The following is a 69,357-nucleotide window of genomic DNA, read 5'->3' on the forward strand; positions in this document are numbered from 1 at the left end:
TAGAAACATGATATAGGGATCATAACAGGATGATTGGTTTGAGGTGGTGCAATATAGCAGGTTTGAGTTTGTTCCTGTGTGGGGTCCTAAGGACCAGTTCTTGAACATGTAACCAAGTGAATCTGCACAACCACGAGGCCTATATGAGTACAGTCTGTCCAACTAACTAGCCACTGGGGGCACTGTTGTATGGTTGAGTGGCACAAGAGTGGGCTTCTGCAGCGATGTAATCGTCTGTTAGCGGTGAAACCTCAGTGGGTGCCTGCAAGTTGGCGGGAGCTTTGTAAAGGCATTGTAGTGAGACCCCGACTCCACACCCCGGAAGTGTGAAGCAGCATGGAAATCACGACTCATGGGGAAAGCTGTGCAAACTCTGCAGAGTATTAATCTGGTCGATCAGCCGTGCTCATGGACAAGAGCGGACTTGGACTTCTCACAGGACTTGGACCTTGATGAAGATGACTTCAACCCGGAGTTGTTGTTCTAGGCTGGAGTGCCCCCGGTTGACGCCTGTGCAAGATGAAAGCCCCACTAGCGCTGAAGATTTTTAGTCCCGTTGTGTTTTCTTTTAGACCATCGGGTCCTTCTGTATTAAGTTACTTACGTTATTGTAATAATGGCATTGTGATGATACATTGATGATATAAACGCATGTATGAAACTTGATCTTGGTATACATGTGTTGTGCCCAATCCTTTAAAACTGGGTGTTACAGAAGTGGTATCAGAGCCGTGTTAACCGTAGGATGCAACCTAGATAGAAAGGACGTGCTAAGGACTTATGTTTGTATAAACTACTTTAGTAAAATTATTTTTCTTTAAGTTTTTTCTTACTCTGTCTATTGCTCTTTATAAACTGTTATTAATTTCCTATCTTCTTTAAGAAATGTTAGATGGCTCGCACGAAGATCACCCCACGCAAGCGCGTGTTGGTTCCTGAGCTGTAGATCCCTGCTAATGCTGTCTAGGCGCACCAACCCGCTGCTAAGTTCTAATCCGACGGACAGCTCGCCTGTTACTTCACCCGTACGCTGTGGTACCTGCTTCAGGGTTTGGGCTACCACGTCACTTCACTCTACAAGGGAGTCAAAGTTCCACTTGGAGGTGACCATGTTTGAGAAGCCCACCGACGACGATCTTCGCCGAGTTTGCCGTGTCTGCTAGGCTGGGAGCAAGGACTCTCTCAGAGCTACCTTCGAGGCTAGGAGCAAGGACGCTGCCCGCTAGGCTCTGGCTGTTCTCTGTCGAGAGAACAGACAGGACCTCTGCCACACTCAATTTGGGAAGTTCCTGCTGCGCCCGTCCGACGACCTAGAGGTCATCTTCGCGCCCGTCAACAATGAGCTAGATCTCTGTCTGAGAGAGTAGGTTCGCCTCACCGCCGCCCTATATGCCGAGCTTGATAGAGCTCTCGACGAGCTGGAGGATATGCATCAACGTTATGCAGAGCAAGAGCAGAGCATTCATGAGTTGTAGATTCTGCTGGAGGACCCCGATCAGTTTCCCAAGGAGGCTCCCGTGGCACCCATGGCTGCACCGCCCCGTTCCCCTCCACGCAAGAAGCTTCGTCTGGCAGATGCAGCAGGCAAGGAGTAGAGTCGAGCTAGGAGGATATCCCTAGCTAAATAAATCATTTAGTCTTGTGTGTTCTAGTTGTCTTGTGTCATTTGTGCTTGTGTCTGTAGTGTGAACCTTGTTTTTAGTTGGATCTTTGCATGAGTGTTGGTGTAATGTGAGGGTTTCCCTTCTACATTGCATCAGTTAATAATATAATAATAGTTAGGAGTCTCTTCCTTTCTTTCTTTCGTGCTTATCTGTTCTTTTCTATTCTTGTCTTATTTATCCACCCTTGCTTTTCCCTTATGTTCCCCGCTCGAACCTTGGCTACTAATAGATTGTGAACACCAGGCATGGCGACAACAACAATGATAACGTCAACTACAACGCCAATGACAACACCGCCAACCAGCGTGATCTTCCACCCCCGCCCCCTCTGATGGCCGCCAATCAAGTGATGACCATTCTCCAAGGCTTAGTCCAGGCTATCAACCAGCAACCCCAAGGCCAGCAAGCACCGCTGCAGCAGCCACAATCCATGCTTAGAACTTTCTTGAGCTCTCAGCTACCCACCTTCTCTCAGGCAATTGAGCCCATGGAGCCCACAAGTTTGTCTTGGTATTTATTGACGACATTCTAGTTTACTCCAAGAACGAATAAGAGCACGAGGAACATCTATGAATGGTATTGTAGAAACTCAGAGAAAACCAGTTGTATGCTAAGTTGAGCAAATGTGAGTTCTGGTTGAAGGAAGCTCTCTTCCTTGGTCACATTATTTCAGTAGGAGGTGTGTTTGTGGACCCATCCAACATAAGGGATGTTCCTAACTAGAACCACCATGGAATGTTTCGGAGATCCACAGTTTCTTGGGTCTAGTAGGATACTATCATCAGTTTATAGACGGTTTCTCCAAGATAGCGAAGCCAATAACAAAACTGCTAGAAAAAGGAGCTGAGTTTGAGTGGACCGCAGCTCGAGAAGCTAGTTTCAATGAGTTGAAGAAAAGATTGACCTCAGCTCTGGTATTGATCATGCCTGACACTCAAAAGCCATTCTCTGTGTATTGTGATACATCTCGTCAAGGTTTGGGTGGTGTGCTCATGCAAGAAGGTCATGTTGTAGCATATGCATCTAGGAAGTTAAGGAAGTATGAAGAGAAATAGCCGACACATGACTTGGAGCTAGCCGCGGTAGTTCATGCACTCAAGATCTGGAGGCATTATCTGATAGGTCAAAGATGTGAGATCTATTCAGATCATAAGAGCTTGAAGTATATCTTCACTCAACCAGATCTTAACCTCAGACTACGCATATGGTTAGAGTTCATCAAGGATTACAACTTGGGATCAACTATCACCCAGGAAAGGCAAATGTAGTGGATGATACCTTGAGCAGAAAATCTCAGATCAGTGCTATAACTCTTCAAGAGATGAGTCCTGAGCTATGCAAGGAGTTTGAGAAGTAGAATCTGGGAATGGTGTGTAACACTGAGAAAGTTGCAATGGAAATAGACTCAACGCTTGAACAAGATATAAGGAAGGGTCAGCTTGAGGATGAAAAGATTTTAGAAATCAAGCAACTGATTAAAGTTGGCGAAGCCCCATATTTCACTGAAGATGAGCAAGGTACAATGTGCTACAAGCACAAGATATGTGTTCCGGACATAAAGGCTATTTAGGATACAATTTTAAAACAATCTCATGATTCGGTATATTCCATTCACCCAGGGAGTACCAAGATATACCAAGATCTTAAAGATCAGTATTGGTGGTACGGAATGAAACGTGCAATAGCAGAATGAGTGGCTTTATGTGATATATGTCAGTGACTCAAAGCCGAGCATCAGAGACCAGCAGGTCTACTACAGCCATTGAAAATACCTGAATGGAAGTGGGAAGCAATTAGCATGGACTTCATAGTGGTTCTACCTCGAACTCAGTCAGGATGTGATTCCACATGGGTCGTAGTTGACCGGTTGACAAAAGTAGCTCACTTCATTCCAGTCAAAGAATCCTATCGAGGTCCGAAACTAGCTGAGTTATATATGTCCAGGATTGTGTGTCTACATGGAGTACCTAAGATAATTGTATCTGATCGGGGTAGCCAGTTTACCTCACAGTTCTGGCAATATCTACATGAATCTATGGATACAAGGTTGAATTTCAGCTCAACATATCACCTGCAAACTGACGGATTGACAGAAAGAGTGAATCAAATCCTTGAAGACATGTTGAGAGCGTGTGCACTAAAGAACGGTAGCAGTTGGGATAAGAATCTGTCATATACGGAGTTCTCGTACAATAATAGTTATCAAGCTAGCCTCAAGATGTCTCCTTTTGAAGCCTTATATGAAAGGAAGTGTAGAACCCCGTTGTTCTGGAACCAGACTGGGGAAAGCCAAGTTTTTAGTCCTGAAGTTCTGAGAGAAGTAGAAAGACAAGTGCAAGAAATCAGAGATAATATGAAGACTGCTTAATCAAGACAAAAGAGCTATGCAGATAATCGACATCGAGAACTAACTTTCGAAGTAGGAGACTTCATGTATCTCAATGTATCATCGATCAGAGGTCTATGCAGATTCAAGGTCAAAGGCAAGCTTTCACCTCGATTTATTGCTCCGTACAAGATATTGGGAAGACGAGGAGAAGTAACTTACCAGCTTGAGTTACCACCTCAACTCTCAGGAGTACACGATGTTTTTCATGTGTCACAGTTGAAAAAGCGTTTGAGAGTTCCTGAAGAGGAGCTACCAGTAGAAGAACTGGATGCGCAAGAAGATCTCTCCTACTCATAATATCTAATCAAGATTCTTGACATGTCAAAACAGGTTACCAGAAACAGGCGAGTCCGTATGTGCAAGGTGCAGTGGAAGCATCACTCAGAAGAGAAAACAACATAGAAAAGAGAAGATGATCTAAAGGCCGAGTTTCCCCATCTCTTTTCTAATCCTTCCGAATCTCGAGGGCTAGATTTAACCTAAGGGGGGGTAGGTTTGTAACACCCTAAATTTTAATTTTTGAAATAGTTTAAAATGTTGCTAGAATTTTAAATAGGAGTTGCAATTTTGTTCAATAGAAGAAATTAATTTCTAAATTTAAATTGCCATAGGTTATATTTGTGGTTGATACATTCATGCTGTCATAGTTGCTATAGGCTTTTATGTGTGAAAAAACTTTGCAAAAAGATCGCTAGAAGTCACTCATTTGAAACCTCTTTTGAAATTTTGCTCAAAATCTAAAAAGAAAAGGTATTTCAAGAATATTAAAGATTCCCATAGGTTATCAAAATCAATTTCTAAATTTAAATTGCCATAGGTTATATTTGTGGTTGATACTTTCATGCTGTCATAGTTGCAATAGGCTTTTATGTGTGAAAAAGATTTGCAAAAAAGATCGCTAGAAGTCGCTCGTTTGAAACCTCTTTTGAAATTTTGCTCAAGATCTAAAAAGAAAAGGGATTTAAAAAATATTAAAGATTCCCAGGCCAAATTATTTTTCCTCGGGCCATTTCCTCCCTTTCCCCTCTCTCTTTTTCCCGCTTGGGCTGGCCTTTCCTTCTCCCCCCCTCCCCCGGGCTGGCCGCTAGGCTGAGCCGGCCCCTCCGTCCTTTGTCTCGCCACCAAGCGGGCCTGGCAGGAGCCGAGCCACCGCGCCACCCAAGCTGAGCTGCCGTCCGACTCATCTTCTTCCACCTCCGGCCCGTGGAGACCGCCCCTAATTTCCTCTGCCGCTGGTTCAAATCCCGCCTCCCCAAGCCATTTCACTCTAATTAAAGTTCGTAGCCGTGATCCCCGCCCCTTAACCACTTATACCTGGTCATTTTCCCCTCCATAACCCCTCTCAAATGCAGAAACCACTGCATTCATCTCCATTAAGCCGCCGGCTATTTCTCTTTGAATCCGGCCATTTCTCTCCCTCTCTCGTGCATATAAGTCACCCATCGACTTCCTTGCAACGTTTCGAACACATTCCACCCGATTTCCTCTCATTTCCCTCTCGGTTTTGTCCTCTGCATCGTTGTCTTCTTAGTTTCCGATGAGAGCTCCGCCACCGCCACAATTCTTCGTGGCCGAGCTCCTCTAACCCCTTTTCCTCCCCTCTACGGCACTGTAGGGCCACCGAAGAAGCTTCCCACTCCTCCTCGGCCTCCCTCCGCTGCCGGAGTGCCATCCTCGTTGTGACCGAGCTCCTCCAAAAACACCTCTCCATCGTCGGCCTCCCTCCGCCCTTCTTCGACGACGTGAAGCCCGTGGTAAGGACCCCCATGTCTCCCTCTCTCTTTTGCACCTTGTCCCGTTACGATCCATGGCCGGTGGTGCACTTTTGTGCAACTTCGGTGAAGTTCTGCCCCCCCCCCCCCCGTCGTTGTCGGCTGGCCGCCGCCCTTGTTTGCATCGCCCGGTCCGAGCCCCCTTCGCCCCGGCCTTCCGATCTTCATCCATCGGTCCAAATCGCGTACCCCTTTGGTCTTCATAACCATCCCACCGTAGACCCTTGGACCGGCCACTAGGCCGTGGTCCATGGGTCCATGGACCATTTCCATAGGTTTTTCAATTCAAAAATAATTCGGTATTTGATTTATGACATCATAAATAGAATTTTTAGTATAAAATCAATTCGGTTTATTCTAAGAAATCAAGTAAAATTTGCAGATTAGCCCCTAAAACTTCAAAAGCTCAATACTTTTTGCTCGTAGCTCTATTTTGGGCCATTTTCTTGCTCAAATTCTCGTAGCGTCATGTAGAATCTTTTTATAGGGTTTTTACCTAGTTTTAGTACTATTTGGTGTACTATTATTAGTAGTTTCTATTATGTACTTTCTCAGGTATGTCGATTAGGAGGTGAGCAGTTCGGGAATCTTCAAGATCAAGCTTTCGAGGACTTTGAGCAACCCTCCACTGAAGGCAAGTGTCCTTGAACGTTTTGACCTTGTTCTAAAAATCATGTGTAGCTATTTTATTCCTTCTATGCATGCTAGTTTAAATTGGAATTCTATGTTAGGGTTTACTAGCTTTGTATGATCATTCCTTGTCACCATTGTTTAATCATGGGTTAAAATCGGTAATATATGCTAGTGTAGTTATAGTTGGAGAAAATGTTAATCTTAACTAATGCTTATGCAATATAAATCGGGAGTGGTAATCTTTTGTAGAAACATGGTATAGGGATCATAACGGATGATTGATTTGAGGTGGTGCTATATAATAGGCTTGAGTTTGTTCCTGTGTGGGGTCCTAAGGACCGGTTCTTGAACATGTAACCAAGTGAATCCGCACAACCACGAGGCCTATATGGGTACGGCCTATCCAACTAATTAGTCACTTCTCTAACTTTGTGGGCATCATTGGATGGTTGAGTGGCACAAGAGGGGGCTTCTGCAGCGATGTAATCGTTTGTTAGTGGTGAAACCTTAGTGAGTCTGTGCAAGTTGGGAGAAGCTTTGTAAAGACATTGTAGTGAGACCCTGACTCCACACCCAAGAAGTGTGAAGCAGCACGGGAATCACAACTCGTGGGGAAAACTGTGCAAACTCTGCAGAGTATCAATCTGATCGATCAACCATGCTCACAGACAAGAGCGGACTTAGACTTCTTCAATATTAGATGTGATCAGGGTTGGTATGATTGGTTGGGTAGCTAGGTAATGGAATTACCTGGTGAGTCTTGATAGTCGGATGGAATCCGATGAGTCAATATTTTTGTTACAGTGGTCTCTTCACACTTAGCAAATAGGATGTCTATTGTTAGGGTCATTAGGTTAAAGTTTGCTCAGTGTAGTTAATCGTGTCTAATCTTTCCTTGACTTAAGTCCCATAGTATGTTTTCCCTTCACTTGCAGATTATATTTTTGTACTCGCACCCGTTGTCCATTCTCTTGCATTCTACCGTTGTTTAGAAGCCGTCAATGAAGCTATAACCCTTGATGAAGATGACTTCGACCCGGAGCTGCTATTCTAGGCTGGAGTGCCCTCGGTTGATGCCTGTGGAAGATAGAAGTCCCACTGACGCTGAAGATCTTTAGTTCCACTGTGTTTTTTTAGACTCTCGAGTCCTTTTGTATTAAGTTATTTACGTTATTGTAATAATGATATTTGATGATACACTGATGATGTAAATGCATGTATTAAACTTGATTCTGATATATATACGTTGTGCCCGATTATATTTATTTAAAACTAGGTGTTACATATATCATCGTGGTTATAACAACGATCCTCTCATATTTATGGGAAGAACGGTTACAGAAGTCTTACTCTAAGACCACCGTATATCACTAATATACCATATTCGACATATATTGAACATCAACTCAACTTGAATGCTTAATTGTATTGCTAATCTCGGACACCTATTTCGCAAAGGGAGGTAGAACGATGTCACTGTGCTTGCTTTGATTGCATCATGAAATGCTGCCAGCAAGTACAGTAGCACTGCAAAGGAGGACCGGAAGTACGATTTTTTTAAAAAATATCCCGTGACAAAAACTGCGTAATCTTCACGTCCATTCTTACTGACTATTGTCTCTTTAAACTGGTGGTAAATGACAAATTTCCAGAAATTCTGCGCAGAAAATGATAGCCGCATTGTCACACAATCAAAATTTGGAAACCCATTTCAATACGTATACAAAGATCATATCGGTTTCACTATTTGTATGTCGTTTGCCCGTGATTTCCTCAAGTCATGGCAGCACCTCCAACTTTGAACCGAGCAAACAGAGAAGCAGACCAAAGTCACAACTACGAGAAAGGAACTTTGAACACGTGAGATCAACCACATTACATATTTCAAACTCAAACAAGTTGCAACTTTATACACCTAATTTTCGCATTCTAACCCTGAATTTCAACTTTGAAGAACTCAAACAAGTGGCTGCTTCAGGATGCACAACTCTACCACGAACTCAAGCAAAATGAATCTTTGAATACATATGACTGATAATTGTACTCAGATCTCAACTTTGATAAAAAAAATACTTATATTTTACCCGTCTTGTGCGTCTATGGTTTTTGGAGAAGGGAACACGATGACGGCTGTCTTTAAGCATACACCTCGACATATTTTTTTAAAACACTAGTACAATTTATAGATATATATATATATATATATACATTTACATCACCATACATATATATTCACACAGCGTCTACCGAAGATCGGAGATATAGAACTTGAAAATTAATAAAGTCACCACAAACGTCTCACTGTCAACAGGTACGTCGCCTACCATTAGAGTTCGATCCTTAATGGGTATATGATACAACCACATTTACTAACCATCTGAGCCAAAACTTTACTGGATGCAATGAAATGAGTAAATGGCCGGAAGGAGGACACGGTGTCTAAGCCTTTCAATTTCAGAATAGCATGGTTTTTCCGTGAAATTTCATCAAATTCTTTGTTGACATTTCAAATTGGCTCTCATCGTGATCTTACTTTGGGAATACAAATGATCAGTCACCCGCGTACTCTTGTACGGATGAAATGCAGCAACGACTCTTACCTAGGATAAATTAAGCAACATAGAGAGTCTAAATTAATTCGCATAATTAATGACATCCCATTAATTATTAGACTTTAGAGGGCGAAATTATGCAGCGCGGTATCGAGCAGCAGGCCCTCCTGCGCCGGCTGGTGCTCGCCGCCTTCGTCCTCCAGCAGCCACGACTCGATCGCCGACAGCGGCACATCCCCGGCTGCCGCGTCCGCCTCGCGCCGGAACAGCGGCTCCGCCACACGTGCAGCGCAGTTGGTAGGCGCGCTGGAGCCGGAGCATTCGGTGAGGTCCGACGTCGACCCGGACGCGCTTTCGGCCGCGCGGGGCGTCGGCGTCGCCGGGCTGCCGCCGCGGCTCTTCCCAGCTGGCACCGACCACGCGTCCGGCATCCTGGAGACGTTGCGCGCGTACGCCTGTACTGCCTGCTCGTCGGCCGACAACGCCGGGCTCGTGGTCCTCCCCGTCGGGCCGGCGGCGTCGACGGAGAGAGCCTCGCGCAGGGCGCGCCTGGCGAGGTCGATGTCGGTCTGCAGCGTGAGCTCCCACTGCCCCTTGGACGGCGTTGGCGGCGAGGCGCGCTGCTGCTGCTGCTGGGGCACGAGCAGCTTCTTCTTGAGGTGTGTGTTCCAGTAGTTCTTGATGTCGTTGTCGGTGCGGTCGGGTAGGTAGGATGCTATGGCGGCCCAGCGGTTGCCGAGGAGCGCCTGGAGGTGGACGATGAGCTTGTCCTCCTTGTCGGAGAAGCCGCCGCGCCGGATCCCCGGGCGGAGGTAGTTGGTCCACCGCAGCCGGCAGCTCTTGCTGCACCGCATCAGACCTGCACGCGTGCACAGCTGGAAGTAATCAAGCCATTCATGCAAACATGTACGTACTGACGAAGCAGCAAATCGATGAAGCAAACGCAGATGCATGAGGCACCCTACCCACCTGTGTTGGCTGGGACGGCGCGCCAGTTGCCGGGGCCGTGGTCCTGGACGTAGGAGACGAGGATGAGGTCCTCCTCGGGCGTCCACGGCCCCTTCTTCACGCCCTCCTTGTCGCAGCACGGCGGCCGACCCATCGATCGCCGTTCGGTCGATGCCAGCCAGCAACACACAGATCGACCGACCGATCGAGAGAGGAGAGGAAAGAAGATTTGAGCTTCTTGTTAGCTAGTGGCCTGGTGAGGAAGCTTGTGCCCTTGCAGTGTTGCAGCTAGCGTGTGTGATTATATCGATGGTGATTAGCAATGCAAGGCCGGCGCGCGTGGAGTACTAATATATGGACAAGGGTCCAGGAGCTCGTAGAGATGCTGTATCTGTATACACGGCGTGCCGGGGATGGAGTATACGTAGCTAGACGGCAAGAGGTGACCTGTGGCGAGAGCTGACCTTGTTTTTTAAAAAAAAACTAAGCTAACGCTGCCACGCGCCACAAGCGAAGTCGCGGATAGAGTGAGATCATACGTTATTCACGCCGTCTCTAGTAATCTATAACAATTTTGAAACTACGTGTAGCACGAGCCAGTGAAAATAGTTGAATAGATGGCAAGTTGTAACAATGGGACAAGTGTACTCACTGCTCTGTATAGTCTAGCCTACAATAGCGGTACCAGCGATCGGTTGTCAGGAACGAGAATTCGAGATACTAGGTAGGATCGTCTTTTGGATGGACACGGATCCTCTGCATTAATGACGATTAATGCAGAGAATTACTGTGTGCACAGTAATATGAGTCTTCTGCTACAGTCCCCTGTATTAATTAATCACTGTACTGTAGGTACTGTAGAAAACAGTGTTCGGTTCTACTGTAGCACGAATCCGTATTGTAGCACCAGGTAGTATAGCGTACTGTAGCGATTGATCCAATCCATCCACCTCCAAATCAAGGACTGTGGAGTGCTCCTAATGCACTCTACTGTAGCTCTCTGCAGTTGCCAGTGGCAGCTGCAGAGGATCTGTGTCCCTTTTGGATGACTTGATGGAAAAGTGTTTTTTTCCTCCCTGTTGAATAAGTCCATATTACACTCTGGAATTTTTATGAGTGTATGGAAAAGTGATATGCATTCTCCATCACATATATACTCCTTAAGCCAAATAGACAATATGCGCCCACGACACGCACACATATATACATATACAGGGACACGCTATTTAACACACTAAACCTTAAATAAGTATTTAACGCGTTGGTCAACTCAACCTCGTCGAATCAATCCACAACCGGAAAATTCATATTCCTTTACCGAAAACAGATGATTGGGAAATCCATATTCAATGACAGGAAAACAACCATTCTAAAATCAGAAAATACATGTTACGTGACCGGAAACATGGCTTGGCGTGACCGAATAACATATGTCGGAGTGACCGAAAAATATATATTGTGTGACCAAAAACATAGTTTGACGTGATTCTAAAATATACGTCTTTGAATTGGTTGCGTCTTCGTGAGTTGTTATTGGATACATCCGATGATTTCCTTGCACGTTCTTATCAATTCATTTGAATATGAAAACAAAAAAACAAAAACATATACAAAGAACGAAACAAAAAATACATACTTATTGATTCATTTGACAGCAACAACAAATATAGAGTACAAAGGAATAACAACATACGAGATTTTCTCTCTAAACAAGAAAACTAATCACATAATCAGGAAAACAATTTCCAGCTAATCAAGGAAAATAATAACAACCTGCGATATTTTCTCTCTAAATAAAAAAAACTAATCACGTAATCAGTGAAACAATCTCTAGCTAATCAAAAAAATGAATAACAACATACATGATTTCCTCTCTAAATAAGGAAGCTAATCATGTAATCATGAAAATAATCTCCAGCTAATCAAGTAAAGGAATAATAGCTTGTGGGATTTCCTCTGTAAATAAGGAAATCACATAATTAGGGAAATAATCTTTAGCTGATCAAAGAAAATAATATCCTTCTGATTTGAGGGGATGATGACCACCATGCCACCGTTTGTGCTGATGATGGACGTCAATGCCCAGCAAGCACCACAAGGACCGTGGATGGTACTACCACAATGGTGTTTGCCGAGGTCCAAGAGCGTGGACAAGACTAAGTAGCGCACGCAATAGCCATGCCACCGCCGAGTATATCGATTGGGTCAATAGTGAAGACTGGAGAGGTGTGAACAGTGAACAGAGGTGCCGATGAAGATTCCACGTGTATAACCGAACTTGCACCGATAAACGACATATCAGATCGTTGGTGAACATCAAGGAGCAAGCACAACAAGACAGAGAGATTAACATCCCTCTCAAATCACCCCACCGACACCAGCTACAAATCCAAATATGGAGATCTACAACAATTTATGAAGGATTGAAGGAGAGAGACAAGGAACAACCGCTATTTAAAGACTAGCTAGATCAATGCTTTTTCCGGTTACTAGGGAGCAGGTTGAATACTTATTTAATGCACCGGTAGTTAAATAGCAGTAATATATATGTACACAATTAGCAGGGTAACATTTGCAACAAAATCAGTTATAGGGTGGAAAGTCAAAATCCAAGTGATATTTGAGGTAGTTTTTGCAATTTTGTCTAAATATATATCGACACAATTTAATATGGTGTAATGTAACACAGGGTTTATTAACTTGGCTACTCCATCCATATACGTGCAACAACGGTGATATATATGATACGCCTGTGAATTTGAATGTGATCCCACCGGTACCGGCACCGGCTTAGCATTTTCCAGCGAAACTTGAGATCTTAACAATAAGGCTCATCAGTAATGGTGACCTGTTCGTGCCGTACCCAAGCGTCCTTGCACTCTCTTTTGCATCAGAATTTCTTAATGAAGCGGCAAGCAAGCTCAGGCGCAAACCATGTGCATGTGTACTGATCCAGAAACGAAGCAGTGGCAGCAAGTAGGGTAATGTGCGTACGATCTGCACTTGCTAGGAGTTGCTAAGATGTTTTGCTTGTGTCGAAAGAAACAAGCAGATGTTGCTGGCAGCAAGTATCCAACTCGCAGCAGAGCAGAGTTGAAGTCTGATCCGACGACAATTACAATAGTTAATCCACCCTGGGGGACTTCCAATTAGGTCAATGTGATGCATCAATTCATCAGCATCACAGAATTCACAAGTCCCTCTTGCAGATTAATGCAACAGCGACCCGCCATTAAAAGCTGTCAAACGCAAATTGTGGATTCTGGACCACGATAACTCTTTTTTTCCGACTACTAAGACTTCTGTTTCAGCCCCATTCGGAAACAATGCACCTTCAAGGTCAGCTTGCAAATTGGAATTAGACAAGTGTGTTTACATGCTAGTATCATTCTCGTTTGGGTAGGTTTTAACTCGTAAGGCCGAGATGTAATGTCAAGGAACTGGTAACCAGCATGCATGTGTTTGTTGCCATCTACCCTATGCACGGTTGCGATCCTCGTGGGTTTGCAACCCTTCGTGTGCATACCATCCAAACGAAAACCAATTTTCTAACAAAGAATTCCCGCAGTAACAGCCTGAGTTCAGGTTGCCTCACATTGGAGTATTGAAGCTTAACTATTTGTAGCCTAACTTTCAAGAACAAAATGGAAAAATGATATATATACACACACACATAGATAGATATAGATAGACTAGAGAGAGAGATGGGCCTATGTTTCCTACTAAAGAGAACTTAGAATTTGCTACTACTCAAAAGTCAATGAATGATAAATAGGGTGGGCCTATGTTCCTTGTAGCAGACAAGTTGACACAACACCAACAGAATCATATATGATCGTATGGGGTTTCCATGAACCCAGGCCCCGGGCATCGTCCCAAAAACAGTACATACGATAGCTGCACTCTTTCTGCTTGCGATGCAGAACAAGTGATTTGCATCTGAGAAAATGCCATTTACAGGTCACAAGTGACATCATGTTCTAATATTCATCATCCGCAGAACGCTAGAAATTTGCTCTCAAGTGCAGCGCTGCTTTCCTGAATCCTGCTTTCAACTCTATCCATGACAAGTGGAAACTATAGTGGTATCAACCTATGATTAATGAAACAGCGAACTCTCAACAGACCGTCTTCAATTTGTCAACATGTCTACGGTGGATGTGTCGTCTTCAAATTGAAAGTAAACGGCAGTATTAATACCGGTAGACCTGGTGTGCTATAATATGAAGGGAAATTCGGAGGCTTCTGATGGGACACAAGGAAACTTGAGCCACTTCTCTTGGAAATGGTTTCAAGAAGTGAACAAGTCAGAACCAAGTCAGATCCAGAGTGTAGGCAGAGTTAATGACTGGAGCAACTAATTAGATTAGAAATTTGGCATTATTCCAATCGAGCTACTAGCTTGCTGGCGAATTAATGAATACAAAAAACATATCAGACACTAGCTTACAATTCACCAGAACTTCATTCTAACACCACAAAAATGGGCAAGACCAGCAATCATGCATAAAGTAAAGGTGTATACTGACAGAATCATGAAGGAAGTGAGGGAAGAGGCAGAGAGCGTGTCAACTGAGAGATTTACCAGACCGGTTAGAATATTTGCCTGCAGGAACACTAAGACACTTAAGTTTCAGTTCATTTAACCTGACTAACTGAAAACAACATCCAAATCTGCTAGAAATTCTCAGTGAGGTTTAATTAGTCAATAACATCCATTTTTTAGTCTAAAGAAAGCAAGCAATGATCTTACCAGAAGGAATGAACCAAGCATATTTTGATTGAATGCATCTTCAAGAACCAAGTTCTTTTCATATGAAACAAACCCCGCTAATGTGAGGATTGATAAAACCTGTTTGATAATCACAACAGTCAGCATCAACAGTAGAGCCTAAAAAAAATAGAGAGCTAATAACAAGCCAGAAAAAAACTAGACAAACTTTATGGTTGGTAGACCCTTAAGAAAGCATGCTCATTTACTTGGGTAAGTAGTGAATTTTGTGGCCTTTGCAACTACCGTTGCTAATTTTCTTGGGTCTGATGATATGAGAGTTGCTCCTGAATCATCAAACAGTAACATCGGCTGGCAAGCTATGAAAATAAAGGGTACAAATGAAATTTTGGACCATGCTGTGCACATTATATCCTTCAGAAAATTTTGGACCATGGTTGGTAGACCCTTAAGAAAGATTACAAAAATATGCAAAGCATATAAGACTACATATCGAATTTCTCGCTAACACTTTCCTTGCCTTTTTTCGGCCTCATTGTGGGATAATTTGTAGGTATTATCATATAAAATACATATTGTTCTTGTATCGTTGATTCATGATGCGGTCCTAGCTTATCCACTGCTCGACATGCAAAGAGATATTCCCAAAATGCTAAAGGGAAGTCCAATTTGACTAAACTGAGAGTTCTGATGTGACAATAAATGCCTATTATAATTTTGTGAAAGCAAGATAGCAAAGAACAGTACCTGAAAATTCTGGGCAAAAACAAGCATAACATAAGCGAAGTTGCACTGCAAAATAGAATGCTCTGATCATGTTTTATACCGCAAGTAAAAGGGCACGAATTAGGTTCCAGGTGTTACTTTATCATTCATCCTTGTTATACATGATTTTCTGTATTGGAAAAAAATGTGCAAGTGTTTGTAACAACCTGACCTAAGTCCCTTCACTTCCGTCTTCAAGAAAACAATATTCATTCGCACATATGTGTACAAGGCTTTAAGCTATATGAATTAACTTCTGATTGAATCTAAAGACTACGAGCAGAAAAGGTTAAGCTTCATCGGCAACTTGGGACTTAGGGATAGTGCCTGCTTGCAGTAGAAACCTAAATAAAAATAAATTCCTAAACTTCTCAAGAGAATATGTCAAGAAATCTACCTTGTTTGGACATGTCATAACTGTCTGATGGGTTTAATTAACTAAGTTTAAATACTATTACTCTTTTTATATCATGTGTACTTACTCTAAATTTAAATGCTACAGCTCCTTTTACACCATACTCATCCATTTCCACATAAATATTTTCCTGACTAACATAGCATTGCCATTCCGTTATTAAGACCACAACATTCTGCCCTACATAGTACACACCACAGAAATCAATCCAAGCGCAAAGTTATTTAGTATCTTACCATTCGCCGAGAGACTCTCTCAATATAGCCGTCAAGGATGATTGCCAAAAACCTATGAACATGGAATGGGATGAAATCTTAGTAATCAGGAAATATTAAAACCAGTAATTATGCATGTGGTTATTGTTTCTTACCAAAAAGATGCAGCAAGAACCCAGATTTTTACCACTTGAGTGTTCCTCCTCTTGCCTTTTGAACTAGTGTCAACGAACAGGTAGTAACCCAGAGAAACACCAATTAGAAACATACCCCAGTATCCTGTGCAAGGGGAGGGAATCGATTAGTAGATTGCATAATGTTGCAGCAATTTAGAAATAAGGTGCATCCAAATTCATGGCGTTCAGCTATGAAAAGGATCCAATAGCTAAAGATAATGAGAGTACTTAAGCTCAGCAAAGTAAGAAAAATGTGTAGCATACATCATCATCAACAACAACAACAACAATAACAAAGTCTTTAGTCCCAAGCAAGTTGGGGGTGTAGCACACATCACATAGGATAAAAAAGAAAACAAATGTTAGTAAGATGCATGTACAAAACTTTCATGTATGCCTGCATCTGTATGCTGACAAGCTTGGAGGGCCATATGTTTCTCAGCATCTTAAGCAAAGAAATGACAAACTGTGCATAAAAATATTTTTTTACCAAGTATGCTATAAATGCCTTCCTTATTCTGGCTGATTATGTCAGCACTTCTTTCATCAGAAATGAGGTACTCATTCAATCCAAAAGATAGCCATATCTGATATCCTAAAAAAAGAAGAAAATGAACCCATAAAAAAAAGGATTATTGCAATGTAAAGTCCTTCTAACCAAACTGGAATAGTTTGTACCTGCAAGGATAAGCAGACCAACTAAGCCACAATGTTTTGGATGAATCCTGAAAATAGATGTAAGGATAGAAATTGCTGCAAGGGTGAAAAAGAAGTTCCAATGAACACCATATTCTCCTACATGAACCTACAAGATAACAAATAGAAGTAGCACCTTCATAATACAGCATTATAATATGGAATCAGTGAATAATTTTTCTATTGTGCCAGGCAAATTAATATCCAATCATTCCACTTCCAGTATTACTGAAAAGCAAATATGCTATTGTACAGTATATCTAATTCTGTGTAATATGGCTTCAGTGTCCAGAAAAGAGGAAACGAGGCATCAAAATACAAACACAAAGTTTTGTTTCCACAAATGGCATACAGACACAAAGTAAGTTCCATGTCGGTGCACATGATAATTATGATGAATGACAGAACGAGTAAATAATAATGTAGGTAATTGACACAAAGAAACAAGAAAACTACCTGATAATCAACACCTGATGTGGAGATGATGCGAGCAAAGCCAAGAAATACCAGTGGACTTATGGAACTCAGCGCTGCCTTGAGGCTCCTAAGGAACACAGGCAGGCATATTGTAAGATACAGCATATGAATGTGGTAGACTATTATGTATTGGGAGACCTATCAGACAGAAATTACTGTGATCATGCTGTGAAATTACCAAATTTCAAACAGTGAGGCCTGTGAAAATAGTTCTACTTTTTAGTGATGAGACTAGACAAATGCAGGATCAGTTGTCAGTGCACTAAATGGGAACCAGTGGTCATATGTTGTGCAGCGCACCACGATGAATCCAAATGTCTTTAAGTATCCCTAAATATATCTGGTTTAAGATAAATCAGATCACATCGTAGTTAAAGACTTACATTGAGGTTATGCTTCGCGCTTGTCTAGAAACCAGTGCGTTAGCCACTACAAAAGATCCTACCCCAAGATCCATCTGTTAGACCATGCGTCAAATTCTTAATATCATTAAATGGGGAAGATGATATCAGATTGTACATTGCAACTTCTGAACTTTCAAAAATAGTAGCAAATACATTCTAAATCAAATGCATGACAGCATAGGTTGAAAACAATAAGCAATAATGATTTTTAAACAAGAGGTTGAAAGTAATTTGAATAACACTTAAGATACAACAGTAAGTTGGCTAATAGATGTTTCTTTCGTGTCATTTCTAGAGGGAAAAAAAACTTAAAAGACACTGACCAATACAGGTAGTTACAGACTAAACAATCAACCTAACCAGGGGGTGAGGTGAGGATAAATTGTCAATATAGAACACAACGGCAAAAGATAAAACAGATGATTATCAGTCCATGATTCCACGACCAACACTCCATTCATTAAAGCAAGCTAATAAAGTCAAATATCGTTGGCAGTCCAAACATTTTTATAACTGAATGCACAATTTGCAGCTGTGGCATGTATGCACAGCTGGTTCACGATTATTTGCAATACTTGATGACAAGGAACTAAAGATAAGCAAGAAAAAAAACCTGAAGATATGACTTACGATGCCACTACCATATGTTTCAGCCTTGGCATAGCGTCTTGGAAAGATTTTGAAGTCCACCGCCAATATGCACAAACATGTTACTAGAACCTACAGATTATGCAATCAGTTTTAATAATTATAATGCTGCTATATCTCTAGTACTGAAGGACTAGTAATTGCTCCAATCAATAAACTTTTACATACCACTGACACTCGGTAAGAAGATATGTCTGCCCTGAATGAAGGCAGCTGATTGAGTCTAGCTTTAAGATGTGACTGAGACCTGAGGGTACAGGATTACATCAATTCCAGAACATCATGGATTGTGTGTTGCAAGAAGGAATTACAAAAGTGGAATTTCAAATTGCAGAAACTAAAAAGGTTTCTTTTTTAAAAATAGGTTTATAGGTGTAATAATTCGTACCAAATACCTTTTAATCATGATGTAGATAGATATGAGGATTACAAGAGAAATTGCACAAGTATAAGCCCATTCAGCTAATACCTGCAAAAAACAAGGAAGGAATAACTCAAGGATAACTGTTTCACTTTGCTTTCAACTTACAAGTGTTAAGATATGCTCTGTATTGCAAAGTTTGTTTATCTACGTGCTCACTGATTTTTTTGGATTTAGAAACACTGACATCTAAGCGATAACATAATGTAGTAAATGGGTACTTACTGTGAAAACCAAAAGGATTGGCAATACAACTGCAAGATAATCTACAACCAGCACAGAAAAGTAGTGCATCCAATCTTTACGAACAGGACAAACATCATCATTTTTCTTTGCTGAATCCCACCTAGTATTATCTAAAACATGATGAAACAAGGAAGTATAATGCTCTGTCAGATATACTCCGTACATGGAAAATAAAAGAGACTTCTTTATTTGTCAATCCTAGAAAATTTAAAAGGCCATTCTTAAAACAAAACACGCAGTGAAGTCAAAATGATGGCATTGCATCTATAGCATCAGATTTACCAGCAAGTTAGAAAATGGAGGGGGGACATTACAAAATTCTCAATATCAAGTGAAAGCTTATTTATATTATATGCTGATACAGCCAAAGAACTTGGGCTAGATTGTTGAATCTCGCAACTTACACAAAACAGATGCAAATGCTAATCTGCTAAAACGCAGCATACTGGTAATTTGATATTCCAATCATACTATTGAAGCTCACTTGCTCATTTGTGGTGCGAACCGATTCAGTTAGGTCTTACGCTACAATGTAAGAAAAGTTCAAAATTCACAGCATTTCTGGCGAACTGACCTCCGCTGCTCCACTTCCTGAGAACCACCAAGGCCTGCGCACAAAAAGTAAAAAAACGAAGTCAGATCTCAACTCCACCGCGCGCGCGCGCATAACGAAAAATTGGCAGGGGAAACTGATCGGTCACCGGCACGATGGTGGAGAGCGCCGCGATCTCCGGCAGGGAGGACCCCGTCAGGTTGCTGACGAATCTGCATGGCAAAGGAGGAGGAGAACGCTCAGAGTCTGCAGGGCGGGAAGGGAGTAGTAGGGAGCGCATGCCTCAAGTAGGGCCTGGGGACGTTGGACTTACTGCTCCTTGAGAAGCTTGTTGGGGTTCAGGGACTTGTCGAGGAGGTCATCCATCGCCGGCGTCGAGGCGCGCGGGGAAGGGAAGGGAAGGGGCGACGAGAACGGCGGGCGGCGGCGATGCGTGTGCTTCGGGAACAGCGGCGACCTGACGCGAGCCTTCGGAAGCTCCAAGTGCAAAATCTATTTCACACGTGGCATGGCCCAAATCTGGCCCAGATCTAGTCCCAAAGGCTGCAAGGCCTAATTACCTGGTCCGTACGAGATTATGGGCCAGCAAGTCCAATAAGTCTGGATTGGCCTAGGCCTATTATCAACCGAGTTTTTTTAAAACACCGGTACAACTTCGTAGATGCACACATATTCACATAACCATACGTAGACACTCATGTAACGTCTATTAAAGATTGGAGATATAAAGTTTGAAGATTGATGAAGTCATCACAAGCACCTAGATTTGATGAGACACTAAAGAGAAAATCTAAGGTTTAATCCCTCGTAAGTAGAGAGTAAACCACCTTCACTAATCATCCAATCATAGGCTTGGTTGTCGGCCAAGTTAAGGACTTAAGTTATCTCATTTGTTTCCCTGATAAAAAAAAAGGTAAATCGATTTGTATTATGAACTCTCTTAAGCCCTTTTTTCTTTCTTTTGAGAGAAGAATATCCATGTGAAGTTCTGTAAAGTAAAGACTGTAAGCTTTGACTTGGATTTGTTGAAAAGGAGCCATTACAAGTATATGCATTATGATTTTTACATACTATATCTCGCTAAGAGATGAGATTCCAACGGTCAAAGATGCTCATTCGCGTTGCTCAAATATCTTAAAGTTATGACAAAATTTTAAATAAAAATATGAACTGTAATTTTTTAGCAAGTTTAATTACACCTTCATTGAAACTACGTTCAGTAACACATATAGGAAAGAGAAAAAAAACAAAGGAGGGGGTTAACTAACAAACCTAGTACAATATTAAAAATAGTTCTGTCAAGAATGGGATTCGAACCCATGCCCTTTCGGACCAGTACCTGAAACTGGCGCCTTAGACCAACTCGGCCATCTTGACGTGCTGGCGTCGTTGCAAACATTACGTATATATCAATATAGACACATAATCTAGGAGGCAAATAGAAGCAGCATTGTATCACCATATAGTTCTGCGGGTTTGCATTCCAGCCCGTCTACGTCTAGGTGAACATTGCCCGAGAGCCTAGTTTCCATGATGGGTTCACCGAGCACCACCAACTATGAATCCATTCTCAAGGATGACAGTGCATACGGATGCGCCGCACATGAGCCAAAACTACTATATTTATTCATCAAATGAATACAATTAGTACATGACAAAATGTTCTACAAATGCTTCTGTAGACACAAATATGCTCCACCCAGCTCTGTTACCTAAGAGCACAAATATAAATAATTGAACTTGTACATTGTTGTACAACAGAACAACATCTATTCCTGTCGTATAAATATGGTTCCTCTGCACAAGGGTCACCGTCAGCTGATGCGTGTTATGATGTATCGGCCTTTCTCTAAGTCATATATAATTTTTGTCTTGGGCTTCCTCCATCTTGACAACAAAAACAATCCACAGAAAAGAAGCATACCGAGCACACCAACCAATGGTCTGTTGATATGGGTTGATGTTGCAGCAGTGTGTGATGGCTGTAAGGTTGTACTTCGCATCTGTGAGATGAAAGCTCCTAGGGCCCATTCAACCTGAATGTCTGACCTGATTGGAATACTCAATCTTGCTCAGGAAAAGAAATCAAAGTAGCTAAGCATACAGATTACTCGACAGTAAATTTCACTGAAGAACATATTGCTGTGCCCAATATACTTGCCTCTTGTCGTCCATAGGTACACCAAGAGTATCACGCAGTAGAGCTACAATGTACGCTGATGAGAAGCAGTACCGAGAAAAAGCTTCATCCGACTGATCAGGATACTTTTTTCTAAGAGCAGATAGATCTTGATTGCAAAATTGTTCTCCAGCAAGCGCAAAATCAGATAGTGATGAAGACTGCTTAAGTCCAAAGAACTGATAGAGAAAGTACAGGAGTTAGAAGTGTCATAAGAAAAAGGTTGGCATGTACAAAGAAAAAAGGAAACATGTAGAGGACCTTTGATGTAAAATAGAAATTTTCAGTTGCCAGGAAATGCCCACGTAGCTCAGGTACGAAAGTGGATCCCAGGTGACATTGTTGATACTGGCACTTTTCTGCATTTAAGAGATAAAAGTGGTACTAACCTCTAAGACAACATGCTCAATGAGTTTGTTCAGTCAGGGTTAAGAAATAGTGGAGCAAATATTTAAAATGCACAAGATATGCAAAAGATATCAAATCAATGCAATTAATAACTCCATCTTTCTTGCCATCAAAGAAATACAGAATAGCTTCTTATCCACTATAGTTTTAGGTAAAATTATCTGCATTGCATGATGAAAATGCCAACTTTTCTCATCTTCAGCTGATAATTTATGGCACATTGGCACTCTTAAGCAGAGGAATATTAAATAAAAGAGTAAATGTGTTTACAGATGTAAATAACTGAAAGAGGATATACCTTGGGGGACAACATAAGGAGTGAAAATACAGTTTGCAGTTTTGCATATATTCTTACCCTTTCCTTTTTGCAAAAACATCAACGAAGAAGATCTGCACTCTGTAAAGTTTCCATTCCCGTTATCAACACATTGATTCTCCCATGTAGATCTTGAAACATCGCTTGTCCTCACCATAACTTCTTCATTACCAGGATATCCCTTAGGAGCGCAACGATCAACAAGTGTACCTGTCGGAGGGTGAACTCCTTAAACAGGGATCCGGAGGGACCCCTTTGAGATTCGATCGGGGGATGATTCTGAATCTGTTTTGCGAGTGAAATAAATGGGCGTAAATGTGATGCAGGTGGAATAGAAGGATCGGATGCAGAAAGCAGTAAATACTTAGGAGGTTTTTAGACAGGTTCGGGTCGCATTGAGCGTAACACCATACTCCTGTGTGTATGCTATAAATGCTCTGAGAATGTCTCTCAGAGGTTCTGCTGGGTTACAAGAATATTTGTCTAGTCTAGAGCTTTGGGCTCCTTATTCTTCGGTGATCCGAGCTTCTGTGCTTATACTGAGTCTCAGTCTTGCCTAGCTTTCATTCACTTGGCTGTAACTAACTCCTTTTTCTCCCGGGAGCCCGCCTCGCCTTAAGTACCCGCCGGGGCGGTAGCGTACCCAGAAAAGGAGGGCGCGAGTTCCAAGGCACCATAAATGGAAAGCGACCATCATGGGCTGCTGCGCGAGGTGACGGGGAGGGTTGAATACACGCCCCCATCCGGTTTTGTTCGTCATCATGCCGTTCTTCAATGGGCGTCGCGAGGAGGGCCCACCGGGCAGCCACCGAGCGGCCCGGTGCACTCGCCCGGTCTTGTACACTTGACACAGCAGGATGGCAGGCGGGGCACCTTGAGCTTCGCGATGTTATCCCGAGGCGCGCCGGATGTCCCGCGATGGGACCCGTGCATTAAATGTCCTCACGCCCCCCTGCCAGAACGTGACAGGGACTGACAGCAAGCGTGGGGGAGCAGTTGGAGGTGACAGGCCACGCGCCCTCTTAAATGCATCATCGAGCCTTTCACCGATTGATACCTCACCGCTGGACCTCTGTAGGGGCTACCGGCGAAGGACTTCTTAGGCCTTCGGGGAACCGAGTGCTCGGGGGCCACTGCTCACAGCCCCGAGCACTTGGTTCCCCGAGCACTCTCTCCCGGAACTGACCGTTCGGGTCTTCGGGGGACCGAGTGCTCGGGAGCTATTGTTCACGGCCCCGAGCAATCTCTCCCGAAACTGACTTCCCTTGGGTCCTCGGGGTACTCGGGTGCTCGGGGGCCACTATTCGCAGCCCCGAGCACCCCCTTCCCGGTACTTGGCTTTTCTGGTCGTCGGGGGACTTGAGTGCTCGAGGACCACTGTTCGCAGTCCCGAGCACTCTCTTCCCGGCACTTGGTTTTCTCGGGTCATCGGCGAACTCGGGTACTCGGGGACCACTGTTCATAACCCCGAGCTCCCTCTCCCGGGACTTAATCTTCTCGTACCTTACAGAGGTGATCCCGTCGGAGGACGCCACGTGGAACTCTGCTGTTCTGGCCTCAGGACTCGGGGACCCCTGATTCCTGTGTCACTAACAGTACCATTTTTAGAGCCTGCAATCACACGAGTCATGATCACGACGAGATACTCTGCTTAGTACTTAGTACTTAGTACTTACAGACTACTAGATTTATAAGCTAATCAGAAAAAATATAATAGCAGCATCTCTTCAACACTTCTGGTTTCCTACACATTTTGCGTATTGTAAAACAGATGTAACAAGGGATGTAACTGCTTCAACAAACACTCAACGTCTCAACACATTGTTTACTGTTCATCAAGCTAGAAAAACCACTACTGTTGTTTTTAACTACAGTTCAGGCACATTTGTACGTAGCATACCAGTCTAGGGCATAATAATCATTAACATTCTATTGAGGTAACGGTTTGGATAGCTATGTGATTTTCTAATACAATTCCCATTTACAGTATCCATTTTAGAGACTTAGTGTTCCCTAATCCATCAGATATTCAGATACCGGATCCCCTTGTCACCATTGCAAGGATGGCAAAAGTCTATACTGATTATATTTTAGAATAAGAAAGATTAAAAAAATAAATACCTCTCGACCTTAAAATTTCATGGAGCGAATCTTGTGCTGCATTCTGTGAAAGTAAATTATTAAACCAGATGGTCACGCATTGTAGAATTAACAGTATTGCATCAAGTAGAGGATTCAGTGGATATACTCACTGGGCCAAAGTTTAAAAAGCTATTGGTATATAGAGTGTATGTTGTTTCACCAAAAGTAAAATTATTTGACAGTTCAGGAGGAAGAACTTCATCAGAAACAAAGGTCAGCTGAAACAAAACAGCAGCAGTAACATTGTCAGTAAACTGTGAGTTCTTGGATATGACCACAAAGTTAAGCTGTTAGGTGTACTGACATCGAGAAAGTATTAGTGGAATTTGGCCATTCCTAATTACTGAAGCCATTTAGACAGCTAATAGAAATCACCATCTCAGGAAAGTGAGTCATTTTGAAATTTAATTCATCATTAGTAGTTTAGTAGCATGTATTGTGGTTAAACAAGATGCAAGATCTGGGAGCAAAACAAAAACTGAGTTTGTGTTCATCAGACAACCTGAACTGAAGCGCCCCCAAGTTCAATTATTCCAATGGTATTGTGAGGATCCCCTCTAAGTGTGCCAAGAGCATAATTTGCTGCAACCCAAGCATAGATACCTTCATCAGAGCCTGTAAAAACAGGTAACAGCTGGAGTAAGCATCCAAATCGAAAGTATTTCAGCTAATGACACAAAATGCGTACATATATATCAGAGCCCAATAACTTCTATGACTAATTCGTACTGCCTACGTGTTTTAGACCGCTGCTTTCCTTTTTGGATGTATGGGTCAATTTGTTGCTGTTCTGTTACTAAAGCAACACAAAAACATCTAGCAACCCCTCAAAGGAACCTATCTCAAAACTGAATAGAACACGTGAATATGGGGTTTTCACAGCCCAGTGCATATTATAAAGGCATTAGCAGCAAATTGCATCTCCACTACATATTTCAGCAAGTCATTTCCGAATTCACTAACTGACATCTATTGCAACAAATGATGAGCAGCAATTAGCGTTCTCTCTACATACCCACCTAAAATCAGGCAACATGTCCAATTCTGCAATATTCCTCATTTCAGTTAAACACACAATCCCCTATCCACAATGCAATCAGCCACTGACAATGAGCTAAATTGCAATCACTTCTCACAGGTAGAAACTGGCAAAGGGGCCAGCGGTACCTGGGATCACCTTAGCCCACGCATCCTCGAACCGGAACACAGAGGCCCGGAGCACGTCCCTACAGGATGCCAAGATCGTCTCCTGGGTGCCAGTGTTGCCGCCGTCTATGATGACGTAGAAGCGTGCGGCGGAGGTTGGGGTGGGACGCAGTGTCGGGGAGACGAGGTGGATGAGCGCGGAGACAACGAGGACGATGAGGACGAGAAACACGTGCCTAGGCAGAGGCCGCAGAGGCTATGGCGGCGGGGCGTGGGGAGGGGGGTTTGGTAGTGGGCTCGTGCATGGTAGTAAGCGTCCGGGGATCCCATCCACTACCGCCGCCGTGACTCGTCGACAACGAGAGAGGTGGCGACGATGTTGAGCTTTATTGTATATTTTTTAAATTTTTTACATGGTTTCTTTTTAAATTGCGAGGGAGGTAAAGGCGCTATCTTAGTTTATGTTAACTCGTCACAAAGGCGTAATTCATATCCACATTGTTTATTAGGAGTTCCATTACTCTCTTGACCGTCGAGACCGAAGATACAAAGAATTTTTTACAGCTTCTATGCAAAAGAATTTAGACATCGGTTGAACAAAGAATTCAGGAAAATTAATTCGATCTAGAGTTTGAGCTCCAGGTCCAGCTCTTGGACGCCGCCACCGCCCTCGTCGTCGGAGTCGACGAGGTCTACAAAAGCAACCTGGGGCCTCGTCCTCTGGCCAAGCTCAAGCTGTGATGGCTGCGCTCGACGGTGGTCCTGCATGCCAGATGGTGCAGCCTGTCCTGAGACGGGAAGTGCGGCGGCGGCTCTCTGAATCTGATGGACCTGATTCTTCTGACGTGGGAAAGCATGGCCGTTGGATGCAAGGAACCTGCTGATGCACACGAAAACGAGATCGAATGAGTGCAACGCAATCCAGGTCCTCTAGATCTTTGCAGTATCAAGCAATGCTGATCAAGCAGAACATTAACTGTAATATAATACCTGGTGAAAGAATCATTAGCGTGGTAATACGAACTGAAATATTCTATCTGCACAGCTCCATTTCCATTCCCGGCCTGCTGTGCGTATTACATGCATGCACACAGACACAGCAGGTTACTGCAGTAGAATTGGAATCATATGCGTGCATGTTTCGTTCATGGGCGGCTTGGGAAATTCTTGCGGTGAAAAGTGAACAAAATTCGCTCGTAAATATGAACTAGGAACCATGCATGCACGATGGCATTGTTGCATCAGCAGGAGCTAGCGTACATATGGATGGTGTGCGACCAGAGTAGGAAGCGGCGGCGGCGGCGGAGGTAGAGGCACTGCCGGCGGCGCCGACAGAGACGGCACCACGTAGCAGCCCTCGGCCACCTCGAGCTCCACCCTGATCCTCTCCAGCTCCGCCACGCCCAACCCTCGCCGCGGCTCCCGCTTCGCCGGCGCGGCGACGCCGGCGGATGCCTTCCTCCTGTTCCCCGCTCCTCCGCTCCCTCCACTGCTGCCGCCGCTCACCATGATCGATCGATCGTCACCCGATCGGCCAGCTACCGCTCATCCATCTCGTCCTCCACGTACGCGCGCTGCTATATATATGAGGGTGACACCGCCATTCTTGATCGGGAAACCGAGCTGTATCTCAGCATTGACTCCAGGGGCGATCTGACGCGAATGAATTTGAGATACGCTCCGCGTGAATTCCTTCCACTTCTGCTCCTCCATAAACGGATCCCGGATTCCCGATGCGGCAAGCGTGGTGGATGATGCTAAGATTTGAACCATCCAGCGCGTGCTAATTACTGCCGTGATCTCCATGCATGGAAACAAATCCTGGCTCGATCGTGCTAATAGGATCGGATTTATGGGCCGTTGTTCTGTAAATCTTGCCAAATTTGCAAATATTTGCTCACGAACATTTTGGGTGTGCTTTTTGATGAGGTCGTTTACGCTGGCATCAGCCCCAGAGTGATTATTTTGATGTATGGGAAAATTGCAAAAATCTCCTTGCATGTTCGGGATTTTCCGAAAACTCCTTTACAACTATTCGTTTTTTTTATCAGTCTCGAACCTGCAACTTTTATGTTGTTTCAAAGAAACCCAACGCGCCGCTCAAGAAACCTATGTGGTGCTCCCTCCCATGGGCTCTTTTATTGGCTGCATTGCGGCGCGTTGATCTCCAGCAGGGCTTCGACTTGGGTTGTGAACGATTTACTAACTACTAGTCCGTACATTGTAACAAAAGTAAAAAAATCTACAAGATAAAATAGTTGATGGGTGAAGCACATACTTTACAATAGAACAACAATCAATTCGATAATACAAAGTTGATTGATATATAAGTTATAACAATGTAGAAAAGTAATCCAGATCGTATATACAGACTGAACTTTACACTTACTTCGATGCAAAAATCTTCATGTTTCATGATTTTTCTTCGGTGCAAAAAAACTTCACGTTTCACAATTTCTCTTGAGTCTTAATCAGGTGCAAAAATCTTCATGTTTCGCAAAAATCTTCATGTTTCAGTCGTGTGAACTTCGTGTTCTTCGCTGCTGAGAAGAGTCCCTCAATGGACCATGTTTTTGTTATGATTTGCATTCTCTATTTTGTTTTTGCATATATAAATTTCTCTATTATTGTTCGTCACAATAGAGACATTTTCGTGAATTGCAAGACTGGTTTGAACACGCATTTATTACTTAAGTATGGCTCGTGGTTTAGTAGTAATGCAGTTTGGCTCTGACTCATGCATGAGATAGTTAGGATGGAGTCTGATCTAGATGACAGCGAGATGCTCATTGAATATGATGTTTGGGTTGATGTTGTGCTGAAACGCAGGAGGATGAGATGATGTTAATCATTTCGTCTTTTTGGAAGACGACATCGACCAATGATATTGATCATCTCGTCCTTCTAGAAGACAACATCACCAATGATGTCAAGCATCTCATCCTTCTCGAAGCAAAATATGTAATAGCTAGGGATTGTGTATAGCTAGTTAGGTTTATGTGTTATAAACAATGTGTCAATGTGTATCTGTGTGATGTTCTTAATTTTTGTGATATGTAAATGCTTGTGTTGAAATTCTGAACAATGTGTGATCGATGTTCTAAAATATGTGTCAATATATGAATAATGTCTGTGATGTTATTTAATTTGTGAATAATAAAATATGTATGTCATATCATGAGGGTAGAAATGAAGCAAAAATGCATATAGAGGGGAAAGGGTCACACAGACAGTTTTTAAAAAACTTCATCTGTGACACTTTATAGAGACGGGTTTCAACAAAATATAGTATATGACTCTTAATACTCATAGACGGATTTTTAAAAAAAAAATCATTTGTGATCCTTACTACTCACAGATGTCTGTAAACAAGATCGATATCACAAACACTTTTTATGGAGACGAAACCTATAACCATCTGCGATAAAATTTAAAACTCATATGTAATAATACGTTCTGAGGTAGTGTTTGCAGGTGTGAGACTGAAACAAAATAGATATATGAGTGTTTCTTTTAAAATCCCCAAACTTGCAAGGAGTTTTTTGTAATTTTTCCTTGATGTTTTTGTGATGGTTTGAAAACTGACCAAGACAATAAGGTGCAAATGTGCAGGGCACGAATATCAGTGCACATCCAATGGTGATGTGTATAGGGGCACATGCCCTTGGGGTAAGAAAATTGCTTCTATAATCCTGCACCAAGGAATTTATAATGGCTCGGCATGGTAAGCCATAATATTTGAGGATGTATCATGTGCTACAACACATGTATGTGCTCCCATGCTTAAATTTTGTAAAATGGAAAGTGTACTATCATTTTTCTCTCCCTTCAAGAAAAGGGATCTGCTAGGGAAATGTTGATGACTTCGGAAATAAAGTTAATATTCTGGGTATATGGTTTCTTAATGCTATACTTTGGGGAGAGAGAGAGGCTTAGTACCTAAGAATTCTTACTACGGGGTGCAGTTGACACTAATAGGTGGTTTAGAACCGATACTGAAAGGGTTTTCCTAGATACTGTGATATTTCAAACAGTTTTGATCCAAAAGCTATTTATTTGTTGATGATGTGGCTTAATGGGAAGGCTCGTCTTGTACTCAGTAATATAGGAGGGAGAGAGAGATTCCAGCCATTGGATCAGAAGGACGGTATAGTAAGAACATTCATTTGCTTTTTTGGACAAATCCCCTCCAAATTCCTCTTGCTTCTCATGAATGTGCTGCTCAATGGGATATACCCATGGTTCATTGATTTAGCCCCTCCACGAATTCTGCCCCTCTAACTCACCACCTCCTTATGAGACCGAGGGATAGCTCGGGTGGTAACACGCCAGGTGAGCGTCAAGCCTGCCCACGTTCGAGCTAAGCTTGATGCGGGTGCCCACTTGTTTTTTTAAGTAGTTGTGGCGCCTAGGATTAGCTCAGGTTAGACTAGTGTACACACATACGTGCGCGTTTAATTGTACTGCGCGTTCTTACTGTAACATCCCAGTTTTGAACAAATCAAATTTCAACTTTGAAAAACCCTTCAAATCACTTCAAAACCATCTCAAAACATCTCCTTATTTTCTTGAATCCAACCCACTCCTCCCTCTTCCCTTTTCTCGGCCCGGTCCAGCCTTTCTCCCCTCCTTCTTTCCCTCCCTCACTTGCCGGCCCGTTTCTTTGCTCTCCTGGCCTGGCCGCTCTCGCCCTTGGGCCGCTCTGCCTTCTCCACCGCGCCGGCCCACCTAGCTCCTCTCCCTCCCCTTCTCTTCCTTCCGTGCTGCGCCAGCCCAGCCCGCGCACCCCTCCTTCTTCCTCCCCGAGACAGCGCCGTGCCCACGCGGCACATGCGCGCGTACGCTGGAGCTCGCCCAGCCACCGCACGCAGGTGACCCCCCCCTCTCTACCGCACGCCATGCCATCCTCTTGCCCCTCCCTCTGCCCTAGCTTATCACATCCCGCAGCATGAACGGCGACCGTGCCCAGGAAGCCTGGCCGCCAGACAAAAGCCAATAATGGATGATACATATATACATACGTACATGTATAACTCCTATTTAACTCCCAATGTGCTAAATAAGTATTCAATGCCCCATCTACTACTGCAACCGAAAAAAGTCATCCCGCAAGCCTTTAAATAGTGGTTATTTTCTTCTCTCCCCTCTAATCCCCCATAAACCGCTGAAAATCTCCAGATATGTATTTGTAGCCAGTGTCGGTGGAGACGATTTGAGAGGGTTGTGAATCACTCCATCTCGTTGAGCTCACTTCCCGATGTTTGCTGACAAGGCATGACATTATCCGTTGGTGCAAGCGCGGTTGTACACGTGAAATGTCCATCAGCACCTCCATCCATTGCTCACGCCTCTCCAATCTCCACCGTTAATCCACTTGATGTACTCGGTCGCACCAGCGTGGGTTTTGTCCAAACGTTGAATTTCTTTTGTGTACAATTTTTTTTTCTGAAATCTTTTCTAGTACATAAAGAGATCTGTTGAATCATAGATTGTGATGATTGTTTCACCTTTGTTTGGTTCAATTTTGAATAAACAAATCATTTAGTTCATGTTCTCCCTATATTTTTTATCTTTATGTTCTTTACTTAACCAGAAACAATAATTATTAGAACCGAAAAAATATCAATGAAACGATGAAAATTTTCTATTGAACATGTTCGGGTCAGTTTGGTTCCCAAGCAAGCTTGGCCTTGCCTTGCTATCATGAGCAAGCCTTGACTTGCCAGGGGAGGAGAGCCAAATTTGCTAGCTTGAGGTAGCAAGGAAAAATCTTGCCAGCACAAGCCTCGAGGAAAGCTCGCCAAAGATCCAAACACTCAGCCAGCTTCAATTTCTTGCTCAACTAGGTGTCGGAGGATGAACTCCTCAAGCGGGGATCCTGAGGGACCCCCTTTGAGATTCGGCCAGGGAGATGATTCTGAATCTACCACGTACGTGAAATTAATGCGAGTATATGGGAGATGTAGGCGGGACGGATGATCGGATGCTAGTGGGAGTAAATGCTCAAGGGATTTTAGACAGGTTCGGGTCGCACGGAGCGTAATACCCTACTCATGTGTGTATGCTATAAATGCTCTGGGAATACCTTTTTCTGGATCTCCCGTGTTACAAGGGTTTCTGTCTAAGTCTAGACCTTCGGTCTTCAAGTGCTGATCTCTCTGAGCTTGTTCTTGGCTTCGTGCTTCGTATGTCATGACTTGTTAACCGTCGAACTTCTCCCTCGTCTCCGGGGTGCACTCCCCCTTTTATATCCCGTTAGGGAGGCTTGGCGTGCCTAGAAAGGAGGGCACGAGTCCCCATGAGCCATAAATGGAAAGCAACCATCATGGGGCTGCAGTTTGATGTTACGGGGGGTTAAAAATGCGTCCCTGACCGGTCCTGTCGTCATCATGCCACTTTTTAGCGGGTGCAGCAAGGGGGGCCCACCAGGCAGCCACCGAGCAACCCCGCGTGCCCGCCCGGTCGGAGCAGGCCTGACACAGCAGGGTGGTAGGAGATATGCCTCGAGCCCAGCGATGATATCTCCAAGGCGTGCCGGATGACGCGTGATGGGACCCGTCGCATTAAATGTCCCCACGCCTCCCTGCTAGGCGATAGCAGGGAAGACAACAGACGTGGTGGGAGTGGTTGGAAGTGACAGGCCACGCTCCCTCTTAAATACAGCATCGGGCCTCTCACCAGTTGACACCTCACCGTTGAGCCCTTGTGGGGTCCACCGGCAAGGGGCTTCTCAGGTCATCGGAGAACTCGGGTACTCAGGGACCACTGTTCATGGCCCCGAGCACCCTCTCCCGGAATTGTGTCTTCTCGGGTCCTCGGGGAACTCGGGTGCTCGGGGACTACTGTTCATAGCCCCGAGCGCCCTCTCCCGGAACTGTGTCTTCTTGGGTCCTCGGGGAACTCGGGTGCTCGGGGACTACTGTTCATGGCCCCGAACGCCCTCTCCCGGAACTGTGTTTTCTCGGGTGCTCGGGGACTACTGTTCATGGCCCCGAGCACCCCTCTCGAAACTGGGTCTTCTCGGACCTCGGGGAGATAGTCCCTGAGGGAAAGCGCCACGTGGCATTCTGCTGTCCTAGCCTCAGGACTCGGGGACCCCTGGTTCCCATGTCACCGACACTAGGAGAGGCAAGTCTTGCCTGAGGATCCAAACAGACTCAAAGTCGTCTTTTACTCAACCCGAAAAGATAATCATTAGAACCAGAAAACAATGAAATAGTTGTCAAGAAAAATAATCTAAAATATAACCAAAAATAAAAAGGAAATAGCAATAAAAAAGTGATTTCATGATATTAAAATAATAAATAAGTAATTTCATGTATCATATATATGACCACATCAATAAAAAATAAATATCCTGAGGAAAACATCATATATATGGTTACTTTTTTTACTTTTCTTGATTACCCAAAGATTATTTTCTTGTTTAGAGAGGAAATCTCACATGTTGTTATCCCTTTCCTTGATTAATTGAATGTTGTTTCCTGATTACGTGATTTTTTTAAGTGTAACTGTACTTAAAAAAACAATGCCATCTTTGCTGCAGAGTCAACCTTCCTGAGATTGGATTCTCATTATTCCTCTTCAGCTGTGCTTCCTACAACCTTATCTTCCATGGAAGGACCAGCTACTACATAAATCTCTATCTGCAAGGATTAACCTTTTTCCTTCTGGGGCTCAACTAAATTGGCACTTGTCGTTGCTGTTTATGAGCAATCAATTTGTTTTAGTATTTTTGTATTTGATCTGTTATTGTTCTGTGTTATTTGAATTTCTCCAGGAAACACTTAGAGCTGTTAGATTGCCTCAGGAATGGTGTTGACAATATCTGTATATAATATGACTCTCACAGGTCAATAAGGACTCTCTATGTTGAATATATGTCGAATATTATACAAGATAAGTTATGTATTGGATTTAAAATTGTATTAGCAGTATATGCTGAAATTAGAATATGATTACTGTAACCCGTCCTTGCAAATATGAGAGGATGTCAGTTGTTGTAACGATAATGACATAGCGCAGGTTTGCAGGGGGCAGTAGCGGTTTGGCCGGTATCCTGGAGTGACCAGTGTTGCAACTGTGGGGAGTAGCGTTCGTAGTCACGTCTCGAGGATGTAGGCTTTGGTTGAACCTCGTTAATAAATATTGCACCTCTGGTGTCATCTGTGATTTCGTGTGTATTATCTCAGTAGATCAATATATCATTTCTATAGGACCAATTTCCTAACAAGGATTGGATTCGATCTAAAGATACCTAAATGGGTTGTGCCTACTGGGCCAGCCCGAGGCACAACACTGTAGGCACGGCCCAGGCACGACACGACATGACACCATGGGTCGTGCCTGGGCCGAGTGCGTAGCACGGTGTGCTAACGCGACACAACATGACTGAGTCGGGCCAGCACAGGCACGGCCCAACCCGGGTTGGCACGGGCACAACACAGACAAGAACGGACGAGCATGATCCGGCTCAACACATCTAGGCCCGGCTATTTTCTATTTTCTATATATATTTTAACTTTGTAGCTAATTTTTATCTATTTTTTATATTTTATCTCATTTTTATCTATTTCTATATATTTTTAAAATTTTGTAGCTATTTTTTATTTTTTCAGGTCGACCGTGCGCCGCCGGGTCACTCGTGGCGTCGTGCCCGCCATCCTATCGTACTTGTCGAGCCAACCGTGTCGTCAGGAAGCAATCGTGCCCGGGCTGACCTAGCATGGCACTATGGCTGACGGGCCATGCCTTGGGCCGAGGGGAAGGCACGCGGGCTGGCACAACACGGCTCATTACAGTAGCCGGGCCATTCGAGCCGTGCCTAGACGGGCCCGTGCCGAGCCGGTCCGATAGGCCCATTTGGCCATCTTTAATTGGATCTAGAGGCGGTGAATGGAAGATCATGTGGAGGCATGAGGTGGAGTATGGCAGTGGTTGGTGCCCACAAGCAATGCACGTACGATCGTGGCAGATTGATGTGAGGGTCGGCAGCAGCTAGGGTTTTTAGCTGGATGTTGTCGTTGAGAGAAGGTGTGGCTGAGGAGAAAATCAGTGGTGTTTCGACATGGCTCGGCTTTAGGTGTGATTTGTAGTAGCGCCATGATCGCTCAGCGGCACGAAGGCCCGCACAACGCGGAGTAGTGGACGGGCACATCAAGAGATTCAGGATAGGCAACAGGACGCTCAGTCAGGTGGGCTGACTTGGTCGACTGTAGCCCATGGACACGCGCTTGTGTGAAGCATGTTGAGGTTCGTGTGGAGTCCGGGTGCGATCGACCCAGGTAGTCAAGCCAGTGAGCGGGCTGGCGTTGTGCATGCTCACGTGGGTGGCAACGTGGGTGCATGAGGGAGCAACCCAGGCACAAGGCACGCAGCCCGTGTAGGAGCGAAAACATATTGGCCCAGGAGGGGCACGTGGCTCGGCTCCGGTAGGCAGGGGCTGGCGCTCGGCCTGGTTGTCAGCCCAGGTGAGGCTCGTCTTAGCGGGGCGACGCGAGAACCAGTGGCACAATGTGCACAGGCATTGTGCTTGGATTGGTGGATGACCCAGGCTACAGAAAGTAGGAGAAGTTGCGGGTGCACGCCCGGTCAGCTGGTGTGGTTGGCCCAAGTGGGCATGGCGCATCCAGGGAACTGGCCTGATTGGTGGCAGGAGCACATGTGCAAGCGAGAGGCCTGAGGGCGTGGTGGGAGTTGGTACTGTGCAGCCCAGGTGGACTGACCAGAAGTGATGTTGTGACCTAGTGTGGGCTAGCAAGCTTGTGGTGTCCGGGCGATGTTGGCGCTCGTGGGTGAGCTCGCAGTGGGACACGTTAAAGTCAACGACCTAGGTGGGCTGAGCGTTGTGGTCGAGAGCAAACTGGAGTAGGCTGTTGGAGCATCAGTTGGGTGATCGGCTCGGTGGGAGCGCATAGTGAGTTAGTTGAGAGGACGAAGATAAGCGGGTTTTGCAATGAACCTAGGCGAGCAGTCCATGGGAAGACAGGCGATGAGGTGTCATGCGGGCATGCACACAACGTGCACAGGTGTTTGAACATGACAAGAAGTTGCATGGGCTGATGAATATTGCAATAGGCGAAGGAGGGGAGGTAGTCGGCCAGCTGGCTGAACCTCAAGTTGGTGTTGCATTGCTCGGCGATGAGCAGAGGCTGTTTGTTTGAAGTGCACATGGTGACTAGAGGTCGACGGTGGTGTTTTCAGGAGGGTGCTTAGTAGGTCGGCTTAGTCAAGGAGAAAGAGCAATCTACAAGTGTTCCATGTGAGGCAAACAGACCAGAGACAGACAATTTACGGGCACATGGTGGACAATCCAGGGAAGACCTAACTATCCCTTATCAACCTAATTTTCTGAATACGGGAGCCATACACCTTGGGAATATACCCATACTTAGCCCATGAAAAAAAAGGTGAGTTAGAGATCAAGAATTTCCCATATTAAGGGTGAAGCAATGAGACGAGAACAGCTCTAGGATAGAGAAGGAATAAAATAGAGAAACCATGCTAAATTTCAAATTTTAGCTCCAATTAGTGAAGTTGTCAAATTTTAATTAACCCACTTACTAACTAAGCTATGGTTAACTCTATCAACCTTGGCTCAACTAACCTATGGTTAACTCTATCCACCTTAGCTCTGATACCGCACTATCAGACTCGTCCAAATAACACCCAGCTTAATTGACAATTAAGTTGATTAAAATGAAAGTAATTCCGACAGTCCCGATATATGCTCAACAAAGTCCAAGACCACAACATATACTGTTTACAACATAGTTTCATCACAAGATATGAACAAAGTACAAAAATTTTAACTTTTATTACAGACCTTGCTCCATGTTCTATTTTCTACTTAGATCAGAGGTTTCATAATGTAGCGGAAAGGTATTGATAAAAGAAAAGACCAGTGGCACCATTGCCCGTAAGACACCACTGGGAATAATTCAGACATTCGATCTCTACTCCTGGCTATCTCCAGCACAAGTGGGATAAAAGTAATCATAAACCAGTTCTTCATTACTTGTATCAACTTAAGGGCAGCACCCTGAGTACGAAGGTACTCGCAAGAGTTACACAATATGGGTATACACTATCCCGACTCCAAGGATAATGCATTGAGTTGAGTAGTAAGAAAATGGCCACAAAGTTAAGTTTACTCAACACAACAGCAATTTAACCAATATACTGGTATGAACAACTAGCATTGACTGATAATAAACATAATACTCAATAAAATAAACTTGCTTAACTCAAATAAGTACCAGCACATGCTTCTCCCAGAAGCCCACATACTTTTCATTTCCCAAACTGAATGAAACTCTACGATATTGCCCAATGGACATAAGCATGTTCATAACTGAGAGCGTGGCAATTTGAATTGTTCTTACACCCTGTAGGAGGTACATCTTTACCCACACAACTCGGGTTCATCCTCTTGACCCCCAGATAACCTTTCTCATACCATGAACTACCCACTTGCACTTGCCCCTATGGCACTGGGGTTACAACGAGCGTGTCCTGGACACCTCTGGCTCCCTACCACCTTTCATCTCCTCGTACTTTCTCTACGCGTCATAGGGACGCAAGGCAAGCATCAGCACAACATACGATAATCGGCTTATCTTACCATTAGATTGATATGTGGAAGTACAGAAAGTGCTTAAGCCAAATGAAACCACGAACGGTGCTTAAACGCTGCAAGCGGTCTATGACACCCGGGTCTCCTCTCCTGAACTGCCCCTAGCACCCGCTCACATTTCGTCTCAATTTTTCCAACTCATCAACCCAACATATCATTTCTTTGTAATTGTAGTTGAAATTCCCGCAGTTCGCGAACGACGGTGATATCCATCGCTCAACTTTTATCGATGACCTATGCAAGGCTAAGCAATTACCGTATCACTTTTAAGTTGGACCATGTCATGAAAATATCCAGATTACAAGGATCAGGATTAACAACTTCATCAAGGTAGGTACGATGCAACAAATAGGTTCTACCCAATTCCCGACATTGACTCTTTATCTTATACATCTACGACATATAGCAAAATCTAACAGGTTGACCAACTATTCATCAAAACATAGGAGAGAAATGATAGATGCCTGCCTGGTGCTGCCTGTTGTTCACTCACGAATTCAACTGGTCCGCCTTCGTGTTCAAACTCGGGACTCTCCAAAACATCGCTTGCTAAATAAATAACATGCATTGCAATAAGTATGATAGCATGCAACGAACGATGATCCACAATGCATGAAAAAACTGGAGATGCAATGCATTAGGTCATGAGTTTAAAACCTTAAAGATTTTCTTGAATCTGGATTATGGTTAACCCTTTAACAATTTATGGGTTAATTAAGCTTAGCTCAAAGCTTATACCTAAATAGAAAATTAATTTATACTTAACATGAGGGTGATTATTTTTTATGAATAGTGAATAAATTAAGAAGATTTATACTAATAATTAATTATGAATAATAATACTTAAACCTATTTTATTAACTAAAGCTATCACAGTACATATTTCATGACTCCTAGTATTTTTAACATGTAGAGTATGATAAAACAAAGCTAACAAGATTGGTTTCATCATTTTTTAGCTATATTAAATTTTCTATGCTTTTTACAAGTTTTCAGCCAAATTACAATGCAACAATAATCCTATTCCGCATTTTCTGAATTAACCAAATATTAAAATCCCTAAATACTTTTTGCGCCGCGACCGAGCTAACCTCAGCGGCTGACAACGGGCCCGGGCTCATTTGACTCAGGTCAAAATTGAGCCGGCCGGAGTCGTATAGTGTCACCCGACACTAGCAAGCTCGCTGCTGGCAAATGGCGGCGTAGCTATTGCAGCAAGCTGAACCAGTGCGGCACGGAGAACACACTGGTGGCACATGTGATCAACGGCGATGGCCGGAGGGCGGTCAGCGACGACGCACGGTGGCAACTCCACAGCGGCGACTCAGTCCAACACGCCAGCAGCTAGATGGCGGCGCAATCGTCCCGGACGAGTACATCTAGAGCATCTACGCAAGCTTGCCGATCCAATGGCACGCCTATTGGCTGACGAGCCCGATGGTGGCTCGACTGATGGTGCACGATCACATGAGGAGGAGTGCGTCAGCCACAGGCTAAGCCCAAATTGACGCGCGCTAACGCTAGATGGGATCTTGGGGAAGCTCATCACTGGTTTGGTTGGGCCAGAGAGGCAGTGGTTCAGCGGGTCGACAGTGAGTGATGGAGGAACACGTCGGTGTTGGGGAAGACGGCATTTGCGCGCTCGATTCGACCGGAAAGGAGAGGAATCCGGTGGGGAGAAGCTCGAGGCACCTTCGGCAGCCTCCCTCCTGGCTTCCCAGGGCTTAGACCCAGAGGACATGAGCTCGGCCTCGACGAATTTGGGTTGGCAGTTGCGTGTGTGCGTGCTCTACTCTTGGATGCTCTGGGCACACGATAGAGAAGTGAGGGAGAGAAAGGGATGAGAGGCCACGAGGAGATAAGGGCGCCGGTCGAAACCCCTAGAAGCAGATCGGTGGCTATGACTCAATGGCATGGCACGTTGGCCGACCTCCAAAGTCCACAACGGCGGCAACAGATAGGTAGAGAGAATGACGGTGGCCCATGAACAGTAACCTACTGAAGCAAAATATCCCCTCCACTTCTCAAATCCAAAAACCAGTATTCTAGTCCAAAAATTATGGGACAAATTTTGTTGAATTCTATAATTCCTGTGCAACCCATTTTAACTTGTTTGACCCAAAAATCTTGAGCCAAATTTTAATCAAAATTCTTCAAAAATGCAACCTTTTCTAACTTGCTACAATTTTATGCCTTCAAAATAATTCCCAAAATTTTGGGAAAAATCACTAATATTCTTCACTTATCATGGACTAATTTCTAAAATTGTTTCCAATCCTAAGTTGAATAGTGATTTTGTGAGTTCCTTTACAAAGCATCACTTAAAATTACTTTAACAATTCTTGTTTAATTTTCAAATACATTAATTACTTGTTCAAAACTTCAATTATGATGCTAATGATGCTTATGAATGCTTAATTACCTAATTAAGAATTTTGGGCTATCACACGTGGGTGGCAGTGCATGCGCATGAGGGAGCAACCCAGGCACGGGGCACACGACCCGTGTAGGAGCGGCAACATATTGGCCAAGTCCAGGCAGCCAGGTGGCCTAGGCGGCTAAGGCTGCTGACCAGCCCAGGAGGGGAGCGTGTACCAGCTCGGGGTAGGTAGGGGCTGGCGCTCGACCTGGTTGTGGGCCTGGGCAAGGCTCAGCTTGGTAGGTCGGCGTGGGAGCCTGTGGCACAATGTGCATGGGCATTGTGCTTGGATTGGTGGATGACCCAGGCTACATAAAGTAGGAGAAGTTGTGGGTGCACGCTCGGTCAGCTGGTGCGGTCGGCCCAAGTGGGTGCGTCACGTCCAGGGAACCGACCCGATTGGTGGTAGGAGCACATGTGCAAGTGAGACACCTGAGGGCGTGGTGGGAGCTGGTACTGTGCAGCCCAGGCGAACTGACCAGAAGTGATGTGGTGGCCTGGTGTGTGCTAGCAAGCATGTGGTGTTTGGGCGACGTTGGCGCTCATGGGTGAGCTCGCAATGGGCCACGTTAAAGTCAGAGACCTAGGTGAGCTGAGCGCTGTGGCTTGGAGCAGACTGGAGTAGGCCGAGTGGAGCATCAGCTGGGTGATCGGCTCGGTGGGAGTGCGTGGTGAGTGGGCTGAGAGGACGAAGATAGGCGGGTTTTGCGACGAACCTAGGTAGGCAGTCCATGGCAAGATGGGTGATGAGGTGTTGTCCGAGCATGCGCACAAGGTGCACGGGTGTTTGATCATGACAAGAGGTTGCATGCGTTGATGAATATTGCAACAAGTGAAGGAGGGGAGTTAGTCGGCCAGTTGGCTGAACCTCAGGTTGGTGTTGCATTGCTCGGTGATAAGCAGAGGTTGTTTGGTCGTGGTGCACATGGCGATTGGAGGTCGACGATGGTGTTTTCAGGAGGGTGCTCAGCAGGTCGGCGTAGTCCAGGAGAAAGAGCAATCTACAGGTGGTCAATATGATGCAGACAGACCAGAGACGGACAATTTACGGGCACATGGCAGACAATCTAGTGAAGATCAATGGATAGTTCACTTGGAGGGTGAGCATATCGTGGCCCAAGGTAGACAAATTGACAGTGACATGCCAATCGTACGTGGGTGGTAGAGATGGTGACGAGACTGGCGTTAACGACATAGGAATGTGACGGCAAGTGGTGTACGTTCTCTGTGGCGTGGCAACTGTGCGAGCCTCAAGGTGCATGTTTGCATTGAAGAGGGATTGCACGTTTCCAAATCGGTAAGGGCATGGATTGATTCAAGTTGTGCGCACGAGTTCTGAAGTGTGGATCGAAAGGCGTGAAGATACATCAAGGGCTGAATATGAAGAAAGTTGAGATTAAAAAGTTCTCTACTTGCAACTGGAGTAATTCAGTTTGTCTGAGGCTGGAGGATGCTACAGTGTAAGATGTCAAATAATCGTAATATAACAACCAAGTAGAAGAACAATACTAATATGACAATTTCTATGTGTGACTAAGACAGCGACAATGAAGTTCTTAGTATAAAGAATGCAGCCAATTTGGTTGATGTTGAGGCGTGAGGTATTGTCGGAGGATTAACTCCTGTAGCAGGGATCCCGAGAGACCCCTTTTTAGAGATTCGGCCGGGGGGATGATCCTGAATAACTTTGTCGGAGAAATAAATGGGAATGAATGCAACGGCCGGTGGTGGGGGTGTTGACCTAGTGCAAGAAGAAGTAAATGCACCGGAATTTAGACAGGTTCGGGCCGCACGGGGGCATAATACCCTATTCCTGTATGGATGCTATAACTGTCCTGAGGAAGTCCCTCAAGGATGTTGCTGGTTACAAGAATATGGGCCTATCTAAGAGCTTGGAGCTCCTTGTTCTTCGGCTGGAACTGGGCTCAGCCTTCCTCACAGTGTTTCTCTTGCGCTGTGTTCTTCGTGTCGGCTCTTGGTCTCTATTTTGCTATTCTTCGTCTCTTGTTCTGTCGCTATTTCTCGTCGTCGATCGATCGATCGGTCCAGGGGCCTGCTTCTGTGCTGCCGGCTGCTTTAAGTATCCGCCGGCCGAGACATGCCCCGAACGGAAGGAGGGGCACGAGTTTCGAGACACCATAAATGGAAAGGGCGTCATCATTTCTTCTGGGCGAAGTGACCGGGGGTGGAAAATGCGTCGCACGCCCGGTCACCCGTCATCATAAATGCCCTGGCAACGGGCGCCGTGGAGAGGGCCCATCGGGCAGCCGCAGAGCAACCCGGCGTGCCCGTCCTGTCTTGTTCCCCTGCCACAGCAGCGCGGCAGACGGAACGCTTTGATCCTTACGACGTTATCCGAGACAAGCCGGATGGCACGGGACGGGACCCGTGCAATTAATGACCCCACGCCTCTCTGCCAAAACATGGCAGGGACTGACGCTGAGCGCGGCGGGAGCAGTTGGAGGCGTCAGGCCACGCACGCTCATTAAATGCGGCCTCGGGCTTTTGACCGATTGACACCTCATCGGTAGACGCCTCGGGGGTCTTTCTGGGTCGTCGGGGTACCGAGTGCTCGTGGGTACTGCTTACATCCCCGGGCACTCTCTCCCGAGAATGCCTTTCCTTGTCCTCGGGGAGCCGAGTACTCGGGGGTACTGTTCACCTGCCCGAGCACTCTCTCCCGAGCACTCCCGCTCGGACCCTCGGGGAACCGAGCGCTTAGGGGCTGCCGCGAGCAGCCCCGAGCACTCTCTCCCTAGCACTCTTGCACGGACCCTTGGGGAACCGAGTGCTCGGGGGCTACCACGTGCAGCCCCGAGCACTCTCTCCCGGAATATAGCTCTTCTGATCGTCGGGGGACTAGGGTGCTCGGGGGTGACCGTATACCTCCCCGAGCACTTTCTTCCCGGTACTTGGATTCCGTGGATCATCAGGGAACTGGGGTACTCGTGGGCCACCGACCGTAGCCCCGAGCACCTTCTCCCGGGACTTGATCTTTTCTCATCCTACAGGAGAGACCTCGCGGGATGGTGCCATGTGGCGGATGGCTGGCCTGGCCTCGGGATTCGGGGACCCCTGGTTCGTGATACACCGACAGGTATAGATTAGTTGGATTATGAACAATACTAAAGTGTTGATGTTGGATTTAGTTGGTTCTTATCATATGACACACAACAGGGAACGGTTCTCTTCAGGAAGTTTGATTCTTGTTTTATCTACTTGGTTGATGAAATGAGCTACTGCGCTATTGGAGTAGGTGTCATCAAAATCAAGATCTATAATGCAGTTGTGTACTTCAAGGGGTCAAACATATGTCAAGGCTAAAGAGGAATTTGATTTGCTCGAAGAGATTGCGCTGATAGGAGAGAAAGATGCATGGTTGTAGGTGGAGTCATAGAGTTTGGAGTTGGAAGGATAGCAGTGTCTCTGGAAGGTGGTGGGTCTAAGTAAAGTCAAACTTATCAGGCATCTCTCGTTGAGTGGCAAAGGCACCAACTCAAGTTCGGTGTATATGAAGGTTTGTGCATGACAACTTCAAGGTGGCGGAATATTCACTAAGGTGAAGTTTGTTGAATATGTGTCGAATATTATATACAAAGTAGGTTACTTATTGGACTTGAAGTTGTATTAATAGTATATGACAAAGTTAGAATATGACTCTTGTAACATGATCTCCTCATAAAAAATATGAGAGGAGGACTGCTATTGCAATGATAACGACAAGCTCGTAGGGGGCAGCGACGGTTCGACCAGGACCCAGAGTAACCGGTATTGCAACTGTGAGAATGAGCACCCGTAGTCATGCACTGAGGATGTAGGTTTCAGCTGAACCTTGTTAAAAACTATCATGCATCATGTATTGTCTATGATTTCGTGTGCACGTCTCGATAGATCAATTTGTCGCTTCCGTGGTGCTAATTTCCTAACACTCTACACCTGAGTTCGTGTGTACGTGTAATCCTGACCATCCAAGCATGAGTCAAGAATCGTGCATTAGCGAAATGCAATGCAAATCCGAATACCAGCAAAATGTCACGTCCTGTTGACACAATACAGTATCACTTAAAGTTTGTGTCATCCAATGTTTTAGTCTATACTCCTTGTGGACTAAACAAAAATTAGCGAATCCCGTAGCAAATTCGTCAGACTCAAATTTGATATAGAAGAAAAGGAATATGTCGAGAGATGAATAACAGAACCTGAAATTTTAGAATATGAATTTTTTAGTTGATTGTTTTTTTTAAGTAGAATTAGCGAGAGAGTGCCTAATTATATTAATAAGGAGAACCCGATAAGAAAAACAAAGCAACAAGAAAAAAAAACAAAAGAAAAACAGCTGGTACAGAACTACTCTCCCCTCATGAAACGGCCAAGTGTCGTGCATCTGCAAAATCCCAACAGATCGCTTCATCTTTAATATAGTTGATCACCAAGGTAACAGACTGCTCTGCATTGTTGAATGTACAGGTGTTATGCTCCTTCTAAATCTCTCAACATACGAGGATGATGAGGGATATGAGGCCCTTGGACGGGACCTGCGACATGATGCCAGTGTCGTCCACCCGTGATGAACAGAGTATTGACTCATCACACACTCTGCAGTAGTGATACTCAGCTCTACACTGCTACGACTGCAAATCATACACTACACCCCGTTTGGAATACACTAATCGTACAAGATGTTATATAATATCCATTGTTTACTGTAAGTTCACCGTGAAATTCTTGTGTTCCAAACATAAAAACGGCTATTAAGTACTAGCAGCTCACACAGTTATGCCCACTGAAGCACACCGTACACGTACCATCGATACACCAAACGTGCCATGCGTGGCAGCATTCTGGCCTGATCTTACGGGAACTGGCCGCCGGTGAAGGTCTGGCCGAAGGCCCATCCGGCCGGCGCGACGCTGTAGGAGACGATGGAGCCGCGGTCGCTGGCCGTGACCCTGAAGGAGAGCTCCTGGCCGTCGAGGAGCGCGCCGCTCTGCCAGTTCTGGCCCCAGTTCCGGGACATGGCCTGCCACCGCGTCCGAGCGCCCTTCACGGCCACCGCGCGCACGTCGCCGGCGCCGCCCACGTTGCTCACCAGCACCAGGTTGAAGTAGGAGTGGCCGTTGATGGTGAACCGGATGCCGCCCCGCCTCCTGCACGCCACCCTGCACTCAAGTACGCGGCGCGCCATTGATGATGGTGCATGATCACCAAGAACGCTGGATGGCGTTGGTTGGTTGCTCACTCACCGGCGGTAGGTGACGGGGACGATGCCGGCGCGGTACCTGGCGATGCGGAGGAATGCCGGCTGAGAGAGGTCGAAGTGGTGGAGCGGCGGGTTGCACCACCCGCCGGCGTTGCTTGGGAGCGCGTAGTTGGGCGGGCAAAGGTTGGTGGCCGTCACCACGATGGAGCCCCGCAGGCACCACCGCGGCTTGCCGGCGCACCGCAGCTCGAAGCACGCGCCGCAGCTCAGCCCGCCGCTGAACAGCGCCGTGCTCAGCGCCGTCGTCTGGGTGCCGTACCCCTGGCTGTACAGGTCGCCGTACCCACACGCGCCTCCTGCACGCCACGCACGCCGGAGCAATTGATTAGCCGCATGAACAATGCCCACGTAAAAAAAAAATCGCAATGCTTCTGCTCATGGACGCTCGAGACAGTACTACGAACCCATAGTGCCGGAGGCGTCGGCACCGCCGTAGAAGGTGGCGTGGGCGTTGATCCAGCGGCCGACGCCATAGCCTTGTGCTGAAGAGGAAAGCGAGAGCAGGGCGAGCAAGAGTACCATCGCTAGCGATGACGCCATCTTCTGTCCGTGTGCAGCGCAGAACGTCCGTACGCACGTGCAACCGTGCAAGTGCAAGCGAAGCTCTCTACTTCGAGAGTGCATAGACGAGAAGGGGCTCGCGTGTGGGTTTAAATAGAGAGATGCTTGGACAAGGTAAAAAAATTAAGAATCGCTATTTATCTGTCTGACAGAAACGAGGGGTAAAAATCTATCGAATTTCCAACATTAGGATTTGCTCCAAGATTCGAGCGGTCTTCTTATGTGAAGACTTCTCTGGCAAGTTCTAGCCTTCTCTGGCAAGGATCAGGATTTGAGCTTAGGATTTGGGATTCAAGGGGATTTGTTGGTCTCCAGTTGCAGAGGGATAGTCAGGGAGGTTGCCAAACCGGTAGTGGTGGCATGTGGTAGGCGGGACGGCAAGGCAGTAGAGGCATTGTCTGTCGCATTGGTGGAGGATGACCGGTTGGACGGAGTTTGCAGCAAGGGTGTCTTGCTCATAGTAGTTAGGGTTGGCGGCGATCGAAGGCACCAACTCCGGTTGCAGTGGTGTTGCTGGTCGGGGCGGTGGTGAAGGCGAAGGAGTGCGGATCCATAGTTGTCGACATGGAAGAAAGAGCGTGCGGAGGGGGAGAGGAGGTGGAGGAAGTTTGGCGGCGAAGGTGGTGGCCGGCGGATCATGCTGGCACCATGGACAGTGCTAGCGGAGGAAGATGAGGGGGCGATGGCGGAGAACAGGAATGGGTGAGGGGATTAGGGTTTGTTTTTTTATATAAAGTATAGTCTGATTTGTGATGTTAGATTGAGATCTGATAGCTAAAAAGTGACAAATTTTACCTAATAAAATATGTTGATAACCAACTAAACAGACCAAAAATTTAGAGGCTGATTCTGTACCTGCTATACTAACTTTGTTGGCTCAAAAGCCTTCACAGTTCAGACTGTTAGAAAAAACATGGCTAAGAGAACACTAGTACTAAATCAGTAACATAGTCTAGCGTAGTTGGTAGGCTCGAATTTAAGTTTCTATCTCTTCTAGATATAACAATACCTAGTTTTTTATAGGTATTTTTGCTTTTAATATTTTATTCAGTAAGTCTTAACAAAAAAAAGTACATATGTAAAATGAATTTACAATTTTTGTGCAAGTGTACGCGCGAGCTTGACTGGAAACGACTTGTGAACAGTTTTTAAATGCACAAATAGTAAATGTGGCAGCATAAAAATGCTGTTCATTTGCCTGTGAGGGGCCTGTAGCCTACAGCAAAGACGCGGATGCATTGTCCCTGTGTTCATTTCATGGTGATGCACGCGCTTATTGGTAACTCAGGGCAGGCGAATTAACAAATCAGAACCATTTCTTCTAATTAGTGCAAGATAGAGTAGTTACTATCTTTATTTTTAAATAGATATCGTTCTAAAATATATGTAGTTAAATTTTAATCACTAATATATATAAAATTATTAAGATTTAACATATAAAAATGATAGTAATGAATTTGTTATGAAAAATACTTTAATATCATTTAATTTTTATCAGTTTTTTATCAAAAGCTAGTTTATCAAAAATAATAGTTAAACATGTTTGTTGGAGACCGTGTCGATGTTCTAAACGATAAGTAAAAAAGAGAGGTAGTATCAAGCTAGAGTCGTTAATGATGCTTTAAGAGCATTGGACACATGAAATACGTACTATTTCCTTCGGCCAAAATGAAGAGAACATTGCTTCACCTCGTCTGCATTTGTTTCAGTTTGTAGAAAAACACATTGCTTGCATTTGCCATGGAATTTACATGAGACCCATTACTGTTCCAATATGTCTGACAACAAGTTAGCAGCTCCCCTGTGTTTGCACGCGTGAGGCCGAATTGAATGCTGCATGGCCACATAGGACGATCACATATGCATCCCATGACGATGCCAAGATATCTAGACTCCAACAAGATTACTGCGAGACCATTCACAAAAAGGAAAAGGGTTGCAAGGAACGGAGGTTGCATGCGGGGGCACTAAATGTGCAGGCAAGATAGGCAGAGCTTTGATCCATGGCAGCAACTTGAGCTACCTCTGTGAGGTTCTGAAATTGCAGGCTTGCAATCCTCCTCATGTGTTCTTTCTCAGTAGGAGACTAGGAGTATTTGCAGTGTGAACAATGTTCAGTCTGTCGGTGCAACTGGTAGTTGTGTTCTTCTCCGGCAACAATAACCCATTCCATTTCTGCATTCGGTTGTCGGTTGCAACCAGTAACCAACAATTTGGTGGGTGAAATGAGACCAAGACCTGTAGGCATATTTATGGAAAGGCATACACATTCCATGGACTGATGGAGGATCAAGATTCAGATTACAGCCTGCTGGCGTCTAGTAGAGGGGACTGTATGTGCAGATCCACTCAAACTAAAGAACAGAATCTTAGGGGTACATGTACAGCCCTCTTCAGTCTTCATCAATGGAATCGCTGTGGAGTGGATCTCAGAAGCATCCATGTTTTGGAATAACCAGAAGCACCCATGTAGATTTTTGCTATTATGTCATTGGTAATTGATACAGGCACAGCGCTGTTTCAGAGTTGACATTTTTGCTGTCTTGTCAGAACAAACAGTGTGAACCGAGGCAAGATTTGCAGAAATTTTGATGCTTGTACCTCGGTAACTCGACTCGATCTATCAGAGGGGAAAAAACTCGGAAAAAAACATATTTAATGTCGGACAAATAAACTTTTTTCTTTTAAGTGCCTTTTCGTATGCATAAGTTCAGAAGTTGTATTCAGCATTGGCCTGTAAACATTTTGCCTTTCTATTTTATTGGTCAACCGTGTGCAACCGACTCTGTCGCTTTACTGTAGCGTTAGATGCCAATGCCTAACCACCTCAGCTTTTTATCTCTTCCTGCTCATTTACTTTTTCCTTCGTCCGCTGTCCCTAAGAAGCCGGCCATTCTTCTAGTACTAGCTACTAGTAATGCATAAGAGCACCTACAACAACATATATACTAGCTGCTATCTATAATAGTTACACAAGATTTGCTATCAAGGTAAGCATGTCCATTAGTTTTACTTCGATGTTTGATGCCATGTATGTGTATGTAAGCTAATGTGGACTTGGTTATCAATTCCCAAGAGATTCAGAAATGCACAAATGAACGTCGAGGGAACATGCAACCGGAGAATAGTGAAGCCGTTCAAAATACCGGAGAATAGTGAAGCTGTTCAAAATGAGGAAGATCCAATGGCGACTCATTCCTGCCTAATGGCGAATCAGAGTCGTCATCGTGCAGTACTTCTCTTTGTATAATGTAAAGTCCAACTTGACAAATGAAAAGAAAAAGGTAAACGAAATCAGTAGGACCGAAGAAGGGAGTCATGACCCCGCGTCCCCGCTCTGGCGACGCGCAGTCGCTGACTTCCTCCCTCCACCGCCACCCCCGGGTTCCCCACCACCAAATCAACCCAAGTTCTTCCTCTCGTCGTAGGAGCCAACCCGCCGTCCTCACCATGCCAAACTCCCACGCATCCACTCACAAACTCTCCCTCATCCGCCGCACCTCCCCCAAATCCCACCTCAAATCTCCGAATCCTCAACCGATCCATGCCGGACGGTCATCTCTCAACCTCCCCTCCTCACCCAAACAGCCGGATCTACTGTTCTCCAAGCAAGTTTCTCTTCACGGAGGCTCTGCTGCCTCCACCAAGATCCGGTGTACCTCGGGCGGTATCCATTGATTTTGTCCTGGAGACACCCGAGGCGACTGGTCCGCCACACAGCTATGCTAACGCCACCCGAGCTCCACCATTAACTGGCCTTCACCAACCGACACGCCTCAAGTCCATCATAATTGCTCCTGGAAAGGGGAACGGCCATTACTCCTTCGCTAGGGCTACCTACGACGCCTCCATGACCTCGGCTGCAGCCTCGGCCAGGTCTCCTCCGTGTGCTAGGCCTATGGCCATGTTGTGGCCAACTGAGGAACCGGGCTGGACAGCGGTCCGTTCGTGAAATGACCAAAGGCGCACGTCCCCATTAGTGCATTAGCAGCGCCATCTTTCAAGGAGACAAGATGGACATTCAACCAAATATTCAATGTGGCCACCGGCCGATTGCTGCTTCAACCCCTCAGCCAGCATTCAAAAGGCAGTGACTGGGCGCTGCTTCTGCTGCTTAGCAAAAGACCACAGAGCCTCCTCGTGCCAGGACCCGATGAAGTGTTTGAGGTGCTGCAAATCCGACCACAAGCAGTGCGACCGCAAGCTCCCTGCATCTCAAAAGCTCACTACCGCCAAGCCTCTACCCCCGTCAAGCCGTTAAGCTTCGGTGAAGATGGCCGTTGGTGACCCAGAAACAAGACCGGACGAGGACTCTTGCCTTGTGCCTATGTCCTTCAACCTCGATCACGAGCTTCATGAATGGGAAGGGACGACGCTGGTGCCTTGTGCCATCAGCATACCCGCCGGCACCACTGCTCGAGATGTGGAGGATGCCATACTCGCTGACCAACAACTTCGACGAGGCGATGTCACCGTCACGTAGCATCAACCCGAGCCATTTCTCATCAGGTTCCAGCATCGTGCTCACTATGTGACGGCCCGCAACCAAGGGCAGATCAAGCGCCACGGCCTTGAGCTTTGCCTTTGCCCCTAGCGCTCCCTAAGCTTGGCCCTGGTGCTGAACTCCCTTTCAGGGTGCTCCTGTGGCTAGACGGTGTTCCCATCCACGCTTGGTCCCCTGACATTGTGGAATGCATTGTCTCCCGTTCGTGCGCCCTGCACTGCATCGAGACCAATCTGGTGGAGCCTTCGGACACTCGCACGATTGACTTGTGAGCTTGGACTTCCAATTCGAGCAGCATTCACAAGTCAGTGTGGCTTCTCTTCACTCACCAGCCAACCGACGCAGCTCAAACGGTGTTCATCACAACTGCGCCTCCAAAGTACTGGCAGCATGGCATCAAGTACCGTGTAATCGTCCACCTGGAGATCATAAAGGATTACCAAGCAGCCAAGATCAATCCGGTCACGTACCCCTTCAGCTCATTTGCTCCTCCCACACTACGGTGTTGTCGACAGGGCACCGGCCGACGCCCCTTCAATGGTGCTCGGCCGGCACCCACTTCCTCCGCGCCTGCCATCTGACAACAACAGCGACCTCGGCCGTCGGCATGATGGTGATGACCACCCCCGCGGAGCCCATCCTTAACACCGGTGTGACGACGACAACCATGAAAATGACTTCGGTAACGTCCGTCGGGGCGGTAGGGGATGTCTCACCTTAGTGTATGGCAGCTTCCTAGTGGATCAATCCACTCCGGAGAAGCTTTAATTTGGAGATCAGAAACAATAGGAAAATGGTAGGGGATGTCTCACCTTAGTGTATGGCAGCTTCCTAGTGGATCAATCCACTCCGGAGAAGCTTCAATTTGGAGATCGGGCTCCGGGGTGGTATGCGGACTTGAGGTTGGATGAGCGTGCCTCCGGTGAGGGAAAAGAGGGGAGGAGCTCGGGGAAGTCCTCTGAAAGCTTGGGGACGTTGAGGTGGAGCTCTCCTTCTCTATATAAGGTGGAGTGGGGAAGAGAGTGAGGGAGTGGGTGTGAGAGAGAGCATGAGAGAGTGATTGATTCACTTAAATTGAGCCTCTGTGCTCTGGCGGTTAGACTGCCAATGCTTTCGGTCAGACCGAGGTAAGTCCATGTGGTAAGCCCACATAGCTGCACACCTGGCGGTCAGACAGCGGGTAAGCCTGGTCAGACTGCTAGGGTGATTTTGGCTGAATTTTTCTAAGTGTCCTCTTATTTTCACTCTCCACCTTCTACATATTTGAAGCTTCTCCAAAGTGCTCTAAACTATCTATAAAGTATTTGAAACACATTTCGACTCAACTTGATAAATAAATACATATAATTACATGTGATGATGATCATGTATACTTAATTACGTAATTAGTATTTTGGGACATGGCAACATTCTATCAAATTTAGTCATTGTAGTTACTTTAATATTCATCTAGGATAAGATTGTTTATTTGTTCTAGAGTTCGGTTAAAATAGTTTTAATTAGGGTCAATTCACTCCCTTCTTTTGGGCCATTCGATCCTTTCAACTGCTCCAACTAAATGCTATTGGACGGGAGTCAATAGTATGCTAAGATATCTTCAAGGTACCAAAGATCTTGATCTATTCTTTCAATTTTGTCAAACATGATTGAATACACTGAAGCTGGCTACTCATCAGATCCCCATAATGCCATATCACACAGGATTCATGTTCCCACATGATGGGACAAACATATCATGGAAGTCTTCCAAACAGACTCTAGTGGCTACATCCACCAATCATTTTGAAATAATTGCATTATATGAAATATCACGTGAATGTGTGCGGCTTCGCAGCATGATCAATCACATACAACAGTTATGTGGCATTAGTTCCATTGAATCACCCACTATTATCTACAAAGATAATGCTGCTTGTGTTGCCCAGAAACAAACGGGTTACATAAAGAGCGATATCACTAAACATATTACCCCTAAATTATTTTATCCTTATGAGTTACAACAATGTGGGAAGATAAACATCTTGCAAATTAAATCTTGTGATAACCTCGCATATTTATTCAAAAATTCTTACCAACTTTGACATTCCAAAAATATACTCATGGTATTAGTATGCAATGACTTCGAGATTTGCAAGGATCAGGGGAGTCTCCTCGTGAATTTTAACCCGCTCATACATCATATTGTACTATTTTCTCTTTATGACTTTTACTTACAAGATTTCTCATAAAAGGTCTTTAATGAGGTAATATCTACACAAGAACATATATAATATATCATATCTCCTATTTTCCCCTCCGGAATTTTAAAGGAGGTATCAAAGACAAATATATTGTTCTTTTAACTCACTTATGGATTTTTTTTCTTTTAAAAGTTTTCTCATATGATTTTACAATGAGACAATAATCAATATATATTGTATCATTTTCTTTTTATTTTTTTACTGAAATTTTAAAAGAGTTTTAACAGCATATCACTATTACTCTTCTTATATTTTTTTCATATAATTTTTAGAGGAGTTCTCAAGATGGTATATATATGGAGCAGCTTTGATCAAGGGAGTGTTGAAAACCGAGTGATCAATGACATCAACCGGTTCGGGAGGGATGCCTCTCAAACAGACATCTATTCACCATGTGTGTGTGTATATATATATATACACACATACATACATCAATGAAATAACAACTTAAGCAATTCTATTCTCTGCTTTCTATCTTTCATTTTCTATTCTCGCTGCATAGCAAGGTGGTTGTTGGCTCGATCCGGCCAAGTGCGACTTTTAGTTAGTATTTTATTTTGGTGATTAAACATCGTGAGGTAGATTGTAATCTTATCAAGTTTGTTTCAACTTGCAGTTTTTTGTTTCATGTAATAGTCATTGCTCTTCCAAACTGAAGGGTTGCGACAAAAATTTACAACTGAGCAACAGAGATAGCTGAAGCCAAGTACGCATAGGCAGAACGCAGTCACTTGTTATCGTAGGGTGACTTGCAACGGGCCCTTTGGACGAGGGATTCCTATTTAGTTGAAATCTAAACTCGGATCTCAAAACTTTCCAATGGAATACCCTTAATCCAGGTGTGCCGCCGTCAGCTTTCGCGGCTACTTGGCCAGTTGCTGGCACGTTCCAGAAACGAAGCAGCAGTCTCTCTCTCTCTCTCTAAAGAAACAAAAAATGATGAATAGGTTGGTCCGCGTACAGCTGGGAAATCATAGTACTGCGGTAACATTGTTGGTCAACAGATCTACTAAGCTCTGCTGTTCATACACTTCCATCACTGGCTACTAGTAAGCCAGCTTAACCATTCCGGGTTCGAGGGCATGCCGATGATAAACAAGAAACAACACGGCCAGTTGAGGATGAATAGAACCTCTTTTGACACAAACTCATGGGGAGAAAAGGGGAAAAACCATAGTCATGTATTCATCCATCATATCTATCTGCTATCACCGCCATTTTAACATAACTGGGATGGCGGTATCACAGTATAACATGATGCCAAAACAAACTCAATCAAACAGCCAAGTACAATTACGGAATAAGAATCAACTTAACGGTAGTATGGTGGTGGTGGTGGTGGTTGGCCCATTCCAGGTGCACCTGTGGGTCCGAGCTGTTGATTTCCATGGTATGGTGGAGGCATCTGCTGCGAAGCTTGCAGCTCGTGCCGCGGAGCAGGAGGGGTAGGGAAGCCCCCTGATGATGTGTACTGCACTGGGGATGAGTACATCTGGCATGGGTATGCTCCTGGGACTGGGGGAAACCCTGAGTTGCCCTGATTCCAATTTTGCACTTGTCTGTTGGTGTTGTGGCCTTGAGCGACGACGCCGGGTGGGGCATATGGACTGGCTGCGTGAGGATTACCTTGCCACCCAGAGTATGTAGCCGATACACCAGGTGGTTGTGGTATTGCTTGGATTACACCTGCTGGAATTGTGTAATCCCTGCTCTTGTCACTCTGTGCCTGAAAGACAAATGGAATGTACGAATCATACGGCGGACAACTCAAATTAAGGCATTGTGTTTACATAAACTGAGGGTTTTATGAGAGGGTACATGTATCATCTAGATTGTTTTTACGACCAAAGTACACTAAACAAAATGCACCTATTATACCTTTACATTCAGATCAGTATGACGAGAGTATGACAGGTGAAGCTTACAGTAGCCACCATCGTAGATGCAATGCCCTTCCAATGCTTCCTTCGCAACTGCAGCTGTAGTTACATCTAAAGTGTAGTGGAAGATTTAATCAGATTACATGAATTATTTCTTTACAAAAGCACATGGAAAAATAAACAGAATATGTTGCATGTTTAATCGACAGAGGTAAATGGTAATATAAGCAGATTTAGTAAGGAGCGCGGAGTCACAGCAGATGCAGTGACTCCTAAAGATGAAAAATCATCTTATTTCTGGTTATAGCTCAGGAAAAGTACATTGTTTTTTGGGCAGAACTTTTTTGGGCAGAACTTCATCTGATAACTAGAAAATATTATTTTCACAGAGATATAAGGACTGCACCTCCACAGATTTGGCAGTTGGTAAATAATTACTGCAGAAGTAGACTAAGAAGTTCAAGCTTTCAAGGGGGTGTATGCTAGATCAAATCACTAGTTCAAAGAATAAACTGGTGGGATTGATAGGTAATTCAAAACATGTGATGATCTATTTCTAGGCTCGTACCAGGGTACTGAATCAATGCTTGTGTTGCCCCGTTCTTCTCAAAAATAGCAATTTTCTGGACCGTACCAAATGATGAGAACACCTGGAATTTGATTAATCATAATTAGAACAGATCAAGAAGACAACAAATCATGGAGCATGTTCTAGAAGTGATTTCCTAATTGGACTTACAGTATGAAGAACATCCACTGTAACAACATATTGCATATTCTCAATCGATGCAAGAAGAACATTGCCTTCAGCCTCCACTTTCCTTCCGTCAGCACCAATAGCAGGCTGCCAAGGCAGAAACAGCAAGTCCATATAAAACGGCAAAACAGACAACTAAAAGGTTGGAATCCTTGTGGTCTTCTGAGAAAGTAAATACCTGTAATGTACTACCATCCATGGCAGAATAATTAATTGGAAGATAAGGATTGTTGTAATCTCTGAGAAATAATAATGAAAATGAGCTTTAAATAATTGCAGACTGAAACAAAAGCATGTTTCCAACAAGATACCATATTAAGTAATTTGGCATATACTTGCGCGAACAAAAAAAGGGAACTAAATATGAAAAGGTAAATCACATGATAAGTGCAGATTTGTGGCTATTTTCTCGCACCATAGGTCCAAGCATCCAAGCAAAGTTTCAGAAAAATAATCCCAGAGTTTAAAAGGGAAACTCCAAGCGGTAATATGATGTATAACGACCTATATTGATCCCATAGAACGAGAAGCTCCATTCACCAGCTATAGTAGGAAACATAGATAGTCAAGCAAAAATTTCAGCTATCAATACAATGCAAAGCATTGATTGTCAACTACTTTTGCCACAACCAAATAAAGCTCTTTAAGGATTATGAAATTATGTGCTAGGGTTCATAAATAATTTAATCTTTAAAAAAACTGATACTTGCACCCTTCAGATGTTTATTTGCTTAAGGTCTTGATAAGAGGATGGTCAAGCAATTGCGGAGAAGAATGGGTGTGCACCACAAGGTGAAGGGATAAGGATTTCTTTTGATACTGGCCGAGCAAATTGTAGGAACATACTAGGGGGTCAATTTGTAGTTCCAATACTTGTTTCATAATTTGAAGATTACCTGAGTTTGTCTTAGGTACATGAACATTAAACAGCCCAGATTTTCCTATTTCCTGTTATTTCTTTTGCTGTTGTACTTTCATAATTTGCTTTCCTCAACAAAGCAGGGCATGATACTTCTACTTCAAAAATACTCAACAGTGGTGTATTGATTCTACAAAATTTCTAAATGTGCAAATGTAGGCAATTTTTAGGACTTAGCAAAGCAGGGCATGATGCCGTCAGCCTAACAAAACATATTAGCATATCGATTATATGAAATTTCTAAACATGTGAACATAGGCATCTCATACACACATGCAATCTGATCAACATAATATCGTGTGTTGCCAACAAGTGATCTTGTGGCATTTACATTAGGAAACTGCTCGCTTAGGAACAACATAAACCAGTGAATGATAAAATAATTTGGGAGGACATGTGATATAGGGATGACTTGTTTATCAGAAATAATGATGACTAACTAACTCAGTTAAAACAAAATGCATAAGTGTTACCTGCTGCGGTTTGACTGAAATTTGATGTTCAAATCTTTATGTGCAGAGAAAGAAATTCGCAAGCAACATGATGTAACATGCTCCGGAAGCAAGTAACTACATCAAGAAAAAGCAATTCCGTTTATAAGAAGCATAACAAGGTACAACCATATCCAACAATGGATAACAGTACAAGGAAAGACCACAGAAGATAGAACACCTTGGGATGCTCCTTCCGTCTAAGGCTTCTCTTGCAGCTGAAGCAGTGACTTCATCAGTGTACTGGATCAATGCCTGCAAGAGAGAATAAGATGAGGCCTTTGCCTTCCATTTCAAAACAACTAAGTATCTGAAACATGAACTTGAACTGACTTGAAAACCTGCAGCCTTTTCAAAAGTGGCTATTTTGTGAACATATCCAAAAGTGGAGAAAACCTGAAAGTTGATACAAAAAAAAACTTATACATGGGAGGAAAAGGACAAAATTAGTCTAGGAAATGCAAATCAATCTTGCGGCATATGTAAAAAAATTGCAGTACAAGTATGCAACAATTGCAGTACAAGTATGCAACAATTGCACATAATATTTTCCATAATGGAATGGTGCATGAAGCCATGAACCTTATTTCCAAACAAAGAAATAAACTCTTGAAGCTTATCCCTCACCCCAAGAAAAATGGGGGAAGAGCGAGAGAGAGAGAGAGAGAGAGAGAGATGAATGAATGAAATTAAATGCAAGTGTAAAAAAACTGGCTGAAATGCATAATACCACCAAACATGATCCAAAAAGAAGCACCACGGAGATACTTATTGTCTAAAGGTTTGGAATTTAACCTTTCATCAGTAACTTGGATAAACATGGGAGGTGCCCTACACCGGAGATAAGCGCGATGATGGATGATAATTAGGAAATTGCATCCTCAAGATGAGATTTCATGAAAACTTCGAATGCACTAGTTTAGAAGACAGAGGCAGCAAAACAAACATGGTATCTCTCCAATTGCAGGTGCTGAAACGACAATTTCTCCGTGTTAACATGGGCCTGCTGATTCATGCAGAATACGTTACTACGAGATGAACAACCATGTAAAATCTTTGATTTACAAGGATCAGGTCAGGTAGACTCCCTTGGATCCCTTCAGTCAATGCCAACCAAGACAGCAACAGGCACACTTAAATTTGTCATTACCATACTAAAACAATCATATAAATAGTTTACAAGACAGGGGAGAAATGAATTTTAGGACTCACCATATGGATCACATCTATGGTGACATCACTAGCTTGGACACCCTCTATGGTAACAAGCAACACATTCCCAGCAGTCTCTCCGGGGCTCCTGTTGTTAACTATTTCTTGCCTATTTGAATACTGAATGTAAACACTTTTGCCTCGGATTTGTGCTGGTTCCGAAGATGAAGCGAAGTAAGAAACCATTGAGATTGCTTGATTAATGTCGGTCTGCAAAGAAGAATAACTTTATATAAGTAACCCTGGCATGAACATTTAGCACAAAAGCAATAGAACAAAAATTACATTAGATTTACACAGTGATTCGATTTGTAGTAACAGAGAGTTTCCCAATTTTGCCTGACGCCCTGAACTACAGCCCCCCAATAAAAACACTTTTTCTACCAGCCATCAAAATTACTAAAACCTGCAGAGCATCATACCATTAAACAAAATAAAGTGTGACACTTGTACACATCGATTCCCAAGAGAATGGTACAAAAATATTATTCTAATACTACGCAATTGACTTCCATTACCTCCAATCAGAGCAGCCAAATCACCAACCACAAAATCCATCGGATAGTTTCAAGAAAACAAGAGTCAGCCATGCACAAAGTCCACATTCAAACAACCTTTCTGCTCATTCAAATCCTGTAGCAACTCTCTAAACGGTCCCACAGGCCAGAGCTAACCAGACACCATTTTTTTTTCATGGAGAAAAACCAGACACCATTATTGCACACCTTCAAACATTATGCCTAAAATCCCCTCATTATGCCTGATCTATGCAACCCGACAAACCATTACTGTACAGCTTCAAACAATGATCAATCCCCAGACCAAGTTTAATCCAAGGATACTTGATGTGTAGGCAAAACAGACCAAGCGGCTGCAGTTTATCATCTACAATCTACAGTATAGCTGAACAGGCACAAGGCTTTACGACCCGCTGCAATATCAATCCAAATCGGCAGAACTGACAAAATCCGCGGGGCTAGCTAGATCCGGTGATTCACCTACGACTAATCAGCTGCTAGTACCAATTTCATGTAGATGCGAATCCGTACAGGTCATCCAACGGCACACCAACTCCGAATTCCCGACCGGATCGCGGAGGAGATCGACGGGGGAGGGTCGGGAGGGAGGAGGAGGTGAGGGGGTTGAGGAGGGGCTTACGAACTCGACGAAGGCCTGGTTGCGGTTGGCGCCGACGCCGCACTTAGTGCTGACGATGCAGCCGAAGGGCTTGCAGAGCTCGACGAGCTCCTCCTCCGCGCACTCCCACGGCAGGTTCCGCAGGTGCAGCACCTTCGACGGTGCCTGCGCATACCGGAACTGCTGCCCTCCGCCACCGCCCGACGACGACATCTCGCCGGATTGGACAGGTAGCCTGGTTCGCGGAAAGGCAAGGGTGAGGTCGTAGAGACGAAGCTAGGGTTTGGCAAGGGGAGGAAGGCTACGTCGGAGCTAGTGGTTCCGTGTGGGTGCCGGATACTTGCTGGATGATTGTCATTCATCTCCAATTTAGATCACGATGCGTGGGGAATAAAATTGTATGTTGCCATCGGATGACTGCCATTTATCTTCAACTTAGTTATCAAAATGTTCAAATAAAAAAATCTTACATATTACTTAACATATATAATTAATATCGAGTGGATTCGTCTATCATTTTAAGATTCCGAGTGAGGACATATTTCATTTATCTATACAATGCTATAAGAGGCATCCACAATAATACTACATATAATTTTTTTATATATAAAGAAATAAAAATATTTTTTGTGCCAATTCTAGAGGATTAGATATAATTTTTAGATTGTAAAATGTACATGCATTGGTATTATGGCCGGCTCTTCACACGAAGCCATCTATGAGATAATTTTGTAAGGTAAACACAGTATCGTGTAGGTACTTGCTAGAAAAGTAATTATTTGACGAACTTACATGTCATCTATTCTAATCTCAACAACGTATTCTATGTAATACATATATATTTTTCTTCTCATATTCATCCCGCCAAAAAACTCCTAGATCCCCCTCTACATAGTAATATGGGCATCATCAGCATTCCTCGTATCCTCTTGTTTTTACCAAGACTTCAAAAATGGGAATGAAATTTTTGACTCTTTTAAGTTGAGTGTCGGAGAAGATTTTGAATTAAAGCATTTTGATCTCAAAGTGGATGCTAAGGGTTCTGACATTGGAAGCATTTCAGTTTATTTGTTCAAACAGTGTAATTGTTGCCTGTACAAGCCTGATGTTATAGCATATGTGCCTCTTGCAACCATTGGCCTAGTCCTAAGTAAAGGTGTGCGATGAACATTATTTAACTTCGTGACTCAACATGTTGTGTTTTTTACTCTAAAGTATATTTCGATGTGGATTTCCACCTTTGTTACAATCTTTGTTTGCGCTCCTTTCCACAAGCTCTCTCTAAGGGACAGAGCTAGAGCAAAGTGGTATAAGTGCATCACTTCACTATACATTTAACTCGATATATATAAATAAGTTATTTTAGGAAGCATAATTTTGGGTTTAGAGAGGTGCACATATTATAGTCAAAATGTTCTAGCTTCTACTACAATTTTGCTTTACGGTTACCTATGCATCCCCAACTATATTTGACTTACCCCTGCTCTCTGTGACGTGCATCTTTCATTGATTTGAGGTGTGTTTGGTTCATCAGATGAGATTTCATAGAGCTATATTGTATATGCATGCTGAAATAAAGCAAACTAAGTATAGTCATATTTGTTAAAAAGAACAATATTTAGTTAGTTGTATTTGTCTAGACAAACTGAAGTGAGTTTCTAACCTGTTAACTTGTTTGGAAGGTAGAAATTTTAAAATATACATGTATTGGTATTGGCTCGTTTCAGTCCCTTCACACGAAACCATCTATGAGATAGTTTTGCAAGGTAAACATAGCATCGTGCAGGTACTTGCTAGAAAAGCAATCATTCCACCAATGTACATGTCATCTATTCCAATTTCAACAACGTGTGCTATGTAATACAGATATATTTTTCTTCTCATATTCATCTTGCTAAAAAACTCCTAGATCTCTCTCTATAGAGTAAGATGGGCATCATCAGCATTCCTCAAATCCTCTTGTTTTTACCAAGACTTCAAATGGGAATGAAAATTGACTCTTTTAAATTGAGTGTCAGAGAAGATTTTGAATTAAAGCATTTTGACCTCAAAGTGGATGCTAAGGGTTCTGACATTGGAAGCATTTGAGTCTATTTGTTCAAACAGTGTAATTGTTGCCTATACAAGCCTAATATTGTAGCATATGTGCCTCTTGCAACCGTTGGCTTAGTCCTAAATAAAGGTGTGCGATAAACGTTATTTAACTTCGCAACTCAATATGTTGTGTTTTGGGTACTCTAAAGTATATTTCGGTGTGGACTTTCACTTTTGTTACAATCTCTGTTTGTGCTCTATAACATCCTGAGTTCGAGCAATGAGTAGGCAAGGGTTCTATATGAGCAGGACTTGACTTTTCTTCACCGAACTGAGTTGGGCATCATACCAGGAGGTTGAAAGCAACGAGCAGCTAGGGGTCCATCTGTCACGTTGTTTGGAGATTTCAGGGACTGGCTTAGGCTTAAAAAGGGATGCTGCCCTTCGGAACATGCAGCTCTGGGACTTGGCATGTCTCGTGAAAAAAACCAGCAGGAAAGGTGTTGGAAGAGTCTCGGTATGATTCGCTCCTCTGCTTGCAAAGGTTGGAGGCTGAGCATATCGTATGTGTAAAGCTGTACAACCTCTGCAGAGTGTAAATCTATTCGAATAGCTATGTCCACGATCATGAACATGCGAAGGCATAACCTTTTTTACTAGTGCATGCATCTTGATGAGTGAGTGTGTGTACTAATGAGTAGGTCTTTGTGCGAACCGTACATGTCACCTTTTTTCTCTCGTCGTATCATCGTGGTTACAGTCTGATGTAATATTTTCCACCATATGTTTAATTTTATGTTTGTCGCCGTTCGTAACCTCATACTCGTGTAATATGCTGCGAGTGATTCACATATACAATTTGTTCACAAATATTGATTTTTTATCCTCCGAATAATACATAATCTACTCTAAATTCTCGCTTCCTCATTATACCGTTTTCAGTACTCTTCAACCATTTTAATTCCAAATTTTGCAAAATCCCTATTTCAAAATTTGAGCAAATACATTAAATTTTGCAACTTTTACAAAATAACATTAAATAACCGCCCTTTAGAAAGGCGGTAAGGCTGCTAACCGCCCTTCCACTGGGCGGCAGGCCCTACCCGCCCCCTCAGAGAGCGGTTAACAGCCTTGCTGCCCTCTGAGGGGTGGTTAGACCACCTGCCCTCTCAGAGGACGGTAAGGAGGCCTAATCGTTCTTTCAGAGGGCTGCAGCCCTTTTAGGCGGTTGCAGGCGCTTATTTGTGCAATTATTTCGGCAAGAAATATATTTATTTAAAAATTTAATAAAAAATATAAAAATAAAAAACTCGCTTTTTCTTTGCATCGCGCAGCAACCGGTCTCTAGTCTGGGCCTGGGCTTTCAGATCTCTCGGCCCGGCTCGTGCTGCACGTATCCACCCCGAAATCCACGAGCTCTGATATATGTCCGTGGTCACATCGCGTAGTAACTGTTCTGGCTCCCTCGGCTTCCTTCCCTCCCCGATCCCTCGCCGCCGCTGGTCTTCCTCGCGACGCCAACCCAGGTCCCTCGCGCCTAGGGTTCGCCGAGCCCGTGGCGCCAAGGTCAGTGCCCCTCCCCAAGCCATCCTCGTCTCCGCACGGCCCGGTGGATCCGTGCGCCAACTCTCTAATTTGGCATCTGCATCGCGTAGATCCGTGCGCTAGGGCCCCAGTTTCGTGCCAAGCATGTGTCTTGCCCGGGTCTTCTGGATTGGGGCTTTGCTGTTTCGCGCGAATTGTTGGGTTTTGTTAGATATGGCTGGGGGAGGTGAAGGGGGCCAATTATTTGGGGATTTCTTGCCTGAGGGATGTGGCCCTGTGACGGGAGTTGTTTAGTTTGTTGGGATAGGACATCTGTCTGCGTTTGACTATTGACAGATGCATGTGTGAGCCCCTGTTGGATGCGTCTGATTGTGGTAGTTTTGTGTAGGTCTTGGATTTTTTTTTAAAGGTGCTATTTTCTCTTAGAAACGGCGGTTCTGCAGTTCGAAAATATGCAAAATTTAACCGAGTGATAATGGAATACCTGAACTTTCTAATTCAAATGTTAGCCACGATACTATAGCTCTGTTATGCATTTTTACCGAGAATGTGTAAGTTAGGAAAGTTAACATCTTTTTTCTGTTGGATGGTATTGGAGTTTTGCAGTCCAGAGATTTCATGAGGGGTTTGATGTGCAAAACATTTTTTTTTTTAAAACATAAAAGATTGCCCTATCGAAAAAGGTTGTTCTAATGGTACCAGATGGCATGCTCTGCTATTAACGGCTTTGCAGATTGGTATTTAAGTTTTGCGTTTATTTGATGCAATATTCTGTGTTGTTTGATTGTTTTGCCTCCAGATAATGACGGGCCACCGAAACAGTTATGGAAAGCGACACTCTGATTATGCAGAAAATGGAGGCGGTAAGAGAAGAAATCCTGCTGACGATACCTATGCTCCTGGTCCAGATGATACTGCGTATCGCTACCTCTGCGCCTCTAGAAAAATTGGGAGTATAATTGGCAGGGGTGGAGAGATTGCAAAGCAGTTGAGGGCCGAGACTCAAGCTAAGATTAGGATTGGTGAGAGTGTTCCTGGCTGTGATGAGCGGGTTATCACAATATTTAGCTCAAGTAGGGAAACTAATACCATTGACGATGCTGAAGATAAGGTTTGCCCTGCTCAGGATGCTCTCTTTAGAGTTCATGAGAGGCTTGCCACTGACGAGGGTCCTGGGAACGAAGACAATGAAGAAATGTTACCTCAAGTTACTGTTCGCTTGCTTGTGCCATCAGATCAAATTGGATGCATTATCGGAAAAGGTGGGAATATCATCCAAGGAATCCGTGGTGACACTGGTGCACAAATACGTGTGCTTAGTAATGATCATATCCCTGCATGCGCCATTAGTGGCGACGAACTGCTTCAGGTTATGACTCACATCAATTCCTACATTACCTGTACAGGCTGTAATTCTGTAGGCATGTCTGTCTATCGTGACTTTTTGTATAATGCTGGTGGTATCTGTAGCTTTATTATATGTGGACAGCATTTAACTTTTACTCAAACTTGAAAGATATACTAGTTTTATGCTTTACCATCTGTACATGTGGTCAGTAATTTAATAATAATGCTTCCGATCTTGTTTTGACACTAGATATCTGGGGATGCGGTAGTTGTCAGAAAGGCTCTTCGTCAAGTGTCATCTCGCCTCCATGATAACCCATCTAGGTCACAGCATCTTCTTGCATCCAGCTTGACCCAACCTTATCCAGGGAGCTCCCACCTTGGTAGTTCCTCTACTGCACCGGTTGTAGGGATTGCTCCTGTAGTTCCTCCTTATGGTGGATACAAAGGTGATGTGGCAGGAGATTGGCCTTCTATATACCAATCACGCAGGGATGAGAGCTCTGCAAAGGAATTTAGTTTGCGTTTACTTTGTGCTGCTGCAAATGTGGGAGGTGTAATTGGGAAGGGCGGTGGAATTATCAAACAGATTAGGCAGGAATCTGGAGCTTTTATTAAAGTGGATAGCTCCAATTCAGGTGCTGAAGATGACTGCATAATTACAGTTTCTGCCAAAGAGGTGATTTCTTCCTCCTTTGATATGCTTTCAGTAAGCCTCGTTGCTTGTTTTTTTGTTGTGTTTCCTGACCAACCGCTTCTTTCTTCCATGCAGTTCTTTGAAGATCCTGTTTCTCCAACAATTGATGCTGCAGTTCGTTTGCAGCCTAGATGCAGTGAGAAAAGTGATGCAGAATCAGGGGAGCAATCGTACACATCACGCTTGTTGGTGTCAACATCACGTATTGGGTGCCTGATTGGCAAAGGTGGTTCAATCATTACTGAGATACGAAGATCATCAAGATCAAACATACGCATCCTTTCTAAGGAAAATGTTCCAAAAGTGGCAGCAGAAGATGAGGAGATGGTTCAGGTAACAATTCGGACTTTCTGATATTCTTCATTTTTATGAGTCTCTTGTGCTACGGAAAGTTTTCATCGTAGTGATTTGCCTGTGCCCCAGATCAGTGGAGACCTTGATGTTGCAAGGCATGCCCTTGTGCAAATAGCTACAAGGCTGAAAGCCAATTTCTTTGAAAGAGAGGGCGCTTTATCAGCATTTCCACCTGTGATCCCTTACCATCCTTTGCCTGCTGGTGTTTCGGATGAACCAAAGTATCTAAGCAGGGACACTAAGCCTGCTGGACATGGTTATTTGTATTCAAGTGGATATCGTGCATTGGATGATATGATTCCTGCCAACAGTTATGCTAACTATAGCAGCTCCCAGGTATATCATATGTCACACTGTCTTCTTTGCTAATCCTGTTGACAGCTTACTCTCAAGATTTTCATTCATAACATCAACTGAAACTTTCTCTAGGCCCCTGGAGGAGGATATGGGGCTTACAGTGGGTACAGTAGTCGCTCTGGCGCCAGTGGGTAAGGATGGCTATATATTTTCTTTTGACTCACCAGTTTAGAAATTCACCTGATACATAAATAATTACATCTGTTAATGTCTCAGTACCTTAGTATCTAAGGCCTATTAATTAACATTTCATTGATCTTTTATTGCACATTGTGCTCACACTGAATACTTTCTAATTGACAAAAACTTTCATCAGGTTATCTGGTCATAGTTCTCTTTCATATGGAAAGCGTCATGGTTATTAGGATCTAGATCGTCGAATGAAACAGGTATGGTTCCTCAACCTTGTCTTGACATGTCAGAGTGATTATGTGATCGCGCCTTGCTCGCCTTAATCTTTTTTCTGCCTTTTGAACAAATTTAACCCAGCTCAGCTATCTTCTGATGGACCTGTTCTTTTCACCTTTGCCCCCCTGCCCCCTCCCGTACTATAAACAGCCAAGACAATGAAGTTTGGAGCCTGCTTATTGGAGCCCCTTCCCAAACCAGATGACCAAGAGTATGGCCGAACCTGGAAGCTTTGCTTAAGAGGACCTGTCTGGATGCCATAGACCATCTAATTTCCCTCACACACTACATTTACATATATTTTTCTCCGGGCCTATGTTTGAAGCCCTGCCATAAATGTTCCGAGCCTATGTATTGAAAGGTCACATTTGAGACTGAGTGTATTTGGTCGTTTGAAACCTGCTTCAGTTTAGTGGTTTGTGTTGAAATACTTGTCCTATCTGCCATCCAAAAGCCAGGAAAAGGTTACTTGAAAAAACTAGGGAGATGGTACCTTCCTTTCCTTGGAAGATTTGGGTTACTTCTCACTTTCTCAGCGATATGTGATTGCCATTTCAAAGTAACACCAGAACCAAATGCCATTCTAGGCTTTCTAGCATCAGAGATCACATATACCAAACTTGTTCCTGTCTGCAAACATTTCATGAGAATTACAGCACTGCAACTTACAATTTGTATGATCCTCAATGAGCTTGAAATATTCTACAGCATGAATTCTAGTTTGTTTAAACTAGTTTGTATGACCTTTTTAATTGGTTGTAGATGCACTTAGGTGTGAGTAACTAATATCCTAGTTGTAGTTAGCTGGAAGCTTTTGCTTGTGTTGATTTAGATCACACTGGCCTTAAAACGCGCTAGTGCTCGTACCAGACCCTTTGACCTGATGCACATGTGTCGTTCTGATCCTTAAATGGAGTATTGGTGATTTCTAAAGTCATGATTATGCACTGCCATGTCGGATAAACTGTATGCCAAAGTTTGCTGAAGTGCATGGATGAGGTTGCAGTCCCAAGTTTTGCAGGTTCACCATTTATTTTAGGGATCCCTTTGTTTTACGCAGAAGTTCTTAAGTTTACAGGACCTATACTCTTATCAAAGCTTGAGCTCCTGTGTTTGGAGTCTTTTTGTTATCTTGTTAACCAGGTAGGTGCAGGAACATACAAAATAAGCAGCTATTGCAGATTTTGTTCTTGGCTGGAAGGAACTACTCCTGGAGTTGCACATCATGCCTACCGTTCTGTGATCAGTAAAATAGTTCACTTTCAATCTTGGAAATGGCCGGTAGCGCCGAAGCGGGACACCTGTTGTAATTGTTTGTCTTTAATGTTTTTCCTAGCCCGTATCTGTATGTAATTTCTACCAGTATTAGAATATGATCAGCAATGTTATTTTTAGAATGTGTTTTGACATATCTAGTTTCATTCAATTTGATCACCTGGGCTATGGTGAGTGCTTGTCAGTTTATTTACTGCATTTACCGTGCTACCAGTTTGTATCAAGATTCACAATATATGCAACGTTTACATTTAAAATTAGTAGTACACGACATTAATTATACGGTTGCTGTCCCACGATTGGATACTGCATGCGATCTGACGGTTGACAGCAAGGGACACAACGATAGGGCACTTCGCCTGAACTGTCTCGTCCGTATCATCTACCCCACCGGCAGCCGCGTCCTGCAACGCCGACCGCATCCGCGTCGACAACCAGCCATTGCATCAGCACTGCTTCTCAAATTTGAAGTTTGAAGATTTCATGGCATACATCAGCTGGACTTCCAGCCGGTAAACATTTGAGTTGGGGTAAGAAACTTTCGAAAACATCTTTGAGAACTTCCAACCAACAAGAATAGGCTCTCAAAATCATTCAGAACTTTCAAGCTGGTTATGAACTAAACGGGATCTTAAAAACTTCCGGACGGGTTTGTAAGTTTTCAATCAAACCTTGCCATGTAGTTTGAAGGGCGACTCCAATAAAATGTGGGATCCACATGTTTGAAGTATTAAGCATAGTTTTAGAAGTCATATCTCTCTAGATGAGTCGTTAGGAAAAGAACTATATATTTGGTTTATGCTGCACAAAAAATCATGTGTGAAATCAGGACATCAATTTTGGCAGGGAACCAAACAGAGAGGTTTATACATTCTAAGAAAACAAATCAGCGACGTTTCAACGGCTGCCTATTAGCTCAGTTGGTTAGAGCGTGCTAGTAACGTGAAGGTCGCATGTTCGAAACCTGCATGGGCCACTAATTCTTACTTTTGATTGAAGAAGATTGCGTTGCCATTTTCCTTGAACTTTTTTCTTTTCTTTTAACTGATATGCTGTTTTTTTCATGCTCTAATGCGCATCTGATAAGGCACATATAATCCACGTTGATTGAAAGAATGATTTCGAATCGTCACACACAACATCGATTCCATTTGGACTAGTAACACGTTGTGCACGTAAAACTTGTTGAATAATAATCGAATAGATATGAAAGAATGATTTCGAATCGTCACACACAACATCGATTCCATTTGGACTAGTAACACGTTGTGCACGTAAAACTTGTTGAATAACAATCGAATAGAGATAGTAGGAAACTGAGTAGAGAATGAATCTCTTATTCATTTCATCTATTAGTGCTTAATTTATATAAGATGAAAAGGTGTTTACCGTTGAGGAGGCATCTCTCCCGAACGGATAAACAACCGTCAATATCAATTATTATTGATGTGAGGAATAATGACGTCCTAAGAGGTGAATTAAGATACTTAAAATAATATCTCCAAAAACTATATTGTGAGGAATATTGACGTTCTAAGAGGGAGATGAATTAGGATATTTAAAACTAATGACTCTAAAAACTTTACAAGATAAATCTATCTCAGTTTCTATCTAAATATAATATATTTTTATCTAATATGTCTACTTTACCGCTCAAAAGGATTGTAACATAATCTAGTAAGGTAAATTGCAAGTATGTAAATACGGAAACGTAAAAAAGGTAAAGAGACAAACTCGGTATTAGAAATTTTTATCCTGTGGTATTAGTGGCACACAAAGTACCCTTAATCCATATTGAAGCTCCACAAAGGATATACTTTTGGTCACCAAGTCTCTTCTGGTCACGGCTATTGAGATACTAAATCCTCAAGACAAGGCTTCAAGCATGATGAGCCACCAAGACGAGGTCTCACCACTAACCTATCTTCCGGTCACTTGTGTGTCGTCTTCACTTCAGAGCTTTAGTCACAAAGACAATGACCTCCGCGTCCCTGCACAATCTTCTTAACCCCGCTCCACACCAAGTTGGAGGGTCAATAATGTGAGGAAACCGTCCAAATAATATTTTAATTAATCATCAGGAGGATCATTATTTATAATCACAACCTCGATGATTAACTAAAATATCATCCCAGTAATCCTGTCATGCAACATAGCTTAGGAAAGAGAAAGTAATTAATATTATATTATAAGTTCTTAAGCACTAACAAGTTATTATAATTTATAGTAAAAGAGAGTTAGGAAGAGACTAAAACCTGCTCACTTCTAACCAACAAAAGTAACTACGCAGCGGAAGCTAAAGCTATAAACGACAAAAGGAGGATAGAGCCATATGCCCTTGGCTCCATCACAAAAGCACGCCAACTGAGTAGGATGCACTACTCATATCTGCCACCACCCTCGGTAGGCGTAAAGTAGCTAAACACCG

The 69,357-nt window shown here is 44.0% G+C and overlaps 6 protein-coding genes and 1 non-coding gene across 16 annotated transcripts; 1 reads left to right on the top strand and 6 right to left on the bottom strand.

The window, feature by feature from the left end:
- Positions 1-8,926: 8,926 nt before the first annotated feature.
- On the bottom strand, positions 8,927-10,676 carry LOC133916025 (myb-related protein 306-like). The gene is made up of 2 exons (XM_062359489.1): positions 9,980-10,676; positions 8,927-9,869 (listed from the first exon to the last, which is right to left on the bottom strand). Exons 1-2 carry the CDS (start codon positions 10,110-10,112, stop codon positions 9,133-9,135), a joined length of 870 nt encoding a protein of 289 aa, XP_062215473.1. The 5' UTR covers positions 10,113-10,676; the 3' UTR covers positions 8,927-9,132.
- A 3,627-nt stretch (positions 10,677-14,303) lies between these two features.
- On the bottom strand, positions 14,304-20,173 carry LOC133916026 (uncharacterized protein At4g17910). 2 transcript variants are annotated; one of them, XM_062359490.1, is made up of 16 exons: positions 20,020-20,173; positions 19,855-19,918; positions 19,728-19,761; positions 19,133-19,263; positions 18,882-18,955; positions 18,655-18,733; positions 18,469-18,558; positions 17,818-17,891; positions 17,414-17,501; positions 16,940-17,066; positions 16,752-16,856; positions 16,241-16,364; positions 16,107-16,158; positions 15,438-15,482; positions 14,712-14,810; positions 14,304-14,564 (listed from the first exon to the last, which is right to left on the bottom strand). In XM_062359490.1, the coding sequence occupies exons 1-16, from the start codon at positions 20,070-20,072 to the stop codon at positions 14,412-14,414; spliced, it is 1,392 nt and encodes a 463-aa protein (XP_062215474.1). In that variant the 5' UTR covers positions 20,073-20,173; the 3' UTR covers positions 14,304-14,411. The 2 variants fall into 2 exon arrangements, with proteins under 2 accessions (XP_062215474.1, XP_062215475.1); XM_062359491.1 differs by lacking the exons at positions 19,728-19,761; positions 19,855-19,918; positions 20,020-20,173 and adding an exon at positions 19,638-19,658.
- An 829-nt stretch (positions 20,174-21,002) lies between these two features.
- Positions 21,003-21,083, bottom strand: TRNAL-CAG (transfer RNA leucine (anticodon CAG)). The gene has a single exon. It is a non-coding gene; the product is annotated as a tRNA-Leu (tRNA).
- A 236-nt stretch (positions 21,084-21,319) lies between these two features.
- On the bottom strand, positions 21,320-25,811 carry LOC133914708 (probable apyrase 6). Its single transcript, XM_062357755.1, has 8 exons — positions 25,715-25,811; positions 25,254-25,366; positions 24,862-24,969; positions 24,731-24,773; positions 24,209-24,220; positions 22,649-22,819; positions 22,147-22,244; positions 21,320-22,064 (listed from the first exon to the last, which is right to left on the bottom strand). The coding sequence occupies exons 1-8, from the start codon at positions 25,809-25,811 to the stop codon at positions 21,831-21,833; spliced, it is 876 nt and encodes a 291-aa protein (XP_062213739.1). The 3' UTR covers positions 21,320-21,830.
- An 18,891-nt stretch (positions 25,812-44,702) lies between these two features.
- Positions 44,703-45,816, bottom strand: LOC133914300 (expansin-A15-like). Of its 2 annotated transcripts, XM_062357420.1 has the most exons (4): positions 45,616-45,816; positions 45,195-45,507; positions 44,936-45,110; positions 44,703-44,845 (listed from the first exon to the last, which is right to left on the bottom strand). In XM_062357420.1, the coding sequence occupies exons 1-4, from the start codon at positions 45,749-45,751 to the stop codon at positions 44,804-44,806; spliced, it is 666 nt and encodes a 221-aa protein (XP_062213404.1). In that variant the 5' UTR covers positions 45,752-45,816; the 3' UTR covers positions 44,703-44,803. The 2 variants fall into 2 exon arrangements, with proteins under 2 accessions (XP_062213404.1, XP_062213403.1); XM_062357419.1 differs by having other exon boundaries at positions 44,703-45,110.
- Positions 45,817-53,667: 7,851 nt separating this feature from the next.
- LOC133916027 (polypyrimidine tract-binding protein homolog 1-like) lies at positions 53,668-59,287 on the bottom strand. 5 transcript variants are annotated; one of them, XM_062359493.1, is made up of 11 exons: positions 58,934-59,285; positions 57,776-57,985; positions 57,510-57,566; positions 56,897-56,959; positions 56,745-56,818; positions 56,546-56,641; positions 55,332-55,392; positions 55,136-55,240; positions 54,965-55,046; positions 54,395-54,507; positions 53,668-54,242 (listed from the first exon to the last, which is right to left on the bottom strand). In XM_062359493.1, the coding sequence occupies exons 1-11, from the start codon at positions 59,123-59,125 to the stop codon at positions 53,829-53,831; spliced, it is 1,467 nt and encodes a 488-aa protein (XP_062215477.1). In that variant the 5' UTR covers positions 59,126-59,285; the 3' UTR covers positions 53,668-53,828. The 5 variants fall into 5 exon arrangements, with proteins under 5 accessions (XP_062215477.1, XP_062215476.1, XP_062215478.1 ...); XM_062359492.1 differs by having other exon boundaries at positions 57,510-57,569; XM_062359496.1 differs by having other exon boundaries at positions 54,095-54,242; positions 54,442-54,507; positions 57,510-57,569; positions 58,934-59,287.
- A 3,069-nt stretch (positions 59,288-62,356) lies between these two features.
- LOC133916028 (KH domain-containing protein At4g18375-like) lies at positions 62,357-67,118 on the top strand. Of its 4 annotated transcripts, none has more exons than XM_062359499.1 (8): positions 62,357-62,512; positions 63,291-63,860; positions 64,089-64,517; positions 64,611-64,868; positions 64,959-65,225; positions 65,319-65,377; positions 65,563-65,635; positions 65,736-67,118. In XM_062359499.1, exons 1-7 carry the CDS (start codon positions 62,372-62,374, stop codon positions 65,609-65,611), a joined length of 1,773 nt encoding a protein of 590 aa, XP_062215483.1. In that variant the 5' UTR covers positions 62,357-62,371; the 3' UTR covers positions 65,612-65,635; positions 65,736-67,118. The 4 variants fall into 4 exon arrangements, with proteins under 4 accessions (XP_062215483.1, XP_062215484.1, XP_062215482.1 ...); XM_062359500.1 differs by having other exon boundaries at positions 65,741-67,118; XM_062359498.1 differs by having other exon boundaries at positions 65,805-67,118.
- Positions 67,119-69,357: the final 2,239 nt, after the last annotated feature.

The sequence above is a fragment of the Phragmites australis genome, chromosome 4, assembly GCF_958298935.1.
Source record: "Phragmites australis chromosome 4, lpPhrAust1.1, whole genome shotgun sequence".
In the NCBI taxonomy this organism is placed as follows: Eukaryota; Viridiplantae; Streptophyta; class Magnoliopsida; order Poales; family Poaceae; genus Phragmites; species Phragmites australis.

Excerpts from the sequence above, each read along its gene's own strand:
- LOC133916025 (XM_062359489.1), bottom strand. The coding sequence starts at position 10,112 with ATGGGTCGGCCGCCGTGCTGCGACAAGGAGGGCGTGAAGAAGGGGCCG. Across the intron at positions 9,870-9,979 it reads CGCCGTCCCAGCCAACACAG|GTCTGATGCGGTGCAGCAAG; the intron begins GTGGGTAGGGTG and ends GCACGCGTGCAG.
- LOC133916026 (XM_062359490.1), bottom strand. The coding sequence starts at position 20,072 with ATGGATGACCTCCTCGACAAGTCCCTGAACCCCAACAAGCTTCTCAAG. Across the intron at positions 18,956-19,132 it reads CAATCCTTTTGGTTTTCACA|GTATTAGCTGAATGGGCTTA; the intron begins GTAAGTACCCAT and ends TGTTTTTTGCAG. Across the intron at positions 16,159-16,240 it reads GTTCTTGCTGCATCTTTTTG|GTTTTTGGCAATCATCCTTG; the intron begins GTAAGAAACAAT and ends CCATGTTCATAG.
- LOC133914708 (XM_062357755.1), bottom strand. The coding sequence starts at position 25,811 with ATGAGGAATATTGCAGAATTGGACATGTTGCCTGATTTTAGGTGGGTA. Across the intron at positions 25,367-25,714 it reads ATTTGTTGCAATAGATGTCA|GCTCTGATGAAGGTATCTAT; the intron begins GTTAGTGAATTC and ends CTGTTTTTACAG. Across the intron at positions 22,245-22,648 it reads GTTTTTGCAAAAAGGAAAGG|AAAAGTGCCAGTATCAACAA; the intron begins GTAAGAATATAT and ends TCTTAAATGCAG.
- LOC133914300 (XM_062357419.1), bottom strand. The coding sequence starts at position 45,751 with ATGGCGTCATCGCTAGCGATGGTACTCTTGCTCGCCCTGCTCTCGCTT. Across the intron at positions 45,508-45,615 it reads CGACGCCTCCGGCACTATGG|GAGGCGCGTGTGGGTACGGC; the intron begins GTTCGTAGTACT and ends CGTGGCGTGCAG. Across the intron at positions 45,111-45,194 it reads GTCCCCGTCACCTACCGCCG|GGTGGCGTGCAGGAGGCGGG; the intron begins GTGAGTGAGCAA and ends ACTTGAGTGCAG.
- LOC133916027 (XM_062359492.1), bottom strand. The coding sequence starts at position 59,125 with ATGTCGTCGTCGGGCGGTGGCGGAGGGCAGCAGTTCCGGTATGCGCAG. Across the intron at positions 55,393-56,545 it reads TTTCAGTCAAACCGCAGCAG|AGATTACAACAATCCTTATC; the intron begins GTAACACTTATG and ends ATTATTTCTCAG. Across the intron at positions 55,241-55,331 it reads TGGATGGTAGTACATTACAG|CCTGCTATTGGTGCTGACGG; the intron begins GTATTTACTTTC and ends CTGCCTTGGCAG.
- LOC133916028 (XM_062359497.1), top strand. The coding sequence starts at position 62,372 with ATGTCCGTGGTCACATCGCGTAGTAACTGTTCTGGCTCCCTCGGCTTC. Across the intron at positions 64,518-64,610 it reads TTACAGTTTCTGCCAAAGAG|TTCTTTGAAGATCCTGTTTC; the intron begins GTGATTTCTTCC and ends TCTTCCATGCAG. Across the intron at positions 65,226-65,318 it reads CTAACTATAGCAGCTCCCAG|GCCCCTGGAGGAGGATATGG; the intron begins GTATATCATATG and ends AACTTTCTCTAG.